The sequence below is a fragment of the Leptidea sinapis genome, chromosome 30, assembly GCF_905404315.1.
Source record: "Leptidea sinapis chromosome 30, ilLepSina1.1, whole genome shotgun sequence".
Lineage (NCBI taxonomy): Eukaryota > Metazoa > Arthropoda > Insecta > Lepidoptera > Pieridae > Leptidea > Leptidea sinapis.
This window is the reverse complement of record NC_066294.1, coordinates 4,227,988-4,300,076: the sequence shown is the minus strand read 5'-3', so window position 1 is coordinate 4,300,076 and position 72,089 is coordinate 4,227,988. Positions and strand designations below refer to the sequence as shown.

General features: G+C 35.8%; 1 protein-coding gene across 1 annotated transcript; it reads left to right on the top strand.

Moving 5' to 3' along the window:
- The first annotated feature begins 15,020 nt into the window (after positions 1–15,020).
- On the top strand, positions 15,021–52,259 carry LOC126973897 (neuropeptide CCHamide-1 receptor-like). The gene is made up of 7 exons (XM_050821263.1): positions 15,021–15,148; positions 26,890–27,087; positions 35,160–35,386; positions 49,901–50,031; positions 50,543–50,731; positions 51,356–51,459; positions 52,118–52,259. Exons 2-7 carry the CDS (start codon positions 26,900–26,902, stop codon positions 52,257–52,259), a joined length of 981 nt encoding a protein of 326 aa, XP_050677220.1. The 5' UTR covers positions 15,021–15,148; positions 26,890–26,899.
- The last annotated feature ends 19,830 nt before the right edge of the window (positions 52,260–72,089 follow it).

The following is a 72,089-nucleotide window of genomic DNA, read 5'->3' as shown; positions in this document are numbered from 1 at the left end:
TACCCGGGGTACGTTAAATAAGACGTATCGCTAGGTCGAGATATCTGCGTCTCCGTAAGGAAACACAAGGCCGGCTTCGCCGTCTCAAGGTGGTGGTGGACGGCGTTTAAGTTGGAGTGAATTCCCCTGATATTGCAAAAATCCACGTTGAGTGTGGAGCGGGGTGCCGTGGTGTTACTGCCTCGTATGTCCTTGGTCATGCGCGGTTCTGTGCCCTCCCCAGAATACGAAGGGCACCCCGAGCTAGAGTGCTCGGGGAGTTATTCTCCGACTCAGGTAGAGCCGGTACCCTCCTAGGGTACTATCTCTTTAGGGACCGCTTTCATAATCTTTGTTGGGAAAGGGGGTGGGGGGATGGCCACCGGTCCTCGACACTAACCCATGCGAAACATAGCGGCACTAGGCCGCAACTTCACGCCGGTATTCTGTGCGAGTGTGGTAATTAACCCGGACGAGTCTGGCCCGAATGTGCTGACGTCAAAAGACGGCAGCGCGACTCCCACTTCTAAAAAGCCCTTAGTCGCCTCTTACGACATACATCCCATGGGCCTGGCACTCCCCTATCTTTTTATGCCCCGGGGAAAGTACAGGGCATACATACTATACAAACCATTTTAAACATTCTCTTGAAATAAATAATGGATGTAATTCCTTTATAAATTATAGAATAGTAAATTAATTTTTTTGGTGTTTCAATCACATTAAACCAACATTAAGTAAAATAAAAAATGCGAAAGAAACGCTTTATTAAAGAGGTATTATTAAACGGGACTCGATTTGTTAAGAACGCATATTTTTCATCATAACACTCTTGCCTTCCTTATCGTAATACCTAATCGAGTATAATAAATAAAAAACTAAAAAGATTTTAAGTCGTGAAGCAGTAATATGCGGACATTATTGCGTTTTGATTTGAAGGGCGCTGAAAACTGGCACTAACTTCGAAATGTTTTAAGAGTGTTCGTATTTTCATGTTTAGTTCAATTGTTATAAAAACCCTAACCTTTTTTAAAATTATTTTATATTATGTTAGCTTCATATAATACAAGACTTGAAGAGACTTTGCTATACCAGTGGCAGGCTCCTTTGCACCGGAAGCCGGCTAGATTATGGGTACCACAACTGCGCCTATTTCTGCCGTGAAGCAGTAACGTGTACACATTTCTGTGTTTCGGTCTGAAGGGCGCCGTAGCTAGTGAAATTACAGGGCAAATGAGTTTTGTATATGTATTTATGTATGTTTAAGTAAGTATATTGTATTAAATATATCGTTGCCTTTTATCCATACCAGAGGCTTTGCCTAGTTTGGGGCAAGATAATTTGTGTAAAAAGTGTGTCCATATTATTATTATTTAACATCTTATGACAAGAGGTGAAGAGCACAATTATTGTAGTGCCGCTCAGAATATTTGGGCTTTCCACGAATCCTGAGCGGCACTGCATTGTAATGGGCAGAGCGTATCAATTATCATCAGCTGAACGTCCTGCTCGTCTCGTCCCTTATTTTCATTAAAAAAAAGATTGTGAAATTGAAGTGGCAGTGGGCAGGGCACATAGTTCGACGTTAAGGTGCGTGTTAGAACTAGCTACTAGAAATAGTTTATAGAAATTACAAGTAAAGCCAATATGAAAATCTAATAAACCTTTTATTCAAGTCAACCACCATAATTATTATTGATATATACATTTTATTACGTCATCACACTACATCGGTTCGTAAAGGAGCTTTGACATAGAGGCAGAAGAACCGATAAGAAACTCCCAGCTCATCTTTTAAATCATATTACAAAATATACGGTATAATCTATGTCAAAATATATCCAACAAGTTGAGGAATCTTTAATTAATTGTACTTTTGTTAAAATACTAAAATAACATATATAATATCAGAACAGAAAATAGAAGAAAATAATGAATAATAATTATAAGTACTTGACTCTGTCGCGTCCGTTCAGTGCAGCAGCCACGAGCCAAATGTGACTAATCACCACTGCGCTGCACCGACGAAACCTTAGTAGACTTAGGTTGGCAATCCTAGCTCGAACAGCCAATCAGGAACAAGCTCCTATTGGCTGTATTGGCTTTAAATATAAATAAGCTACTTTTTAGTTTAAATATGTCAAAACATAACTCTTTTACATTGAATTATTTACATTAGGTTTTATTCAGCGTTATTTACTTCGTTAAGATTATTAAATAATAACTTGAAAGCTTAATATCTAACACGTGCGTTTCATTCTACACAGTATAATGTCGATTATTATTAAACAAAATAATTATTCCGAATTAATCACTCAGTGTTGAAAATATACCAATCTATATCTCATCCAATTTCTGTCTACCACGCAAACTGCAAAGTATTAAAATGTGGGGATAAAAAATATGTTAATAATTTACCCCTTTGATTTTTGTATGAGTTCACTTATAAAAACACACACGAATAATTATGACCGCGTTGTAGTAAGTAAAGTGACATATAATTAAATTTGTTGATATTAATCACTTTGGCCCATAACGAAATGAAATGAAGGATAATGGGAAGTGAAATTGTGGAGATTCACAGAATGTTACAAACAAAACATGCAACCCGCATATTGTTCGAACAATGACATTAAACAATTTCACATCGAGTCTAAAAATCGAGATGATAATACAAGACTTATTTATACTGCTTGTATATAAGAAAGTATTTGAAAAACATTTTTATAATTTTTATAAAAACGTTTCAGATGCGTATGACTTGATATCATATAAATATTAATTTATGTTAGTTATATAATAAAAACGTATATTTATAATTATATTAAGAGCTAAAAAATCTATTAAATTAAAAAAAAACCTCTAAGCTTATACGAAATACTAATATTGATATGATTGCGACACTGGAATGGCAGTGGGCAGGGCACTTAGTTCGACGAACAGATGGCTGTTAGGGCAGTCCTTGAATGGCGAACACATAACGTATGCAAACCAGAAAACGCAGTGTTGGTAAGCCCCCCACAAGATGGATCGACAATCTGGTCAAGATCGCGGGAATACGTAGGATGAGGGCATCGTAGGACCGATCGTCGTGGAAATCTTTGGGGGAGGCCTTTGTCCAGCAGTGGACGTCTTCCGGCTGATGATGATGATGATTATGAAGTTATATTGCAATATAGTAACAATAGTTTATATTGTCAAATCATCTATTTCAAATATTAATCGTATCTTTCATTAAATGTGCGAATAATGAAATAACTGGAGACATGCCTGCAGCGTAAACTATTTCGAACACAATTGGATCTTAAATGGCACCTACTAGCAGATTGCGCTCTCTGGGCGTGAGAATATAGATTATATTATTCTATGTGAAGATATAGTACTTAAAGATTATAAGAAGAACTTATTAAATTACTTTCATTCGTGCTTAGGTAATAACGCAATGGTCCAATTTAAACCCATCATAGTTGGCCAATAAGTATAAAAATTAAGTAAATTTTTTATGAAACTCAGTGGGCTTCTTTTTTTCGTGGCGTCTTCCGGATCGTGGTCGCCATTCGAGGACTTTACTTCCCTAACGGCCATCTGCCCGTTGAACTATGTGCCCTGCCCAATGCTACTTCAGTTTCGCAATAATTTGGGCTATGTCGGTGACTTTGGATCTCCTACGGATCTCGTCATTTCTGATTCGATCTCGCAGGGAAACTCCGAGCATAGCCCTCTCCATTGCCTTCTAAGCAACCATGAGCTTTCTCATAAGGCCCAGTTAGCGACCACGTCTGCGTACTTCTTCTTAATTTCTTCTTTACTTGAACAATTAAGCATGCACACTTGATAACAGATGATGTTCGCGCCTTTTACTTACGATTAAATCTATATTATAATATTTACAATATATTTATTTTTAGAGATCTTTTAAAATACTGTACAGATATGGTCGTCCAGTTTCAAGTAATTTGAGCGTATAGACATTCTATTTCGTTTTTTTTTTCATTTACCTTTTTAGATTCACCAGTGGTACTAATATTACATTTATAATGATGCTAAGTTACAAAGGTCTTATTACTAAATTCACTACCTTTTAAGGTGAATACCACATGCTAAAATATGTTTGAAATCTTAATACATATATTTCTTTTATGCGTCTGTTGTAACTGAACTCCTCCTAAACGGCTGGACCGATTTTAATAAAACTTTCTGTGTGTCTTTAGGTGGATTCAGGATTGGTTCAGATTCACAATTGAACTACCTCCTAAATGTCTGGACCGATTTTGACGATTTTTTTGTGTGTTCCAGTGAATTTAAGATTGGTGTGCGTCTTCAGGTGGCTTGGAGAATGGTTTAGATTCACAATTGAACCACCTTCTAAACGGCTGGACTTATTTTGATGATTTTTTGTGTGTTCTAGTGAGTTTGAGATTGGTTTAGATTCTCAATTCCGTCCATATAATATAATTCTCCTCCTCATGTGTCTGTTAGTGAACTCCTCCTAACGACTGGACTGATTTTTCAAATTTAAAACGTGTTTACAGGACAACTTCTGTCGGGTCCACTAGTAGATATATAAAATAAGTATTTATTAATTACACAAGAATGCACATTAATTATTTATTTACAACATATATTTTACATTTTTGCTAAGCCTTGGCAACGAATCACTGAATAGATCAGGTGAATTGATCCCCAAAATAGTTCTGCGAGAAGGTTTTTCAAATAAGTTCACAGGTTTACGTGGGCATCTAGGCACTCTAAAAATAAACATAGACACAAGAAAGGAGTTGTCATAAATACTGTTAATACTTTTGAATAAGAAAAGTAAATTCAATATGTCACTACATTGTTCAAGAGTTTGTATATTAAAATATGTCTTTCAATGTATGTTGCGAGTAATCTAGATTGCCAAAGTGAGAAAGACAAGTGACAAAGAAAATGGTTCTGGATTCTTTCAATTCTAATACAATAGCAAAACTTGGAAAGTAATATTTATTTATTAGCATCGCCAACACAATAATCACTAACTAATTACATTAAACATTATTCTAAATTAGTATAAATCTAAGTGTTACAGACCTTACAGGCAACGACCACATGCAAGTATAACAAACCTATACATAATTTTTGAATTTTAATTGTACAACATAAGACTAATACTAAGAAATAATATAATAAAATACAAAACAATTATATAATTAGTTTCTATAAAGTGAAAATAAATTAAAATGAACAAAACTTATTTAACTTGGTTAAGTACTTCTACTGGTTAGTAGATGTTACTATTTACCAGCACTCCTTTGCACAAGATGCCGGCTAGATTAAGGGTACCATAACTATCACTATTTATGATCGATGGGGGACTCGCACCCGCGACTTTTCGGGTTCCGTCCGAGCGCTCTTCCACTGAGCTAACCGTTCGAGTGGCGTATAGTTTGTAAATCTTGGTATGTCTTGTTCAACTCTCAGGTTGTGGCTCCATCTACAGGATCTATTTTACAATTGATAACCTGCTCAACCTCAATAATTGCATATTAGGAATTTGATGTCGCTCTTTCAAGTGACGAATATCATTCATCATTCTTACAAAAAAAAAATGTTCAGATTGATTCCGCCCACATTTTATCTTGCAACACCAGAGGAATCACAAAAGCATTACCAGCGTTTTAGAAAAGTGTTCGCAGTTTTATTAAGGTACCCATCTAGTATCATTCTGTAAAGTCAGTAATTTCCTTGACCTGCCTGAATAAGGTGATTTTGATTTAATTCCCCTAAAGGATTGAGCTTTTGATTACTGTTAGTAAAAATAAAATATTAATTACAAGTTTAAGCAGAATTGTCAAATTGTAAGTAGAGGTATTTGGTGAGTATTGCATGACATGTAGATTAGGATTATTTTATTGTTGTTTGCTGAGTTCTCGTAGCAGGTTTCATCATGTTCGCTTAAATGTCACTGCTTGTGGCGGCGACGTGGGACGGGTCGTCCCCTTCCCTATTATCATAGGGTATTATTATTATTTCCCTATTATGGTTGAGGGAGGCGATGGCTGGCTCATGCGTCATGCTCGTGAACGGGCGCTGCTTGGGGTGGCAGGATGATCCTGTTGCCGGGGACTCGGTTTCAGATTCTTAAAAGTTATTGTGTGTATACATATGTATGGATATATACATTTATTTATTTATAATCGCTTATAAAATGCTCACAGAATACCTTTATTTATTTATGGTGTATGTGGATGATGCAGCTATTGTATTTGAGTGTGTTTGTTGCATCATTTTACATATTATATTGTAATTGAAATGATTTGTAAATCGATGTAAATGTAAATCTTGATATAAAAGAGTGACAATAAGTTTTATTGTTACTTCTTCTCATTAGCTCAACCCTTTACGAAGTAGCGGTAGATTCAATAAGAAAAATATATATATTTTTTTTGACATTCATAGGTGCAATTTCCGTGACATTTAAGCACCGCATAAGGAAGCTCATTCCATAGCTTGGTTGTTCGTGGAAGAAAGTACCTTGAAATCCGCACTGTGGAGGTGCTCTACACATTTTTTTTTGGATGGAAAAGGAGGACAAACGAGCGTACGGGTCACCTGGTGTTAGGTGATCACCGCGGCCCACATTCTATTGCAACACCAGAGGAATGACAGGAGCATTGCCGGTCTTTAAGAAAGGTATACGCGCTTTTTTTGAAGTACTACATATCGTATCGTTCCTGAAACATGGCACAAGTAAGCTCATTCCATAGCTTGTTGTAAATGCTACTTGATGTCGATAGCTACTTGATAGCTTGTTGTTGAACCAACTTGGAAGAAAGTTCCTTGAAAGGCGCACTGCGGAGTAGCGCGACACATCCATAATGTGGGTGGTAATTTGTGGCGTGTCGTGCGAAGGTGAAATTCGGCGGCAGGTATCGGATGAAACAGATCTTCGGAACACTCCCCGTGATAAATGTGGTAGAAGACACACAATGAAGCGACGTCTGTATACAACGCCAAGTGATCCAGCCGTTCACAGAGCAATGGACCCCGACAATTCGAGCAGCTCTGCGATGCACGTGGTCAAATGGTTCGAGCTGATACTGGGGTGCAATAGACATGAGATGAGAGCAATACTCCATGTGTGGCCGGACCTGCGCTATGTAGAGCGATAGAATGTGGACTAGCTTGTAGTATTGCCGTGCTCTGTTGACGCCCTGCTTCTTCAAGCAAATACTGGCTTATATATAATATTATATCCATCAGAGGGAGAGAATAAGAATATTAATATGAATAAATTATGCAAAATACTGAGCAGTTAACACTTAGATTTTAATTTACTATTCTAGACGACTTTGCACGGTCTGATGAATACAAAATTCAATTTATATATTTTAACCTCCACTATTTTGTTTTTTTCGTTCATTGCGCATAGAATATCATCATCTACCTATAGAAAGAACCATTTAAATCCCACGCACCAACTCTTTCATTTCATTCATCATTTATACGTCTAGATAGACTGTCTAGACAGCTGTGAAAACATCGAAAAAGAGAGGCTAACAGTAAGCCTCTATTTTGGGCAATGCACAATAACACGCAGAGACTTACAAATCGCGGGTGTTAGACGTAGCTTGTCACGCACACTAAAGAAAAATACAGCTGGACAACAGCAAGAGGCTCCATCTAGACGTATAAATTATCTAAGCTATCGATGTATATGCTTTAACAACATGATAACATGATCCCAAAAAAAATTTACAAGACAAAATATATACGAAATTCAAAATAATTCATTCAAAACTGATGACTTTCATAATGATACCACAGATTGGGAATGGAGCGACCGCCCTCAGGCTATTAAATGTTTTTTTTTTACCATATAACATAGTAACTATATTTTACTTAAAAAAATGAAGCCCACTGAGTATCATATTTCTTCTTTCAATAAAAAATATGAATTTGAATTTCAATTCGACATAGTACGTGTATTCTTTGAGGTAGTTTGTTTAGTGTTTTTTCATAGATTATGTACGAAGTAAAAATTTCATAGAAAGTAAAGTCAAATATAACATAAATATCAAACAAAACATACAACGCATTATAAACTAACATTTCTCATACATGACCTATATAAGATTAAAAACAATATTAAAAGTAAGTAAATACCTTATTTTTAGTAAATGTGTTATTAATTAGATAGGAAATACATTCTACTACTAAAAATTTTTAATAAAAAAACAATAAGCATAAAAGAAACTATACCAAAACATTATAATATGGGTATGCACTAAAATGTAAAAAAAATATTTCGTATTCTTCTACATATTAATAATAATAATTTTTTTTAGTATTTTCCTAAGTAAAATGAAATGGAAAACATTAGACTAGCTAACAACTATTGTTATTTTTAGAATCGTCGTCCTCCCGCCTCGACTCGTCGCGTCGCGCGTGCGGCACAAGCACATCTCACCTATAACTATGTATGTAGTAACAAACCTACCATGCCTTGTCAGCCAAACTAAACTTCGACCGACCGACTGAAAAAAAAATACATTTAAATTGAGAACATCTTCCTTTTTTGAAGGCGGTTAAAAATCTGAAGACAATCTGCTAAACAAATTGTACACGAAAGCACGAAAGGTTAATTGAATTCATAGGATCTGCTTCAACCTTATTACATTTGACGGAATACTGGAAATTTAACGAGTGCCTGTTATTTCTTTTCTGCCTTATATTCGGAAAACGTATTTTATTATATTGACACGTTCACTTATAAATATTAAACGATCATGAATAATAATATAAATTGGGCTTCATTTTTAACGGTACACAGTTTTATATGAAATCCATTTCATCTTTATTTGGATGTAAGACATATTTCCTTGAATATTACATTGTATTTTACATTTATCTTATAATCTTTAACGAACAATTCTTGTATATAAATATATATTCTGAATCTCGGAAACTCTCTCGGATTTTAATGCTAGGTTTTAATTTAAAAAAATGTAGTTTTATACGTGTTTTATTGAGAAACTGCTACATTAGAATACAAAGGTAAATTTCGCCACACTATACAAGACTATAATAGCTCAGATGGGACATTGGGTGATCCAGAAAGCAGAAGACCCCGGCTCGAACCTAGATGTCCTATTAGTTCTTTTTTCTTCAAGTTTTGTACCTTCTTAAAAAACCGAGCAAGGCTAGGTCGTCCAGATACTGTTACAAATGGAATATCAAAATTATCTTTTATATAAATTTTCTCTTTAATGTAGGATACCAATCGAAAATGATTTGACTTGTTCAGTTCATCAAGCGAAATTAAAAATTTTTTATTCAGTCACAATCTTATATCGGCGATCCGAAATATTAATTGGAATTTCAATAATCGATCTATGGTATGTTTTGGTGATCTTTTTTTCATTCCATCCATGGGATGACGTGTTGGTTCATACCAATTATTTTTTTATGAAAATAAAAGACGAGACAAGCAGGACGTTCAGCTGATGTAATTGATATATGTCTATTACGATGCAGTGCCGCTCAAGATTCTTAAAAAACCTCAAAATTTCTGAGCGGCACTACAATTGCGCTCGTCACCTTGAGAAATAAGATATTAAGTCTCATTTCCCCAGTAAGCTAGCTATTACGCCCTTCAGACCGAATCACAATAATGCTTATATACCTATTACTATTTCACGGCAAAAATTTGCCCCTTGTGGTACCCATAATCTTGACTTTCCAGAGTATCGTTTCGAGCGGAATTCAATAAAAGAGATTTTTCTACAAAAAGAATTGTGTTCAATGTCAAATGCTCATGCTAATGTTATTTAATGAAAATTGTATTAATTTTACGTAATTGTATAGCTTGTGTACTGTAGACATCATCGGCCGGAAGACGTCCACTGTTAGACACTTGCCTAACCTAAGATCTCCACGACGATCGGTCCTGCGCTGCCCTCATCCAACCTATTCCAGCGAACTTAACCATATCGTCGGTCCATCTTGTGGGGGGCCTACCAATACCGGTCTTCCGGTACGTGGTCGCCATTCGAGATTTTTTCAGCCCCACCGGTCATCTGTCCGTCGAACTATGTGCTCTGCCCATAGCCACTTCAGTTTCGCAATCATTGTTGTGACTTTGGTTCTCCTACGGATCTCCTTATTTCTAATTCGATCTCACAGGGACACTCGGAGCATAGCCCTGTCCGTTGCCCTCTGAGCGACCATGAGCTTTCTCATCAGGCACATAGTTAGCGACCACGTATGCGTACCGTACTGTAGTATTGCATAAATAAATATAAAAAGTGAATTGCAATTCCCACCAGAGCTAGTATAAAGTATATAATTGTAAGCCAAGTTAGACAGTTATATAGTGATACATAAGATTGTGCCTTTCATCACCACAGAAAGCACTTAAGATTTTTCCGCATCGTTTCACACTGGAGCATTGTGACATGACTGATGGCCTGAAAATAGACGAATACCGAATATGCTTTTATTATGAGTCAGAGTTGCAGCCTTAGATTAAGGACTGGTCTCTGCTACGCTCCAACTAGATACCGCACTAACTAAGAGCAATAGCTTTTTTATAAAGGCAACTATTAGATGCTTGTGTGCGTGGCATCTTGACACTCAATGGCATCTTTCAAATTTTGTAACATACACTTCGTGTTATTATACATTAAAATTAATAAAATACTTACTGATGATATGTGATCCCAGTGTTTTTCTTATTTTTGTAGTATTATTTTAACAAAGTTTTACTACGCAACCCGGCATTTTAGTTTCAATTATTAGCAAAGTTTAACAGAACATATGGCAAGTCAACGTCGCACGAATAAACAAACAAATAAAGCTGTTCCTGGACGGTCAAGCGCCTTGATAACAATCACATACATTTATGCTTGAGCAAAGCATGTTTTTCGTTTGTAATGTTTGCTTGATGCTTGAGTGCAGCATTAATGTGATTTCTCCGTGCTTCATAACCTTCCGTGATCGGCAATTGCCCCCGCTCCGCGGTATGCCATAGATCGACGCGATTTTGGCGCGCGCGCAGCGGCTGTCAATGCGTATTATTTTACGTGTATTAAGGCGAAGAGTAAGCAGAAAACACGCAAACATGGTGTTTTTAGACAAGTTTTGTGGTGAAAGTATAGTATTTCGAGCTACGAACACTACTTAATCCTGTTACACATATCCTTAAGTCTTATTTGTAGGTTACTAATGCTTGCTGTTGGTTATAGTTAACACTACCGAGCCTTTTTGAACTACCACTTTTCTTTGAAGTTAAACAAGTTTTTTGGCATGGCGTGACGCATTTTTTTGGTAGTTCTCTCAGAAAAGTTATTCTTATAGCTTGTACTTTTTTGTGTAGGTTCATTTATTCAGATTAGTAGTGAATAACGAGGATTGTAAGCATATAAACTGTTTTCCACCCAAGAATTTTGAAAATATTGGCTTTGTTACATAGATGGCGGGCCGGCAGCCGTGAACTCATATCGCTCAAGGTCGCTGGCATTTAGTGTCGCCTTAATATATTGCTTATAATTAGAATTATTTGAGTGAATTTAACAGAAAGCTATTGAAACAAGCTATATGCAAAATAAACCAACTTATAAACAAAATGAGGTTCAGAACTTGGTCAGGGCGTAGTGTGCACTTCTGATTTTGGTATGTGAAAAATCTAGTGACATAATATGTAACTTCCCGTTTTGGAGGATAGAATATCCTTTTGGTTTGGTTATTATTTTTTTTAACGACGCGACATTTTAATAGTGAACCCGGTTTAGAACTAAACCTGCGAACAAAGACGACGAATATTTGGATCAATTTTAATTTGATTTCACACTACTCAATATTATCAAATACTTGGATCTAGGGAACATTTGGGTACCAAATAAGAATAGAGCTTCTTGCTGGCTCAAGCTATTTGAGCAACAAAAAAAAATACGAGATTGCTGTCAAACCAATTGACCGTCTAGTAACCGCTTAACTTAGATCGATTTTTTTGATTAGCTGTAATATTTTTTTGCATTGGTCATTAAAATTTAGATCTCAATCAATAAATTTTAAAAACTCTGCACAAATGAACAGTTAATGTAATAATACCCAGTGTATTAAAATAATATTAATTATTGCGTTAATGATAAGACTTAGCATGCATCAAAATTACGAGCGAAAGTGCAATGCTACACACAATTGGGTTAAATTAAGTGTCCTGGGCGGCACTGCATAGTAATCGGCAGGGCGTATCACTCACTCTCGGGTTAAGGTATTGCATCACATCACTATTTTTTTATTAAAACAATGAAATGAAATTAAATATAAAACAATGTTGGTAGACAAAAAATACTAAAGTAATTTAAGCGACCCATTTCACTGTCAACAATGCAATATTATGACAAATTGAACAATATATTATAATATAGCGCTTTCTTATATTATTTTTGGACTTTTTTGAGCCCTTATTTGGGGATGGAGACCTTAAAACCTCACCTTATTTTAAGCTAGTGAATTACTTCTATGTTGCATGTTACCAAGGTCTTACGAAACCACCTTGAACTCTCGCAATGCAGATAATTTATCGTGAATCAGACAATAATTCTGTTTTATTCGCCTTATATTATATCTATGTACGTCATGGAATATTTAAAAGTTCACTAACATTAAGTTATCCGAACTCCTTATGTCCTACGACAATACAATATTTAAATTACTTTAACCTTGTATCCTGACTTGGAACACCAGGAAATAAAAAAAGATTAACGATATACTTAGGATATGAGAAGACATTGAGCCATTTCACTATAAGTCTCTTTGATGCTGTTTTCTTACTAAAAACTCAATAGAATTAATAATATTACAAAAAATAACACAAATTATTATTTCAAACGATTTAAAGTTGAAAATAAATGCTAAATATCGAATTCATTCTTGTAAAATTAAGTCCACTGGCTTATTATAATCATTATAAAGTTTATTTTTATCGATATGAAACAAATTCTCTAAACTTATGTTTCTTTTAGCTTTCCCAAATACACCAGTGAAAACCGCATTGAAATCGGCTGTTTCAGCAATTGGCGTGTACAAACAGACTGCAAAAATTCATCAGCCTAAAACAAGAAACAGTTAACAATTGCTTGGGTGTAGTGATAATACTTTCTATCATACACATAATATCTTAACCTATCCCCATCACAATACCGACTTAATTTGTTTTCCCTTTGGCATAGACCTCCAAGTTCCAAGTTCCCGCCTACAGCATCTATGTGACTTCGCCATCGAAATTCCTCCTCCCTCCTTAGTCATTCACTCTAGACAGAGTGGTCGTGGTTGCATGATGAGACTGTAAGTACACAAAAGACGTATCTGTGGTGGATTATGCAGCCTTCGCAATGCACCTCCACTTGCCACGATCTTCAGCGTTACGGGAACATTGAACCATTGAAATTGCCTATCTCTGTTTCTTTTCCCATCTCTTGACTGCCAGACTATGACCCTTTCGCTCCATTTTTTTAAATTCACAAACCATATATATCCACACCACTTCCACTACTATCGAATCATAATGAGGAGTTCCGAAGGAGAACCAAAGCCACCGTCATTACCCAAATGATTGCGAAATTGAAGTGGCAATGGGCACGGCACATAGTTTGACGGATAAATGGCCATTCGGGCAGTTAAGTCCTCAAATCGCGATTACGTACCATAAGACGTAGTGTTGGTAGGCCCCCCACCAGTTGGACCGACGATCTGGTTAACATTGCGGGATATACTTTGGATGAGTTCAATGCAGTACCAATTGTCGTGGAAATCTTTGGGGAAGGCCTTTGTCCTGCAGTGGACGTCTTCCGGCTGATGATGATGACTGCCACTACGATGTTCTCATTTTGTATTCAACTTGGTTGATTTTCTAATGTATGAATTTCTCATTTTGTCTCTACCGTGTAGCATGCATGCTCCTCTCCATGACTCGTTGGCATATTAACAAGTCTGAGAACTGTTACAATGTTTCTTCTGCATATCTTTACTTATCAGGAGACACACGTCCTCTGCTGGGGAGAAAAGCCTCTCCCAAAGATCTAAGCGTCTTATCAAGTGAATGACATCTCAACTCCTTTCTGTGTCTCATAAAAAATAACCTGTGCATGCAAATCGGTATCTTGTGCGTCTAATTACAAAATGCCGCTGAAAATCCGAGAGAAGCGTCAATAAAACGTGCCATATTCCATAATCAATGGCTCTTAGATCGACAAATTGCATTGAAACGTTTAAATTTTATGGGCTACATCGTCGCTGTTTTCTTTAAAATTATCTTTTTTTTTATGAAAATACGGGACGAGACGAGCTAGACGTGCAGCTGATGGTAATTGATACGCCTAGCTCATTACATGTAGTGCCGCTCAGGATTCTTGAAAAAAACCAAAAATTCTGAGCGCCACTTCAATTGCGCTCGTCACATTGAGACATAAGATATTAAGTCTCATTTGCCCAGTATTTTTTCTACCTACGGCACCCTTCAGACCGAAACACAATAATGTTCACACATTACTGCTTCACGCCAGAAACAGGCGCCGTTGTGGTACCCATAATCTAGCCGGCATCCTGTGCAAAGGAGCCTCCCTATCATTTTCACCAGACCTTAATGTTTTACCATAACTGATCACATCAAAACATTATTTTTACTTCCGATAAAATAAATGTATTATTATTTATATTCAATTTTAAAGAAAAATATCTTAATATAAAGAACACAAAAGACGACCCACATAAATCAAACTGATCATGACCTGTTAAATACTTTTGTAGTAACGTAAAATATGGCCAGCGAAAGAATAATGTTTGTTATAATAATGCGAAGAGTATGTAGGCTTGAGATTTCCCGCTACGGTGAAGCCTAAAAGAAAACTTGCGCGCGAATTCAGGCAGATAGCGTTCAGTTGAATGTAAGGTTCGGGTGAGCGCGGTAGTAGCAACACTGCTAGGGCTGGCAACTGTTTACGATACGTGAACTTTTCAAGATATTAGTAATTTCTATACTCCTTAAAAAACAGCAAAACAATGGTTAGTTAAGATGTGAAGTTTGGACATTTATTGAATATTTTAATGTGGAAAGTTTTTGTTTTTCAAGTGCACTGAAATAACTTTCATTGTATGTATTATTTATAGACTTGGATGAATTATACAGGTTAGTAAATTACTAGTTTTAAAATTTTATGATTAAGCTTTGAAGTGTGATTTGTCTTATTTCTTACACTGTTCTTGATAATACTAACTTCCCTAAATTATATTAAGCTTAATAACTTTAAACTTAAAATTTCTTTTTAGTTGTAACATTATAAACAATTAATTCTTATTGCTTATAACGTTGGGTCATTAATAACCCATTTTTTCTTGTAATATTTGATAGTATTACTCATATACTATAAAAGCAAATTGTTGTAAAACCAACATTGCTTATGATGTTTTCCTATTTTTACATCATTTAAAATTACATAGGGTTCTCAAACTTTTTTAAATCTCGATACCGCACTACCTAAGAAAATCTTTTCTACAATAGCTTTTTTATTACGGCAACGTGCGTGGCATCTTAACACTCAATGGCATATTTACAATTTTGTAATATACGCTTAGTGTTATTTTACATTGAAATTAATAAAATACAAAATACTTACTAATGATATATGTGATCCCAGTGTCTTTCTTATTTCTTGTAGTATTCTTTTTAAAAAGTTTTACCACGCATCCCGGCATTTGAGTTTCAATTATTAGCTAAGTTGATGACGTCACACATTGTTCGAGACTGGCTCGAGTACACCCACTTGGGCGTAGTATTTTTTGCCACACTTAAGGACTACGCCTGGGGTATAATTACATTAATTAACCTTAATCTAAGTTCTCTAAATATGATTCCTCAAAAGTGTTTTCAACGTATGATGTGTCTTCGTCAAAATTATTACCACAAACACCATTTTTAAAATCTTGTTTATCGTTATTGATGAAATATAGACAGATGCTTTGAAATTAAACGTTTACTTAACGAATAATTATGAATAACTAACATAGTCACATATTGTCGGTATTATCAACTTAATTTTGAACGATTTTTGGATTTTTTATTACATTCTTTTTGTTTGGCAATTTATTGAAAGCGAAATATTCACACGGGTCATCAAGTAAAATAATAATACTAAATAAGCTATACGTATTATACCATTTTACTGATGAAAGAAGTTAAGTTAATTTAGTGATTTGTTTAACAGAGAGGTTTCTAAAACCGGTGGAATCTGCTTTATTTGGCATAACGCTGGATTTCAAAAAACAATGGAGCCGCCGTATTAAGGATACGCGGTCAAAAAGATTAGACAATTAACTGACTTAGACGTGGTGCGACTAGTTTACTTTAGTTGTTACTGTTATAGGGCAATGCTGCCGATGTTAATACCATCTTTTTGTTGCAGAAGACGGCTAGTCCCGTTATTTATAACCTTTTAAAATGAAATATTGAGAGCAAAACTTAAAGAAATAAACATCTTAAGTATTGCCGGTCAATACCTTCATTATAATGTTATGTATATACATACACTCATAAGTGAAGTTGCTAGGAACTGTCTTATCCATAATGTTTATACCAGGAACAAACATAAACTTATAATGCACGCTACTCGGCCAAGTTGAGTCAATAAGTCTTTTGTTGGGCGTTGCATATGCTTTTACAAAAAAATCCCAGAAAATGTTCAAAACAGATGTATTACGAAATTCAAAGGAATTGTTAAAAAAACGTTTGTGTGGTAAAGGTTACAATAACATAAATGACTTTACCACAGAATGAATTTACCGCTCTCGGGCTATTAAATAATAAATTTTATCATACGACATTACATATTTTTAACAATATTTTTATCAAAAAAAGCCCGCTGAGTTTGTTGCGCCCGTTTTTCTCAGAATGGTAGTTTTTGACTTTCAATGAGTGATATTATATCCTATCTTAAATAATAACATTTGAATTTGAATATAATCGGTCAAGTAGTTTTTGAGTTTACTCATTAAAAATAAATAACATACCAGTTACTTCAAAAAGTAACTATTAATCCAAACTAAACGTTTAGTTTCAACTTTGAAATTCAGATACACAATAGTATGTTAATATTTTTCTTTTTACTAGATAATTTTTTAATGAATGTTATTATTATATTGTAAAGAAATGCATAATAGAATTGCAGCTTCTAATACAGAAATATTGGTCTAGGGGCTAGCAAATTGAGACGTTTGGTACATTGCGACATAAATCATTATCCTCAATTACTTGAGGCTGGTTGTACAATGAACACGGGAGATTAGATAACAAATGGCAAATTGTGGGTTTCTTCAGGGCCATCTCTTATGACAGGAATAAATTTACTGCAGTACCCCGCGAACGGACTGTTTTAATTTTATGGAATAGGAGGACAAACTAGCGTACGGGTCACCTGGTGTTAAGTGATCACCGCCGCCCACATTCTCTTGCAACACCAGAGAAATCACAAGAGCGTTGCCGGCCTTTAAGGAAGGTGTACGCGCTTTTTTTGAAGGTACCCATGTCGTATCGTCCCGGAAACACCGCACAAGGAAGCTCATTCCACAGCTTTGTAGTACGAGGAACGAAGCTCCTTGAAAACCGCACTGTGGAGGACCGCCACACATCCAGATGATATCCTAACTTGTGGCATGTTGTGCCAAGGTGGAATTCGGCGGCGATGATCGTTATTTGTATGATCATCTGTCATCGGCAAGTTAATCATTGATCATCGTGTAGTGCCTCCTCTCCACTATCGGCGATGATCATTTCTTGTATGATCGTCTGTCATCGGCAAGTTAATCGTTGATCATCGTGGAAGCATCCACACGATCGTCCGGGATTATTTATTAAGCGGCAGTCCTTCAAGATGTACGTGGCTTATAGGTGCTACCATTCACTAAATTTCAGTATACCTACAATAATTTTGTCAATTTAGTTGAACGTTTTTTTTGATGTAATAACTTTTTTAATAAAATTGGTGAGCGATTATAAACCTCAAAGTAACGATAAATATCTGACCGTCGTACGACGTCGTATAGCGATTATTTATCAACGTCGTACGACGTCGATAAATATTGTGCCTATATATTTACCTTTATTAATATCTTTGTGATAGTTATGTTTGGGATTCTATATTTCTGGTTAGTTCTATGAATTTAAATGTTACTTTATTTGACTGCCCAGTAGTCATTGTATCGTACACGCGCTATGTAAATAAAAGGAAAACAAAACAACGCCGCGACGACGAGGCCAAGTACGTTCGTACTACATACGTTCGTTCGCCGTTCGGCTTCCCTTACTGTCCAGTGTCCTCCAGTGAATGAATGACTGGAGATCGTTTGGACACGCGCACGCAATTACACGCGAATTCCCTTTGATGCGTGCCCGATATACTGACAAGTTAACTCGAGCGGTTGGCTTAGAATGAAAGAGCGCTCGGACGAGACCGAAAGGTCGCGGGTTCGTTTCCCGCGTCGTCCATAAATTTTGGTTGCAAATTTAATTTGTATAATTAATCCCAGAAGTGAGGGACAGAATTAGAAAAAATGTTTAGTTATACAATAAAAAAAAACTACGTTTAAAACAACCGACTTCAAAAACTCAAAATAGCTTAATAGATATTTTATTACCTCTTATGCAAATCTTATACCTTTAATATTAATAAAATACTATTATTTGTATGTGTTCCCTATTGATAGGGTTTAAGTCGGTGCCAAGCCAAATGTAATAGCAGATACCTACACTCGCCATGAACGTTTGAAGTTTTTCAAGTTTGTTAGCTATTAATGACGGGTAGCCTAAGACCCACTTCTCCGCAAACGGGTTAATAATAACAATGTATAACTTCTACAAAAATAGTAAACAAACTATACTTACATCTTCCACGTAAACAAAAATATTCATAAAAAATGTTCATAAAATGAACACTAGTGGACTAAATGGCAAACATTCCGCATGAAACTAAAGATGAATCACGAAAATCGGATCATAAATCTCAGTGCAATACACAAATATATACCACTCCAGTTGAGAACCTCCTACTTTTCGAAGTCGGTTACTTACTATAATCAAATTACCTCAAAGCGATATGTTATACTGTGTACAAGCTATCTATGGCTTTTTGTCCTCTTATCTTGAACACAAGTACAATGGGTTGGTTAATCGAGTAAGCAGAAGACATATTACAAAGACGCTGTGCTCTTCGATCCCACAGACATTTTAATCGAATTGTTCTCCCGTTGTAGAGAGACAAATAGACATTTAATGTACCTTTGACATTATTATTACGTTTAGAATTGGAACTCACTGAGGGCAGTCCGAGTAAGGGAAACACTTTAAATATAAGCTAAAGGTATTATGGTTTGTTTTAATGAAGTGCGCAAAATTTTTGTTTTTTTTTTCGATGTTATACCCAATATTTGGTAAGTTGCTATATTTGAAATACATCTAGACTTTAGATATTTAGTGGGAGGCTCCATTGCACAGGACGCCCGCTAGAGTTCCACAACGGTGGCTATTTCTGCCAAGAAGCAGTAATGTGTAAGCATTACTATGTTTCGGTCTGATGGGCGCCGTAGCTAGTGACATTACTGGGCATTTTAAATGAGTCTAACATCTTATGTCTCAAGGTGACGAGCGCAATTGTAGTGACTCTCAGAATTTTTGGGCTTTTCAAGAATCCTGAGCGGCACTGCGTATCAATTACCATCAGCTTGCATTGTCATATAAAATTGTGTGTGTAAAAAAAATAAAACAAAATATGAATAATTTATGCATGGTCTTATATATAGCTTATATTATAGCTTGTTATAATATCTTTCAGAAACATTCATTGAAATTATCCTAACTATAAGCATTATTTTGCTACACTACACTTTAGCGCGCCAAAATGCTCGGTACTCAACCTTTTTTTTTATTTTAGTTTAAATCTATTGCGTTGGTTCAGTTCATACTTACAAAATCGTGTTCAGTCTATTGTTATTAATGGGCATCTTTTCTCCCCCTGCCGTAACCTCGTCGGGCGTCCCTCAAGGATCTATCCTAGGACCATTACTATTTGTACTCTTCATAAATGATATCTCAGCTTGTTTCAAACATTGCAATTTCCTTTTATATGCGGATGACTTAAAGATATACTCCTGTGTTCGCGATCAATATGATTTAAAATTAATACAGTTTGATTTAATGAAATTTGAAGAATATTGTAACATAAATAAACTTTTTTTGGCCCTTAGCAAATGTATTCATGTGACATTCACAAGAAATTTAAATATATCAACTACGAGTTTTCAACTAGGTGGCTACATTCTTCATTCAATGTACTTAATAAAGCTTAACGAATGCTAGCTTTCAGTTCTAATCTAAAAATCTTATTTTTTCTGTTTTCTACATTCTAGTTTTACAATTATATAGCTTACTTTTACCAAGTTTTACTTACCTTTGCTGCGATTACCTTTTATTGTAAATTGTACGTGTACGCTTGCACCTAAGCAGATGTCGCTTTTATCTTTAACATTATATTCTCAGTGAGATGTCCCAAGGGAATAATTGTAATTATTTTAGTTAGTTATAATTTGTATATGTAGTTAATCTTTTGTTTCCGTTTTTGTCTCCAATAAAGTAAAAAAAAAAAAAAAATCGAAGCTTAGAAGGATCGGATCGCGAAAGATAAAAACAGCCACATCTTAAGCCACAACTATGCAGATGATCTTTTAAACTAGTATAGGCAGATTATACCATAGCACTTAATATGAAGTGATCTTACTCCTCTTTCTGTGACTTTTAATTTTATTACCTTAGTACGCTACTAATACTAATATTATGTTCGCAATACAAACAATTCCTGGGGTGGGGTACAGAACTCATCGGCTAGGTAAGAAATTGTAAATAATTACTATAGGTTTCTATTTATAATATAATATTAATATACAGTATGTTAAAAAAACCCTGTACAATAAGTGACACGGCAATGAAGTTGAATACGGACACCACTTGAAATAAAATCAAAATCCCTTAGATTAAATGTAACAATAAAAAGAACATTTCATATTAAATGTTTACAAAATTCTTGAGAAACCCTGACATTTATTTCATCAGTAAACTAAGGTAATCGCCCTGGCCTCGCTCCAATGTCATATACCTAGCATCAGATGTTTAATATAAAACTTTCGTTTTGACTAACGCCCGCCCGCTGCCCGCTCGCCCTACTCAGGGTACGGTACGGTTAAGTTTTCAGGTGTGGTGATAAGATAGTACCATTCAACTATTCTGATGGTGGCGCCAGACTTATAGGCACTCCATAATAGAACCATGTCGCTTCCAAAATCTGTCGCAGTTCTTGTTTGCCTCTTCGAACTCCTTCCACTTAGCTCAATCTTTTGTTACTGTCTTACAAACCAGCTGACGCATTCAAATATAGACTTGTTCTCCGCAATTCAAACTCAAATATTTTTATTCAAAATAGGATGTGACATCACTTAGGCATTCAAAGTCAAAAACTACCACCCATTCCAAAACGAATGCCTCAGATCTGAGAAGAATCGGTGCAACAAACTCAGGGGGCTTTTTTTTCTTCAAAAAAATATGTTAACAAAGTAATATTGTACAATTAAACTTATTATTTAATAGCCTGAGGGCGGTCGCTCCATTCCCAATCTGTGGTATCATTAAGAAAGTCATGTTATAGTAACCTTTACCACACAAACGTTTTTTAACAATTCTTTTGTAACATAATACTATTTATTTTGAACATTTTCTGGGATGCTTTCAGAATACTGTGTTGCTGTCGTGAACATTTTGTTCGAAAGTTGACTTTTAAAAATCTTCACAACTCTTTCGTCCATCAACTGTAGATCTTCTATAGAAATAAGACCTTGTAATTTAGTTACTTATTAAAAACATAATCTTTTTTTTATGAAAGTAACGGACGAGACGAGCAGGACGTTGAGCTGATGGGTAATGATACGCCCTGCCCATAACAATGTAGTGCCGCTCAGGATTCTTGAAAAACACATTAAATCTAAGCGGCAAAATAATATCGCTCGTCACCTTGAGACATAAAAGATGTTAAGTCTCAATTGGTCAGTAATTTCACTACTACTGCTTCACGACAGAAATAGGCGCCGTTGTGGTACCCATAATCTAGCCTGTACAAAAGGAGCCTCCCACTGGTAAAAGTAAAAAGGAGAGTTACTCATTAAAAACATAATCACTAAGTCAAGTAATTGAATCCTCGGAGATACTCGATAATCTATTTACCAATTTGAAACCGTAATAAGATTTGCTTGCACAATATACTATGTATTTAAATTTTAATTAAGATCTCTAACGTTCATTCAAAAATAGAAAATTCGCCAAGTTCGGAGGGATTTGTTTACACAATTTGCTCAAAATTCAGTTGACAAATCCCATGTTATAAAGAGACTCCTTTACACAGGATGCCAGCTAAATTATGGGTACTACAACGGCGCCTATTTCTGCCGTGTAATATAATACCCATAATCCAGCCGGCATCCTTTGTAAAGCAACTATTTTGGAGTCTCTATGGAACACACATTCGAACACATAAAAATATATTTATTTATCTATACCTACACTAATCAAAAATGTTAATCTAGAAATATTATTGCATTTCGACCACGTAACAAACAGAATAGGTACTCGATCGCAACTAGATATTTTTCGATCATTATTATTGTTAATCGAGTTTTAACAGGTTATTTGGTAAATTTAATAATAAGCTATTAAGCTTTTAGTCACTAAAATGCTGAAAAGGAGCTTCTTATTATATTTTTCCATATTCATCTACTAAGGTTAAAATATTGTGTGACTCGCATTTTTATCTGTACAAGTTTAATGGTGTTGGCTGAACATAATATTATAGTAGAAAAGTATCTCTAATAATGATAGAGCAAGATGAGTCACAGGCCGAATGCTTAGATCGATCGTGCCTCTCTTTATATCTCTCGATATGTATGTGAGCCGCGTCGAGCGATCAAGAGAGAGCGGAGCAGCGTAGAAGGAGATGTGGAAATAACGAAATCTGATAATATATAATAGTTATTAAAATACATCTCCTCTCCTCTCCGTTGTGGTGGATACAGGGCCTTACGCCGAAGTTGAGCACGCGGCCTTGCCATTGAATATGAATTACGGTGCTCAAAAGCAGCTTCATAACTCGACGCGAGCATATTAATTGCATAAGTTTTCCGTGAACAGATTTACCCGCAAACAAATTGAGAAAATTTAGCAATATTATCAATATTAGCGATCTACTCGTACTCTATTAAAGAGTATACACTCAAGGCTAAGGCGCACGAAAAAGTCCCTACTAAACTAAACTAAAACCACTCTGGCTCCTTCTTATGTCCATCTTACGTCAGTTGCTGGGCAGTGAGTTTTACAATATCTTTGTGCCGTTTGGTGTCGAGACACTTGGCCCGTGAGGCCATGTGGAAATAACGAAATCTAATTGGTTATTAAAATACATCTCTTCTCCTCTCCGCTTTTATCGTTGGAAATGGATCAAGCGAAGAGGAGAGGAGATGTCTCATTTTTCTATAGATTTTTGTGCCGCGTCGAGCGATCAAGCGGCGCGACAGAGCGGAGAAGCATGTAGGCCTGGTGGCGCCTTGCTTAGGTTGGGTGATGGCTTAATTTACTTGAGATGTCGCGAGAGATCGCGGGTTGGAGTCCCACGTGGTCATAAATTATGTTTTCAAATTTATTTTGTGTAATCAATCCCAGATATGAGGGTTATCACTTTAAAACACAACTAATTGTTTACTATGTAGGTTGCAGAGTATGCGAAACCTGGAAAAATTCCCTTAAAAATTATATGTATTTAAATATCAATTTAATTAAATATAATTTATTTAATGTGAGTATGGGTGCAATTTAAAACTGAATCAAACTTAACCACTGTTAGTTTACAGTAATAAACTCAAATTATTTATATGTAGTGTATCATGGAATCAATTAAAATACATTGTCTTTCACTAACGTGTAACCGTCCGGAAAATTATGAATGTAGACGCAAAATAATCGAGAAGAATCGTTTAGTAGGGGGTCTATCAATAAACGAGGTTTTAATTTTTTTCGTTATAGACTCTATCTCCGCACAAAATTTACTGTATCTTGGTTAAAAATAATCATATTTATGTGATTTTTGTTTCAATCGATAGTTAATAACAATATATTCTATTACAATATCCAGTTAATCTTCAAGATATTTTCTAAAAATACTAAGAACATTTACTTAACTCGAATACTTTAACAAATAGGAAGCCACCAAAGTTATTTTACATACAATATAGAGTGTGAACAATAAAGCCAAATTACTATATATTATCGCAAAGTGGCATCATTAACCGGTGGACATCAAGTTCCAAATAATGATATATTTGAAGTAAGTACCTCTCCTGTCTCCTTACAACTCATTTGTCACGCACTAAGAGTTTATTATACTTACTAAGTTTATTACATAGATGTAATCACAATTCCTACCCTGAGCTGTAGTTTACAAACTTCGGCCGTATATCAAAGTTTAACTCATAAAGTTGTAAACGTATTTTAACGACTTAACTGTAATCATGTCGTTTGCATATTTTTTTTTATATAAATCGACCTAACTCACGATTCATCAGTGTTGGTACCGACTAGCTTCGGACCATTCGGAGATCGTTAATGTAGTTAGTGTAGCCAGTTTGTGGTAACGTCCCGTCTCGCACTACGACTTGATAGGACGGGGGGCGCGGAGTGTACCTGTGGCGATTGCCTTGATTGATAATGATTGCGAAACTGAAGTGGCAGTAGGCAGGGCACATAGTTTGGCGGACAGATGGCCGTTGGGGTAGTAAATTCCTCGAATGGCGACCATGTACTTCAAGACGCAGTGTTGGTAGGCCCCCCACATCATGGACCGACAAATTGGTCAAGATCGCCGGAATACGTTGGATGAGGGTAGCGTAGGACCGATCGTCGTGGAAATTTTTGGGGGAGGCCTTTGTCCAGTAGTGGACGCTCCCGGCCGTAGTCCGGCCGTATATGATGAGATTCATATATTATTTTCGTCATCTGTGAATCGGTTTCTTACAGCCCAATAATATGTGATAAATTTCGAATGGTCGATATGTGCGTTAGTTAGTGGTTTCATATTCAAAATACTAAGAAGCGGACTGTTTACGACTTGTCAATCAAAACCGATCTAGCGTATTGTAAGTCTTTGCACTGTTCTTAGTAATTACCACTAAAACTACCACCGGATTATTAATCATTACTAACGTTTTTTATTTAATGGGGAATAAAGAATTGTATAAACTGATTTTTTTTTAATTTCCTATTGCCAGCCAAGTCGGAAGAACATAATATTTTGTGAATTTCTATATTTTATTATTTTAAAGGAATTTGCAATACATAGGAATTTCTTTAATGGAATCCCATTAACATTCAAACCAATATTGTCTGTCAGAACTGTCATTATATCAAGCTGTGCAGAGGCAAACCTAGAACGCACCCATTTTAATGGGATGGTTAAATCAGTCAAATTTTCCCCGCGTACTTTATACTAGCATCATGACTAAACAATTGTGCTAATTTATTCGTATTTCCTTTATGCAACTAAGCGCACTGTATATTGATAAAATAAAATAGATGGGCCAAGAGTTAATTAGAACGTAAAAGGCTGAAAATACAAATTGCAAATTACTTAATTTGCAAATCACCTAAAATGCGAAAATACGGTCAGTCTTGATAAAATATTCATACCTGTGCCATAGGCAAAAGCTCTGTAAAGAGCTATAATACAATATGCTAATAAGACTCACTATTTAACCAGTCCATTTCTGGAACCGTAACCTATTTGTGGATATAGCATGTCATATTGCATCGTTTGCGGTCTTCGGTAATATTATTAGAAATTTCGAATCCAATGAAGCTAAATTTGCGTGTAAAATATAATATTAACCTACATTTTTTCTAAGCTATTATAAATATTTTAAATTTCGTTTAAACAGTTAACAACTGGATATTTTTCGCGATTTAGGCCTTTTATGAACTTCTGCTATTTTGACGCTATTGGAAGTTACATGTATGCTGTATCTGGCGGTTTCGAGTTGATAATACCTGAAATTATAAGGAACTAGCATTTCGTTCTCACCTCTTTACTTGTCTTTTGCGATTCTCGCTATTAGAACTCTTATCTCTACTAACTTGTTACTGCAAGTAAGTATAACGAAATATTGTGTCAACAATAGTGCATAATTTTTTTATAAGAAAAAATTTCGAGATGATCAAAATACGCGCTTACAATTATAATACAATGCTGCTCAGAATTCTTGATTGAACTCAACCTTCTGAGCGGCATAGCGATTGCACTCCTCCCTTGGGGAAATAAGATGTTAAGCCTCAAATTTATTTTGTACCGAAATTTATGAACGGTGCGGGATTGTGTTCAACATTCAATGCTAGTCAGAAAGCCAAAGCTAAAGAAAGCACTGTAGCGTAAAATAAACTACACTCGATCTTCTGATTTCATATGTTAACAACGGTATTCAGAGGGTCGACGTAAGCGGCAGGAGATCTCCTGGGACTGCTCTCAGGATGAGGATACCACAAGGGACTATTCTTGGACCGTTCCTCTTCCTTATCTACATAAATGATCTACCTAACCTTGTAGAGAAAAAAAAAACATAACGTAGTATAGTTTGCCGATGACACATCACTGATATTTAAAGTAAAAAGAAACCACGTTATTTATGACGAAGTAAACGACATTCTATCTGATATATGATATCCATATTTAAAGATATTCTGAAATTATATATTTCAGTACAGTGTGCTATGAAAACCTATATTTTTTTATATTTATACAGATAATGCAGTATGGAGGATTACAACGACACATTGTTCCTCCTGAACGAGACAGAGGGTTACCTGCCGTACTCGCAGAGGGTGGAGACGTACGTCGTGCCCATACTGTTCGCGTTCATCTTTATCATTGGAGTGCTGGGAAATGGCGCGCTAGTTGCAGTCTTCATCAGACACAAGGCGATGAGAAATGTGCCTAACACGTAAGTTGAAATTCTGTTAGGTAATAAGCTTAGTGTTGGTGATAGGGCGAAGAGATTAAAACAATTATGAACTTGATGTAAATGTTTATTCTGAAGAACACACACACACAGCACTGACTATAATATAAAATACAAAAGTAATGCGGGCGCGCGTAGTATTGCGCGTGGGCGGTAATTGACAACTGACGCCTCACATATTCGTTGATGCGGGGCGGCTTCATATTAAAAATTCTTATTTTAAATACAATTTTTTTCTATCTATGGTTGTTATGCCAGGTGGAACCATCGCCAACATTCTCCCCCACCGTGTCGTTGTCACGGCACTCACCCTTAAGGAGTAGAGCTACGCGCGATGCCGGCCGTTTCATTAACCCATTTTGGGTCTAAATACCCACGAGTCTTATTCGCCCATCAGCCCCTGGATGGATTATGCCTTTCGGTCAAACATTTCGGGGAGAAGAAGGGTCCACTATAATAACTAAATCACCCGCTTGTAACTGTGTCCCCTCACGATTCCATTTACTACGAGGAGCTAAGGTGGGAAAGACTTCTTTCATCGATCTAGACAAAAATAAATCGGCTAAGCGTTGAGCAATTTGCCACTGCTTTCTAAGATATAAGTCATCGTCGTCAAATATACCGGCTTGTGGAAGATTTAACGAGGAACCTAAAAAAAATGGTTTGGTGTTAAGGCCTCTAGGTCACGCGGGTCCACAGAATCGTGAGTTAACGGTCGGCCGTTAATCATGTTTTCTACTTCAGACAGAAAGGTAAACAAGGTCTCATCTTTGGGACTATTCGCAATAAAAGCTTTATATGTTCTACTATGATTATTAATCCAGTATAGCACAGTTGTGGCATCTGTCCAATAATACGTATTTTTTGGTATTAAGCGATGCTCGGATTTAATACTATTTACGAGTTTGCATGCTAATACAGCGCCTTGCAGTTCTAAACGCGGCACGAACACCGGTTTTGTGGGTGCTACTTTGCATTTGCTCGCGATGAACGCAATTGTTACGTGACCATCGCTCATTTCCTTACGCCAGTAAGCGACGGCTGCGTACGCGCTGGGTAATGCATCGCAAAATACGTGAAGTTCTAATTGTGAATCAATTTCACAGTCACTATCAGTTTTCGAACCGACCCGAAAGTACCAACGCGGAATTCTAATATTATTTATTTCATTAGCTTGTGTTACCCAACTTTTAAATGAACTATACAAATAGTCACTTAACTGGTCGTCCCATTTTAAATTTAATCTCAATGCCTCACGCATTAAGATTTTGCCTATAATAGTAAATGGCCCTAAATAGCCGTATATGTCAAATATAGACATAACATCTTATGTCTGAAGGTGACGAGCGCAATTGTAGTGCGCTCAGAATTTTTGGGTCTTTCAAGAATCCTGAGCGACACCGCATTTTAATGGGTAGAGCGATCAATTACCATCAACTGAACGTCCTGCTCGTCTTGTCTCTTATTTTCATAAAAAAGTATACTTGTTTATTAAGATGATTGTTACTAGACAGTAATTGGTATGGTATACAATTTATAACCAATGTAACTCAAAGTATTATCTACGCCCCTCAATAGGGCTACTGGAAACCCAAGCGCTGACAGCTATTTCAGTCAACAAATCAGCCAAGTTATCCAACGCGGAAATGCTGCCAGTATTCTTTGTATACTTCCCCGTAATGATAGTTTTAATTTACTGTAATCGTAGGTAGTGATGTAAATATAATTATAAGATTTGTTTTGTTTATATCACAACATTAAGATTGTATAATTTATGACCTACATTAACAATTCATTTCATATATTCGTTTTGTAAAATCATTGTTCGTGGTAGCCTACTTGTATAAATGCCCATCTTGGCACCATCATAACTTTATGGACTACAGCAGAATTTAGAACAAAAGTAGGTTTAATCTTGAGAGTATACGCTATTTTACTGGTTTCAACCTCTTTTTCATTATTCTATTAGAACCCGTTGTTAGTGCTCGGTATAATTAATGATATGTTAACATAGGTAATAAATTACTTTTAATAGCGCAACAAGGGAAACAAAAGTGTTCGAGATTCAAATAAAATAAACATGACAGATAATTTGCTTTTTACTGCCATTTTTACGAGATAGAAACAGTTGTCGTAAATAATGTGAAACTAGATAGATGTTTTTCAAACTAGCTAATTTGTCACGTAAATTTCTCACGGTATCAGTTTTGTCATCAATTATGTTATATCAAAAGTTTACGTCTGTTTCGAAATTCTACATATTATTATTATTTTTTTAGAAATTTTATTGAAGTAAGGCGTTACTTTGCGGAAATCCATAATTATCCAAATGATTTGAGTTTTCTTTAGTGTTAATTCTGGCAATATTAGTCTTTAAACAATTCGACACTTAGACACAATCTGGCACGAGACCAATGTCTCGTTGTCAATTTTGGCGACTCAACTTGTCCTGAGGATGCCTCGTGTAGAGGCGAAACACGTGTCGAATTGTTTAAAGACAAATATTGGTGAAATTAACACTAAAGAAAACTCAAATAATTTGGATAATATTATCATGTAAGACTCAAACTCAACACAAAACTCTTACAGATTCATATTCTTACGATATATCAAAGTGAAACAATCAAAAATCTACAGTCTCGAATTACTTGAGTAAGAAAAAAACTAAAAATGTAATTTAATTATTTCAAAACACAATATTTATTGACAACAGTAGATGCATCAATCCATACAAACTGTTAATAAGATTACTTAGATCACTTATGCGTATAGAAAGACTGTGACAGCTGTGAAAACGTCGAAAGAAATTGAGATTTACAGTTAACCTCTATTTTGAGCAATGCACGCGAGACGGAGATTGTCACGCACACTTAAATATTAAACCTGGCCTGTTTTCATCGGTTGTCTAGCAGCAAGAGGCGCTATCTACACGGATAAATTATCTAAGAAAGAAAGAATTAAAGATAACGTAAACAGTATATCCATATTATAAAGATTGTATTAATAAATCTCTAAGATAACTTGAAATTCAACAACATGAAGATTTCTTGACGACCTTATGGTAGGCAAAAAAGATCTGCTCATCAATGCCATTACAAACAATAACATTAAAGCCTTTACGACGCTTTTTACAAGAACTAAAGCAAATAAAAAGAAAAAACGTGTTTTCATTGCAGAATAGCATCCTTACTGCAACAGTATTCCCCGTTGCATTCATACCAGATATTATGATGGCATGCACTACAGGTGATTGAACTATACAAGTCCTTTCTGTCATTCATCATTGTTGGGATTTTTTTACGTACGGGTCATCTGATGTTAAGTAATCACCGTCGCCCATAGTCTCTTGCAACACCCGAGGAATTTGTCCCTTTAGAAAAGCACACACAAAACACAGCACATTCTGAGCTTATTCCTCAGCTTGGTTGAGCATGGAGAAACTCAGTTTCCTCGGTTCCTTGAAAACCGCACATATGTTGGGGATGATATCCTAATTAGTGGCATATATATAATCTTTATTATAGTAATTAAAACATCTTCCTGAGGCAATGCGCAGACTGAAAAGACTGCATTTACTATCGCCAGCCATGATTAAGTATAGAGAAATCTTAATGAGGAAATTAATCTGATCGCCAATAATCTCAAAATACATCTGTTCATAGTCTTTCGACTGATTGCATGATGAAGTTATAATATAAAAAAAAGGTTATTAAAACTTCTAAAATATTGATAGATAATTATGTATGTGGATCATTTCTTATTAAATGTTCAGAGGTCAAACTATCATATTAAAAACAAGAAAAAACAAAGTAAGACTTGAGTGTTGAGGCGTACTCATCACTTGAGTATGTTTCATGTTAGTTAAACAATCAGAGACATAATAACGCTCTAGCGAAGACGCCTCAAGTGAACTATGAAGTCCCTTGAGTAATGTACCGGAATATAAGCTATATATGTCGCGTCCATTGCATGCTTGTCATTAACCCAGACATAATTCAAGTTAAAAAAAAATTAACAACAAAACAACCGACTTCAAATACACTATTTCAAAACAATAGATATGATATGCACTAAAAAATAATTGCGTATTTTATACAGTGCAATTAATTAATCTAGTTCTAGTTACGAGTTAGTTGAGAGATAGGATAGTTTTTATTTCGATTTGGGACCTATAATTATTTTTATTTCCAATATTTGTTTTGTATGGACATATTTTCTATGACAGAATTTATTGACAGTTCTGCTGTGAAATAGTTTCATTATAACAACAGGGAGCATATTTTACGTAATATTTCTTTATATTATGGAATATTATTGATAAATTCATAAAAACCAGTATTTTATTTATAATGTACAGAAGAACGTCTGTCGGGTAAACTAGTATATAATGTATATTTTGTCTTAAAACAAAAATAGCTATTTGAAATTTACAACTTAATCCGAAAGCAGACAGCTAATTTGTTTTGTTTACAATTTAGCTGTAATTATGTTGTTAGACGTGACGTCTTTCTTATAAACGAAGTATAAAAGATATTTTATTGCGCCACTTTCGTCCAATTAGCATTCGTTTTCCTTCGCAGCTACCAACCGCTGAGCTATACGGAGCAGATTACTTGTCTCACATTTTCTCGCAATCTTTATTAAACGTCCCAAGATTCTAATTTAAGACCTCCTTAAAATGACATTACATTTATTACTATTGTAGTTGCCTACAAATTTCTAGAGCTTTTCTTAAACGCCTAAGCCTTTTGAAGTTAGTCCCATTTTATTTTATAACTCTACACTGTGCTTAAAATCTTTTTTATTCGTTTACAAGTGCTGACCCGGCAAACGTTGTTTTGTCATATGAATTTAGCCCCGTGCCCGCTCATTCTATGAATTGTCATTGACAGAATTATTTGTGTTACGAATAGGTATATCTAAGTCATAAAAGTGTGTGTGTGTGTGCTTATGTATGCACGAAAGAAGTCATATTTCTTTGGCCTAACAAAGCAAAAATCCTTAATATTATTTCTTCCTCGTGCTATTCCACGTTTGTACAAAGAAGTAAAAATCTTGCAAAGATGGCTTTGACAGTTAATTATTAAATAAAGAATACGCCGATTATTGCTTGTCCTAATATATTAGACGAACAAACCAAAAAAAAAAAAACGAATGTTGTAACGAACGTCGGAAAATTTTAGGAACCAACTTCACCCTGTTACTTCTGACCTGTGACCTGAGACCAATATCCTTCGGGGTACCACAGGGCAGCATTTTAGGTCCTACTCTGTTTTTATTATATATTAATGACATAATGTTTATCCCATTACAAAATGCTGAGATCCTGTGTTACGCTGATGACACAGCTATTGTTTTTCACGGACTCTCTTGGGATATCGTTTACGAATATGTCGAGCAAGGTATGTCACTGGTATCATACTGGCTGAAACAAAATATTCTAACTTTAAATTCTTCTAAAACTAGATTTCAATGCTTTTATAAGACTTCTGCTTCATCACCAAGCCGACAGCAAAATCTTAAAATTCACAGTACAAACTGTACAAGACGTCCAGCTCAAAAGTGCACTTGTGACCACATTAAAAGAGTTAACGCAATGAGATATCTTGGAATAGTCGTAGACGAAACATTAAGTTTCAGAGATCACGTTGCTGCTGTCTCAACTCGTTTACGAAAATTGGTATACACCATTAAATTGCTTCGAGAGTCCGCTGAGCTTTCATTATTAAAAAGCATCTGTTTAGCCCTCGGACAATCAATCATAAATTACTGCATTCTAGCCTGGGGAGGTACAAATTCTACCAACCTCATAAAATTGGAAAGAGCGCAAAGAGCTGTGTTAAAAGTCGCTTTGAGGAAACCGATTAGATACCCAACGAATGATTTGTACAGCGACGCTCAGGTACTCAGTGTTCGAAAGCTGTACCTGATAAGAGTGGCGATGCATGTCCACAAAACAGCTCTGAACTCAAAAGAATACAACACATTGCTTAAAAACCGAGTTTACAAATTGCCTGTTACTAATGTCAAAACTGCATTTGCATGTCGCTTTCCAACCTTTTTGTACCCCCGGATTTATAATAAACTGGTCCAGCTATGTAAATTTAAAGAACACTCCATCTTCAAGGCTAAAGAGCTTCTATCAAAATATTTAATACAACTATCCTATATGGAAACTGAAAATCTTCTTAAGGTACAATCCTAAAAAATACATACATATACATATACACAATACACACACTTTCACCTACATATACACACAATTAATACTTGTATAGTTATTACTTTTAGTTTATTTCTTTATATGATTAGTTAAATTTTAGTAATCAGCTTGTTGTCACTAGCCGCTTGTATATCTTTATTTTCTGTTAATTCTACTATTTCCCCCACGAGACAGGCAATGCCTAGTGTGGGGGTCAGTATAAAATGTTAATTTGTATATGAAAAGTGCGAAATAAATGATTTTGTTTGTATTTTGTACTTTAGAACACTAAAGTAACAGGGTAACAACAGTGATGCGCGTGCATCTTAAAATTTTACTCTCATAATTTCAACCTTCAAAAATATAGGTGCCGAATAAATAATCACCCACATATCGTATACTAAGGAAACATGCTGCATCTATTAGTGTAAGTATTATTCTGATCGGTTCAGTAGATTTCGCAGTAAAACCAGCTGTCCATTTATTGCTACGAATATTATTTAAAATATCATTTCTTAAGATGTTTGTTATTGTTATAGTATCAGGTTCGTTGTATTATTCAGTGTCTTTGTCCGAGTGTCGACCTGGATAGAAATAACCATTTTGTAATTAAAGGCCTTTCTCCAAGAAATAATTCTTCTCTTTTTCTCACAAAATGGTCTAAGGTTAGATCTAATTTTGCTTTTGATTTGAATAACCAGTGTGAGATGGGCCGATAAGCTATGCCATACAATGTTTACAACAAAGCTGTTGCTATTATTATTAATCTAGTCATAGCGTATTAAAACACATTTTTTTTTATTATCGCCAGTCAAAATAACGCTTAAATCTTATTGCCAACAACACTTGTGGGCTATTACCACTCTGCAGGCTGCTGTTGAATCTAGTATGCTTACGCAAGGCCAAGTTGATAGTGACCATGCCATCGTCTGACATAAATCAGTGTCGCTGATTGTGTATCAGCGATACAGATTTATATCAAACACACGCATGTCGTACTACACTACGAGCCAGCTCAAACTTTATCCTGAAAACTATATCAAGGGGATACGAATCTTTGATTGTGAATTGTAGCATTCAAAGTGCATTACTGGGAATGAGCTTGTCTGTAAATATAAGGATTTGCAAACATAGTATAATATCATTGGATGATATTAATTATTAGGAACAAATTTTATTCTATCCTGTCCGCTATCGCCGATGATCGTTACTTATATGATCGTTTGTAATCATTAATTGTTGATCATCGTGTAAGCATCCACACAATCGTCCGTCATCATTTATTGAGCGGCAGTCCTTCAAAATGGACATAATAGATTTCATGATTTAATAATATTATTGATAATATTGGTGAGCGATTATAAACGTCATAGTAACGATAAATATCTGAGTACCTTACCTTATTTTTTGTTACCTTATTTTTATCTTTGTGATAGTTTTTTTTAGGATTCCATATGACTGGGTAACATATGAATTTTAATGTTTCTTCGTTTGACCAGTCAGTATCTTTGTATCTAAACTCATGCTATGCAAATAAAAGGAAAACAAAAAAAACGCCGCGACTACGAGGCCAAGTACGAACGGCTACGCTCTCTGTCCAGTGTCCTCCAGAGAATGAATGACCGGCGATCGAGTGGGCACTCGCACGCAACTACACACGACATCCCTTTGATGTCCAAAAACCGACAAGTCACTGATTGCCGCGATCACGATTTTAAACGATGATCGGCGACTAGAAGCGAATAAGTCCACACAATCGTGCTCGCGTGTAAGCCTATTGTGGAGAGGCGACATTATATATTCAATGTATGAAAACGAAACAGTTAATCAGTATCTGTATGTATTTTCTCAGGTACATTCTATCGTTGGCACTCGCAGATCTTCTTGTGATTGTGACCTGTGTGCCGTTCACTTCGATCGTGTATACGGTGGAGTCATGGCCCTGGGGTGCCACCGTCTGCCGTCTCTCAGAGGCGGCTAAAGATGTGAGCATCGGTGTCTCCGTGTTCACCCTCACAGCACTCTCAGCTGACAGATACTTTGCCATCGTCGACCCATTTAGGAAACTACATGCTTCAGGTAAACATATTTTTTTAAATTTACTAACGGCTTTACTCACGGTTTATCAGTGTGGCTACTGACTAGTTTCGGACCAGTCGGAGGTCTGTTCATCAGCCGTCTCATACTGCGGACTTGTGTTCGTAGTGCGCGGCTTGACAAGGCGGGGGGCGCGGACTGTGATGAAGGACCTCCAAATGGTCCTGAACTAGTCGGTACCCACACCGACAAACCGTGAGAAACGCTGTGTTAATAAATAACGTTTTAATAATGTAATGTATTTTTTTGTGTTTATAACAGTATTCGGCGGATAAAATACACCATTAGCCCATAACATTCAGGTGAGTTACGAATCACAAAATAAACTAAGGCGGTACTTTTTTCTGTCTTATCTGCATACATGATACCTAAGTATTTTTAAATGCTTTTTGATCCACTTTTTTAATATTTTAGATTCTTTAAGAATTTGATAACTTAGCCTTAGCCTCCGTTTTTTTAATAGGAACCCAAAATTGTCCTTTCTATGAGTGAAGTTTCGAATCATGTACTAAATTTAAACAAATACAATTTGTAAAGAGGAGTACAAACTCACCAATTTAATGTTCATTTCTAATGGTTGGGTCCAAGTAACTATTATATATTTCTACAATTTTAACTATTTTTGTTAAAATTATTGCTAAGCTTCCATTTTTTTGTAAACTTTTTTAGCTGATAATAGGTGATCACTGCAGCCTATACCATCTTGGAACACTAGACGAATCACAAGAGCATTGCTGGCTAAGATCAGTAAAACGAGGAATAAACGTACATATGCACTACAAGCTGAAAGCACATTGTTTCAAGGCGGGGAGGATGGAACCGATGAGTGTATATGGTTCCACCTATTCCGCCGGTGGGGGTTGTCTCGGTGAAAGAGGTGGAACCGATGAGTGTATATGGTTCCACCTATTCCGCCGGTGGGGGTTGTCTCGGTGAAAGAGGTGGAACCGATGAGTGAATATGGTTCCACCTATTCCGCCGGTGGCGGTTGTCTCGGTGAAAGAGGATCAATCATTAAAATATTAAAATTTTTACTTTCCTTACTACTTGAAACTTAGATCATGTAAACGTCTAGATAGATTTTAACAGTTGTAAAATGGTACAAACAAATTGAGGTCAACAGTTACGTCTATTTTGAGCAATGCACGCAATGCGTAATAAAACTGGCCTGTTTTCGTCAGTTGTCTAGAAGCAAGATGCTCTATCTATATATAAATTATCTAAGACTTGCAACTTTCTATTCTAGTCGCTCTATTTCACAATTTTTTTATGTCAGTAAGTATGAATAGATCTGATTTTATTAATTAAAACTTATTTAATTTTGATAAGAGACCGCAGCTATACGAAATTCTAAAAGTAGCTGTAGGTTCTTTCGCATAGATTTGCTGTCTAAAGTTTCTTGCGCCGCTTCTTCTCTCTCACAGCGCCATTTGTTTCCGAAGGGGAAGTAGTGTCTAGAATAATAAAAATGAGATCGAAAAGAATTCTAAGGGAATCAAGTTTGAGGAAATAAATGCCTTTATGTATGCAAGTGAAATTACTAGACTAAATGGGACTTAACATCTTATGTCTCAAAGTGACGAGCGCAAGTGCCGCAGTGTTTTGGCTTCAATCAATAATCCGGTGCCGGAATGCATTTTAATGGGCCGGGTAAATCACTTCTAATGACGTAAAAGTCTTGCTCGTCTCGAAAGTTTTTTTTTTCAGAAAAACACTATAATAAGCTTGCAGCAAGGTTCATTAAATATTTCACGAAAAGTTTTAATTTTTTTTTATGACGAAGGAGGACAAACGAGCCTACGGGTCACCTTGTGTTAAGTGATCACCGCCGCCCACATTCTAATGACACCAGAGGAATCACAGGAGCGTTGCCTGACTTTAAGGAAGGTGTACGCGCTTTTTTTGAAGTACCTATGTCGTACCTTCCCAGAAACACCGCACAAGGAAGCTCATTCCACAGCTTTGTAGTACGTGGAAGAAAGCTCCTTGAAAAGCGCGCTATGGAGGAACACTACACATCCAAATGGTGGGGATGATATCCTAACTTGTGGCTTGTCGTGCGAAGGTGGAATTCGGCAGCAGGTGAAACGGTTCGTCGGAACACTCAAAAATAATAATTAATGATTGTATTGGGGATTATGTTTGCATTCTGATTAATAATTAGACACGTGAAACACGAAAGACCCAAATATGACGGTATAAGTGGATTATGAGCCAGCCGAAGAGTACTTCCTAGTTATCTACTAGTGGGAGGCTCCTTTGCACGGGATGACGGCTAGATTATGGGGACGACAACGGATGGTTATTACTGGGTAAATGAGACTTAACAGCTTATGTCTCAAGGTGACGACCTCTCGCGTTCCGTGCGAGCGCTCTTTACAACTGAGCCAACCGTTCGAGTGATGTATCGTTTATAAAATCTTGTATGCTTTGTTCAACTCTCAGGTTGTAGCTTACTACCTACATAATCTGCTTTACAGTTGATAACCTGCTCAACCCCAATATTTGCATATTAGGAAATTGACTAGAGATATCGCTTTTGCAAATCTAAACAATTTGTTATGTTTTTAAAGTGGGTTCGAGTCCCGCATCGTTCATAATTTCTTTTATCAGTTTTATGTGTGTTATTAATCCTAGAAGTGAGGGTTATTACTTTAAAAACATAACAAATTGTTTAGATTTTCTTAGACCCCCGAAACTGGCTTTAACTAAGAAGGTTCTATCCTATTAGTGGAGGTGCGTACATTTAAGGTCTAAATAATTGTAATAAATAAATTCGTAATACCTACCCTTATACGTTTTGCAGAGTTTTCACAAAATTATCCATTAACAAGATTTTCCACAACATTCATAGCTGAATATTATTAAAAATATATAAACAAACGTCATTGTTAAAATCATACATATTATAGCCACGGACGAGTAAAAAAGAAGGACTCCGCGCCGTGATTTTAGCAAGTGAAGCATCGTTATGCTAGTGTGTGTGCGGTTACGGGGGATACTAGTTACACAATTTTTTCTCCATCACAAACACTTATATAGTATCATTTTTACACTTTTTCACAACGCACGACGGCATTTTTAAAATATTTTATTGAGATGCAAACTGATCTGTCACAGACGATGACAATAATAATTCTCATAATGGCCTATCGGCCTGTAGTAGTGTAAGTGTGTGCGTGGGGCTATGTATTTACACGTTAATCGGCTTGTTTCGGTGCTACACTGTTATGTAAGGTGACACGGAGTCCTTATTTTTTTACTAGTCCGTGCTTATAGCATAGCGATTGAGTAAAACATAATGCTAAAAATATTAAAACCAGATGTGTTGGATGTAAACATTCACTGGATAATCAAATTAACTTTTATTGATCGGATAATAAAAGTGTCAATAAACATTGTGGTGTTAACAGCGATAGTGTTTTGAAGTTCAAACAAAAATAAACATGTTTTTATTTTGGAAGTGAGCAGATTTCACATCTTGACGGAGTTTGTGTGGGATATATGGAACTATCCATATCCACAAGTTACCTCAGTATAGCTTTTTACCTACTATTATTGTCAGCTTGATGTGTTAACAAGCGCTACCAAAGTCATGAACTGCCATAAGATATCCCAATTTATAATAACATTTATTTAACTAACTCATTACTGTGTTAGTAATGTTATTTTATATAATTATTATCACTGATTAGCAATAACGAATGGCATATAATATTCAGATCTTAAATTAACTTAATTCGTGTAAGTTAGTTGGCACTACAGCAGTGCCAACTAACAGTTGGTAGCAACATCACGGTAAGCGGTCGTGCCCTACTTATGCCAGAGCGCTAAGTTCGAATGCGCATTACTTATTGTGAATTGTAAGGGGACACTATGCCCTAATTGTCTATTAATTTCAATAATAAAGTGTATATTGTAATTTTAAGTGGAAACTTTAAAATACAGATGCAACAGTTTTATTATGTGCGTTAAAATTACCCTTCTACATTATGAACCATTTTTGGGTGATTGTTATAATTTTTAATTGGTCTGATTCCTGCCGCCGAATTCCACCTTCGCACGACACGCCACAAGTTAGGATATCATCCCCACCATCTGGATGTGTAGCGGTCCTCCACAGTGCGGTTTTCAAGGAGTTTTCTTCCACGTACTACAAAGCTGTGGAATGAACTTTCTTGTGCGGTGTTTCCGGGATGATACGACATGGGTACCTTAAAAAAAGCGCGTTCACCTTCCTTAAAGGCCGGCAACGCTCCTGTGATTCCTCTGGTGTTGCAAGAGATTGTGGGCGGCGGTGATCACTTAACAACAGGTGACCCGTACGCTGGTTGTCCTCCTATTCCATAAAAAAATTATAATATGATGCCACTGAATCAGCTCATTCCCCAATATCTCAAAACAAGTTATAGTACAGAAGCGTAACTCAGCGGTCTCCAACGGTATTCTAAACACACACACTCATGTTAGTACTTTATTTTTAATTTTTTTTAACTTTCTTTTAAATTAAGTATTGAAAAATTTGTAGTTATTTAACTAAATTGTTATTTGATAGTTCCTTAAAAATTTGCCATAGAAATGCCAATGACGACTACCAAATTAAATGGTTTACTGTTAATCATAGCTTTATTTGATGCAACAATACAGTCTCCGACTAGTGTGGCGATTCATTGACAATCACAATGTAGTCATATATATAAGCTTGTAAATTATTTAAACCTATTGTAATTTAATAACAATGCATATGAAAAAAGATCGATTTAAATAAATTATTCCTTGAAATTTTTACCTACGTCTGGGTGGAGCGCTAGGGTTGTTACAAACAAAAAGATTGACTACTTGGAACGCTCGGCGCAGCTAATTGAACTCGGACAGCGACCAGCCTCGGTGGCGCACGGCGTGGCACTCAATAATTTTGTATCCCGAAGATTGCTTAGCGGTCGTGTTTATTGTGTCTATGTGTGCGTGCATCGAATCGGGCGCTCTAGCGCGACGTTAAAGTACTCTCCAATTACGGTATTGTGCCAACATGCTATACATTATTATACATCACACATGCTTGATAAAGTCACCAATGGCAACTCCACTGATTTTTAAGTCTTGTAAGATAAATAAATATATATATTAAATATATTATCTATATCTAATCTATGACAATTGTTAAGTAACTATATATAATAATTAATGGTTCTTATGATGAATACGCGGATCACTACTATTAATTGGTTATAATGGTTACTCGGACTGGCCCTGTAATGGTTATAGACGAATGGTTAATAGTAATTGGGACCGGCCTGATCAATGGTTAAACGCGTACCGCATTACCGAAGGCGAATCGAAGCATTATTTGTGATATAATGCTGTTCGATGGATTTTGCATGGATTCGTATACAGCGTATTTTTGAAGAATTAAATTGATTTGAAAGACCTTTGGAATTTTAAAAATTAATTTTCATTTTTGAAAGATTAACTTTGATGTATTAACTAGAAGTCGGGACAATATGTATGTACATTTTGTCGCGCTTGATGCAGGTTTGGTAATTTAATTAAATTTGTAACCGACATTTATGAACGATGCGGACTCAAACCTGTGACCTCTCGGGTTCCGTGGGAACGCTCTTTCTAACTGAGTAAACCGTTCGAGGATGCATGGGTCGTAAATTTTCTTATATCTTGTTCTACTCCCAGGTGGCTCCATCTACAGGATCTACTATACAGTTGATAACCTGCTCAACCCCAATAATTGCGTATTAGGAAATTGACTTGAGATGTTGCTCTTTCAAATCTTAACAATTTTTTATTTTAAAGTGATAACCCTTACGTCTGGGAATAATCATACAAATTTAATTTGTAGCCAAAATTATTGAACGATGTGGGACTCAAACCCTCAACCTCTCGGATGGAACCGTTCAAAAACGCATGCGTCGTAAATTTTGGTATACCTTGTTGAACTCCCAAGTATAGTACTTTTGCTGCGTCTAAGTGGACGACGTCGGGGGCAACAGCTTGTCTACAATACCAGAGATCAAGTGTGCTTAAGGTGGGATTATGTTCCAAGCCAGAAGTTCCCTAAGTCGTATCGATTCGGGAATACTGCAGCCTTCAAAGGGGCTATGCGGGACAAAAGGTTACTTGCGAATCGCGCGGTTTTGTAATACTCGATATCATGATGAGGGAAAGTTACTCTAAAGTAATTTTTTTTATGATAGTAAGGGATGAGATGAGCAAGACGTTCAGCTGATGGTAATTGATCACAATGCTATGCCGCTCAGGATTCTTGAAAAACCCAAAAATTCTAATCGGCACCACAATTGCACTCGTCACCTAGAGACATAAGATGTTAAGTCTTATTTGTCAGTAATTTCCCTAGCTACGACGCCCTTCAGACCGAAACACAATAATATTTTCACATTACCGCGTCACGGCAGAAAAAGGGAGCCGCTGTGCTGCCCATAATCTAGCTGGCAACCTGTGCAAAGGAGCTTCCCACTGGTCTAAATCTAAGAACTTAGACCGTTTTAGTTAAGTTGATGAACATTGAAAATAATTTAGAATAAAATATTTGTTGGGACAGGGTTCGCTATAACGTTCAAACGCTCAATCTTTTTATCAAATGACACTTTGTGAAATATATTCTACTCGTGATCGCCTCAGTATCCTTAATATAACATTATTATTAACTTTGAATAGTTTTATAGCATTATTGATCAATTTTAATAATAAATTATTGTAGAGGGAAAGCAGGAATAGATATTTAAATGGATAGGATAGGATATATGGTCATGAATGCTTGGGAATGAGTGCCGCTGATCATGGCCACATACTCTAGGAAATGCCTTCTACTAATGAGCATAGCCTGGGTGTCTCACTGTTTTTAATTAAATATGTTATTTTTACTACTTAGATATTTTTAAAATCATAGTTGGACGTAGTTCCTGAAAAACTATCCAAGCCACAAACATTTTAAGGTATTCGTGTTTAAAGTTTAATAAATATTAGTGTATTCCAGCTTGGCTAATAAGTGGTTATTTAAAGAAAGACAGTAGGGCTGCCATTTTGTGCCAGTCCGTTAATATGAGTCACAATCTTAACTCAATTTCGACATGATTGTGGTTTGGAACGTTTTTCTGGAATTACGTTCAATTATTAAATATAATGAATTCATTTCATTTCATTTAAATTTCATTAATTTCATTTAAATTTAATTTATTTCATTTCATGAATTTGATATATATTAAAATATTTTAAGTTTAGAATAAGTGAACTCGCTATTCCTCTCATAAACACTTAAGTTATAAATATCAAAATGTTATAATCCTTTTGATTAGATATCTGTACAGAAAATGAAATAAAGTGGTTACAATTACAAAATAATAAGTAGTTATCTGGAAAAAAATAGTTGAAAACCACAGCAGGCAAAAAAATGCTGGGAGAGTTTCTTGCGCCAATTCTTCTCTCAGAACGCCATTTGTTTCCGAAGCGGTAGTAGTAATTCTCTATTATATACTATAGTATACTAGTATATTAGAAATGACGTATAAAGAATTCTAAAGGAATCAATTGTAAGAAAATAAATGCCTTTTATACCTTTAACAGATATTTACGTAATTAAAATGCAATCTGTTTTACTCAGAGGTTATATGTGCTGTAGTTATACTTAATTTGTCAAATAAATTTTCTCGACTATCTTGTCTATTTTTTCGATCTTGTAGAGTTCTTATTGGTCCAACAATCACCATGTCCAAGATTTAATTTTTGAATTCGCTCTGCAGTATTTTCTTGACACTAGTATTGTAAACAACACTAAGAAGTATGTAAGGAGTATTTTATAACCGCCGTTTCAAAATCTGTAAGTTTCTTGATTCTGAATACGCTGCGTGTTTTGGCGACAGTGCTCAGTCAGCATTTTGATAAATATTCGTATATTCCTGTACAGTGATAGGGCTTCAGAGGCGCTTCTGCTATTAAATGATTTAATCAGCGCATTGGAATGTTTAAAGCTCGTTAATTCACTCCAACGATTAAGTGCTATTTATTGACTTCAGGGTCTCAAGTAGCGCTCTTAAGCAGCCCAGACTAAAGTTCCGGACTATATTAGACGGCTCTGTCTCCAGCTTTTGCGAACTTTTCGGCCATTTTATTGCCTACATTTCTAGTATGCCGGGTCCTCTCCTTCCCTCTTATATATACGAAGGGATCGATAGCTGGTCTATGCGTGAACTCGTATGGTGCCAGTTAGACCTGTTATAGTTAATAAATAATTGTATTTGTTGGATGCAATTACTAATTGTGACAGTAATCACGACCATCATGTTCTCGAAGCGTTCTTACCCAAACAATGAGTTCATGCTCTACAGGTTGAAGCATCCAATTTGTTATAATATTTTATATTTTAACAGTTAATTATTTATCACTTTTTATGAAATAATTTATATTAATTAAACATGACACATATATTGGATGCAGATGTATTACAAATAATTTGTTATGTATATTACAAACATTGTAAAATACTCTATCTGGTTGAAAAGAGTGGCCGTTGAGTTTCTTAAATGTTCTTCTCACGAGCTCAACTTTTTACAAACATATGGTAAATTCAGTAATTTAAAAGAAATATTTGTAGTGACTATTCAAAAGCACTTACTTTAAGCCCAATTGAATAAAGTTTATTTAACATTGCATACAATAATATTAAATAAATAATTTGATGAAAGTACAAACACCGTTCATAAACTTAAAGCCGTTAAAAATGGCAAAAGTTTCTCGAACGTTCTCGAATCGCATCTCAAAGTTAAAAGTAAATCTTATTGTTTGCGCATAATTTAAATGTAACTATCTTACTAAGATTACTTAATATAAGATAAATGTCAAAATTTCAGCTATTACTATTTCGACTGATATACAAACCACTGTAATGCAGACAGACAAACGCAATGAGGACCCTTTGGCAACGCAACCCTAAAAAAAGCCTTGGGACTTAACAGCACAGTATGGAAACGAATCTAACCATGCAGATAGTTCTATAAATATTTGCAAGTATAACGTTATTATTAATTCAGCAGTAAGACCGCACATACGTATAATCAAATGCTAGTGATAAATTCTATTTTAGTTGAAAGCCAATGATTTATTGTCTCCGACATGAACCGAGTAGTTTTATTACGATCTACGTCAACACAACACTAATTGTGAGTTGTCAGAATTGTGCAAAATGCATTATGATTTATCTTTGAACAAACACACTTTGAGAAGCAAATTGCTTAAATTAATTGTGTTTACATCTGCGAAGTTCAAATTTTAATAGCTGAGAGAATTATTGATAGAAAATTGAACTGCAAAGGGAAATGAATCTGTTTTTATTTAATGACTAGCTTACCCGGCAAACGTTGTTTTGCCATATAAATTACTTTCAGAGTTAGACCGTTTCTTGGGCATTGCAACATTACCTACTTTATTTTTCTAAAATAACGATTTTTTCTAAAAACAGCTAATAAGCTAATAATAGATTAGTCCTTATTATTAGATTAGTCTGTCTGTCTGTCCATTTGTTCCAAACAGACAGACAGGCAGACAAAAATTGTAAAAAATGTTATTTTGGTGTATGTTACCCTATATTATATTCATATACATGTAGTAAAAAACGGTTACTTCAATATTACAAACAGACAATCCAATTTTAGTTATGTGTATAGATAATCATTATAAAAAGCACAGTCTGGTTTCAGTTTTGGGAAAGTGATAAATAAAAGTTTAAATTAAATTCACCCGCCAAAATTTTAATATATAGAGTATCAATAAATCAAATAGGGTTCTAAGATAAAATACAGCTATAAATTATGCTCGCACAACATTTGTGTATAATCGTTTTAAGATATTTCAACACAAGTGCGGGTAGCGGATAAAATTTCAAAAGTTTTTTCAACTCGCCAGTTCTCCTTGAGCATACAGTGGTATGGCAAAACTTGTAATGAATTTAACTTAGTTTTTTTAATGAAAAAAAGGGACGAGACGAGCAGGCCGTTGATGTTAAGTAATACGCCCTGTCTATTACAATTCAGGATTCTTGAAAAACTTCAAAAATTCTGATGGCACTACAATTGCGCTCGTCGCCTTCAGGCATAAGTTAAGTCATTTGCCCAGTAATTTAACTAGCTACGGCGCCCTTCAGACCGAAACATCGTAATGTTTACACATTATTGTTTCACGGCAGAAATAGTCGATGGTATTTACTAAAGCGACGTGGTACACTTCATGGCAATAAAAACCGAATGATAAACTCAAAATGATTTAATCTATAAGTTTTTTTTTCAGTTTAACAAATAAAATCTATAGTATCGTCCCAACGATGTTTAGTCTATCTTTATTAATTAAAAATTATTAACAAAAAAACAACCGACTTTAAAAACACTATTCCGAAACAATAGATATAACATGCACTAAAAAGAATAAAAATAATTGCCTATTTGTATACAATCTAATTAATAAATCTAATTCTAGTTACAATTATTGTTATGGTTGGAGTCGGTGTTATCAAAAAAAACATACCAACAAATTGAGAACCTCACCCTTTTTTGAAGTCGGTCAAAGAGTGAAGGCTTGGATTAATATTTTTTCTTCTTTGTTTAGTATTTATGAAAAAATAGGCATTTCAATGAAAATTTCAGTTAAATGTAAACCAAGGATTCAGTATACTGCCAAGTCTGCTGATACAAAAACAGGACTGGCCACTGCTTTTAAAAATAACATAACTACAATGAACTATTAATTTTCACACAGAGTCTGCTCACGGCCGTTCCCAATATACTATCTACAGATAGAGATAATTACTACCTTCTACTGTCAGTAATTAGCTGTCAATAATCTGAAGCTGTCCCAATATACCCGATAAGTTATTCTTATCGCCTATATGGGACGCGTGAATTGAAATTTTCATACAAACTTCTATCGCTGGTAAGCTATACGTCGCCCATTGATAGACAGCGTGTACGGATAAGGTGAGTTACCGTCGATAAATTTATTGGGACAGAAAAGTTAACGATAGTTACGATTTTTATCTCAAGTAAGAGATAGACTGAATATTGGGAACGGCCGTCAGTGAGTCTTACATCTTTGTTCTGTTTGACACTTGGTTCGTGGGGCCCAGAGGCGCGGAGAATGAACAAATTACTATATTCTCACCTCAATAGGGCTACCATGCGCTGGCAGCTATGTCCGGTCAACGGATCAGCTAAGCTATCTTACGCAGATTTACAGCCAGTATTCTTGGTACACTTCCCCGTAATGTTAGTTTTAATAAAATGTAATCATAATATTATAGTCGTGGAAATCTTTGGGGGAGGCCTTTGTCCAGCAGTGGACGTCTTCCGGCTGATGATGATGATGACGATGTTGATTAGTATTGAAAATATAGTAATAAGGTTTGTTTTGTTTGAATAAATTTATAAACTATAACGCCATGATATGGAAACAAAAAAAAATACTGGGTCTCGAAATCTCGAGCGATTGCCAATTTCGTGGCCATCTGGAGGGCAAATCCAAATTGGCTTCGAAGAAGCTGGGCGTCATCAATAGAGCACGACAATACTTCAAGCCGGCCCATATTCTTGAGCTCTACAAAGCGCAGGTCCGGCCACACATGGAGTATTGCTGTCATCTCTGGTCTGGCGCACCCCAGTATCAGCTCGATCCATTTGACCGCGTGCAACTCACGGGGAGTGTTCCGAAGAGCTGTTTAACCTGATTCCTGCCGCCGAATTCCACCTTCGCACGACACGCCACATGTTAGGATATCATTCCCACCGTGGCGGTCCTCCACAGTGCGGTTTTCAAGGAGCTTTTTTCCGAGTACTACAACGCTGTGGAATGAGCTTCCTTGTGCGGTGTTTCCTGGACGATACGACATGGCAACCTTCAAAAAAAGCGCGTACACCTTAAAGGCCAGCAACGATCTTGTGATTCCTCTGGTGTTGCAAGAGAATGTGGGCGGCGGTGATCACTTAACACCAGGTGATCTGTACGCTCGTTTGTCCTCCTATTCCATAAAAAAAAAACAATAATATCTATTACATTTAAAATGTATCTTCTTATTATGATTTATGGTTATGAATAAAATATAACATACTTACACTGACAACACTACAACTGAGTCATTAATTAACTATTTAATATTTAAAATGAAAAAGTTATTCTTATAAAAGTTATAGGTCCGAAATAAATGTTATTAAATGCTTAAAAATATATTTTTACACAGAATGTTATTCACGATTTAAGGTAATTGATTTCCTTTGGGAAGTGACAAGAAACTATTTGGCACTGCTTCAAATAAATATTTATCTATTCATTATTCATATTACATATTAATATAATAAGAAAACGATTTATTGAGCACAGTTGATGCATCAACCGATACACGTAAATAAGTAATGGTGATATATCATCGAACAATTGAAGTAAGTTTTAAAGATAACATAACTTTAAATTTAATAAAAAAAGAAGGATTTTCAATGCGCAATTTAAGATCATCAGCCATAACAAGTAGTGCCAGTACACGAGTGGGACAGGACCAGCGATCGCTTCTACTAAATTCTAAGAATGACTAAGGCCGCTTTAACATAAGTGGTGGCCACTTAAGTGGACAAGTTTTTTCTTAATTGAATAGACGAAAAGTGGCTGAATGTGCGGGCAGGCTTTTAGAATGAAATAAATATCACAATATTAAAACTTTCATATATGTATGTTATTTGCTATTCAATTCGACCTTTCATATAAATAGACTTCAGAAATTACAGATAGAATATTTGAATTTTTCATGGAAACCTTTTCCATGAAAACCATGGTCATTCAAACGATACCGGTCTGTTGGTTAGTACTATTTATTTCCGGATACGCATTCATAAAAGCATTCACTACACTCTGACGTTGAAGCAATCACGAAAACTTTATTTTATGTCTTAATTAAGTTTCTTCAATCCCGACATGTTCCATTCAATAACTTCGCGTATCTAATTGGTAAAGTTCCCTCGCCTTTTTGGTGCATATCATATTATAGTATAAAGTAACCAAATCGAGGCTGATACTCTAAATTTTTCACTGAAATCCCAAATATTTTTTATGAAATGGTAGCACGTAATCATAAAAGGCATATATTTTCTCAAAATTGATTCCTTTAAAATTCTTTTTGATGTCATTTCTAATATACTACATACTACTACCGCTTCCGAAACAAATGGCGCTCTGAGAGAGAAGAAGCGGTGCAAGAAACTCTCCCAGCATTCTTTCTGTGCGCTCTTTTTAATTAAATATACAATATTGTACTGTCATTGCTATTCCTATAAAATAATCACATATATCTTTTAGATTAAGCTTAAAGTATTTACAATTTATTTATTATGAAAATGTGACGAGACTTTTACCTCAGATTAAGTATACACACATAATTATGAGTGAATAAGGAAGTGCTCACGTCACTTTGAGACAATCAAGACAATTACTTTTAATCAAAATAGAATATGAATTCACGTGTTGAAAGTCTAAAACTACCACCCATTCGGAAATATGTGCCTCAGATCTGGGAAGAACGCCAGGACATTCATGAAACTTCAATGCCTTTAGTGTAAAGCCTAAAGCAACAGGCTGTTTTTGAGCAAAATCGGTGTATGAAGAATAAAGGAATATTTTTGTTTCCATGACTTATATTAAAAATAAGCATTCGTACAAAATATGACCTTTAATTTACGTGAACGATGCTTTGGGAATAGATAGCATTAAAAATAAAATTATAATTACACTAACATGCTCAATGATGCCTTATTTATAGATGAAAACAAAATACAAGATGATACAATACGAAAAATATAAACAAAATAGATAGTAAAGTTAATAGAAATTATAGATAGTAGATAGATAAACTAGATAAAGATATAACAAATCAGAGATAGTTCAATAATGAACAATAAAGGTCTGAGGCTTACAATGTTAATATAGATAACTTAATTAAATATAGTTATACAAAATTAAAGACGGAGACAGTATTGTATAAGCGCGTTCATAGGAAAACATATTATGATATTAAAAATGAAAATTGGTTAAGGTAAAACAATAGAGAGACATTCCTGAGATTCCGAGGAAGAGATGGTCTGAAGCTGGGGCCCCCCGCTAATCCTCTACAAACTCCTGGTGCTAAAAAGTGTGGTCGCTCGGCGTTTGGTGAATGAATGAACGACTACTTTGATGCGATGCAAATATTCAGTTGACCACTGATGAATTATTAATGAATATGCGTGCGACTATGCGGGTGCTCGGTGACAATTGGTTATTAACCGGCGCGAGAGTCAATTGGCATTAGATTAGCCAATCAGATACCAATGCATCTGTTGTCTATATGTATCTCCCTATTTCTACAGGAACTATCTGCACTATAGTTTGCCATAGCAAAAATTACAAAAAAGAATAGACAATTGCGGTGTTACCAAGTATTTTAAATAGAATTTGCTCTAGGTGGAAGTAAGCGAGCAACTCGTTTAACCGTGGCCGCAGCTATCGGTATATGGGTTCTGGCGGCTGCTCTTGCGGTGCCAGCCTACATTGGTTCCTATGTCAGAGAATTTGTCGTCAGTCCCACCAAGAAGGTAAGAAATATTACCAAATAGTTACTAACCTGAACGAAGTTCTCTCGTGTTGAATTTATTTTATAACGCTTTGGGCTTTTTAACAGCTCAGTTAAGCTGATTCACATTGGCTACGTTTTGTATTAAAACATCAAGTTTTTCTGTCTTTGACAACCATAAAGGCCTATTCTTGAAAACTTTTGGTAAACTTTAGATCGTATGGATAGTTTCAGTGTTTTTTGCTTTAGAAGTTTCCAGAAATGCACTGCAGCGTCAAAATTGAATATATTCAAGAAGAAGAATATATTCAGTGTTAAGGAAAAAGTATTAGAAACATTTGTTTGGTCAACATGAATTTATTTTTAAATACTAAATAATTTTCGTTTATTAAATGCTTCGTGGCAACAATTGATTTGTCGCGTAATTGTTTTCTACAAAAAAATAATTAATCATAACCTTAGTTATTATGGAGTGAAATTATACCTCAAATGTTCATGAATTAATTTTTTTTTAACAATTTACTTTTTTTTAGTTTCTCGTATGCTATCCGTACCCAGTGGAATGGGGCGAAGAGTACGCACGTCTGGTCGTGTTACTGAAGTTCCTGATTTACTACTCGATGCCACTTGCGGTGATTGCGCTGTTCTACGTTCTTATGGCAAGACATCTAGTGCTCAGTACTCAGAACATGCCGGGAGAGATGCAAGGAACGCAGAGACAGGTAATTAAATAAAACAATGTTAAATAAAAATAATATTTTGTTAGGTGCTGCCAGTACCTTACTAATTTTAGTAAATAATTCTTTATGGCAAAACTGCCATCCATTTATGCCAAACAACCATCCATTCACCAATGGGAGGCTCCTTTGCACCGGATGCCGGCAGGATTATGGCTACCACAGCGGCGCCTTTTTCTGCCGTCAAGCAGTAATGTGTAAGCATTACTGTGTTTGGTCTGAAGGGCGACGTAGCTAGTAAATAACTGGGCATATGAGAGATCTTACGTCTCAAGGTGACGAGCTCAGTTGTAGTGCCGCTTAAAATTTTTGGGGTTTATCAAGAATGGAGGCAGGGCGTACCAAATACCATCAGCTGGACGGCCTGCTCCTTTCTTCTCTTATTTTCATACAAAAAAAGTAAGAGAGAGATTCAAATAATCAATCAAAGCATTGCAAACAAATAAAATATATAAATATAAAACACTGTTATTAGTTAAAGTGGAATTTATTTTGATATTTATTAACATTTCTTGACAAGTACCATTATCATGTTCAATGATGCCTCTTATCTTTCTTCGTTCTCTTATGTTTCTTCAGCCAATCACAAATTTGAAAGTTTTTTGACAGATGCGAGCCAGAAGAAAAGTGGCGTTAACAGTTCTTGCGTTCGTGTTGGTTTTCGCAGCGTGCTTCTTGCCTACCCATGTCTTTATGATGTGGTTCTATTATTGGTATGTTTTATCTTGTAGTTCTCAATAAAAAACGTAAGGATTTTTTTTTTCTCCTCTAGTTGTACTCTATTTTTTAGTTATTTGTCACGAAACGTCTGCTTGAAGAAAATAATAATGAAACTGTAAGTTTAACGCTTAAACCTAATGTAATAAAACAGTTACAATATAACTTGCGTTTTGATACTTAATTGCCATAAACATAATGTTAAAACCAGGAACAAACATAAACTTACAATGCCTATTACTTGGCTAAGTCAAGTTAGGCTTTTGTGGGGCGATGTTGCTTTTACAACTTTACAAGATCCCAGAAAATGTTCAAAAGAAATGTATTACGAAATTTAAAGGAATTGTAAAAAACGTTTGCGTGATATATATTAAATGACATTTCACATATTGGGAATGGAGCGATTGCCGTCAGGCTATTGCAATTAGATATAAATGTGATTGTATGTATCGAAGTTTTACTTTATTAAAAAAAAAAAAAAAAACAAACATGACGCCCGCAGAGTTTCTTGCGTCCGTTCTTCTCAGGTCTGAGGCATTTTCGAATGGGTACCTTATAACTCTCAATAAGTGGTACATCCTATTTTGAATAAAAACATTTGAATTTGTCACTCACGTTAGTCAAAGAAAGTTCTAGAATGAGATTCCTTTTCAGCCCAACAGCGGAAGAAGACTTTAACGCATGGTGGTCTGCTCTACGGATTGTCGGGTTCTGCCTATCTTTCCTCAACAGCTGTGTCAATCCTGTTGCGCTGTACTGCACAAGCGGAATATTTAGGAAGCATTTTAATAGGTAAGGTATTAACGTTATTAATTACATAAATGGCCTTTCAAATAAACTTCGTATAAAGTTATACCTTGGTATAATGTTTACAAATAAACATGTTGCTTATAATTGGTTTACTCGGACGTATAACTTTTAAATATTATTATTTTTAGTTTAAGGATTCTTTTAAGCTATAGAAGCAAATATCTATTAGCCATAATTTAACTTTTTCTACATTATTGTTTTAGGCATCTCTCTAATATATTTGAAAAGTGGTTACAGACCTTAATACTCATAGCATAAGGAGAGTTACTTTTTTAATTTAGTTAGGATTTTTGAGTTTTTAGATATTTGCTTACGAAGCTTTTGAATTAAAATTATAAACAAATTAACAGATACCTGCTCTCAAATAAAATTTTATGAACGATGCGGGACTCGAACAAGCGATCTCTCGCGTCCCAAGCGAGTACTCTTCCAACTGAGCTAACCGTTCGAGTGATGTATCGTTGATAAAATCTTGTATGCTTTATTCAACTCAGGTTGTGGCTGCATTCATAAAATTATGTTTTCAAAATTTATTTGTGTATTAATCCCAGAAGTGGGGGTTATCACTTTAAAAAACATAACAAATTGCTTAGATACCTGTTCTGCCGATCTACACCTCCCCATGGTACTCGAAGCTCCATGTCGTTATCAACATCCAGGCGATTGAATTCTAGCAGGAAGACCAATGTCAGCATGATGCTAAGAACGTAAGTCTATAAATAAATTGGTCTTACCAGTACAAACGATGACATACATAGAAAAAATATACGATTAGTTATTTATGCAACTGTTGTGTAATAAGGGGTATTAAAACATGACACATTCATGGTTTATCTATTTATTTATATATATACATTATGTTTCTTCATATATATTTAGTAATAATAGTATCACATGAGTATTTTAATACCTAATTGTCAACAGTTGCATACAAGACTTTATCTACACCCATAATATGAATCCTCTATATTCTTAAGATTCTGAAACAGTTAGCAGCAAGCTAATATTAAAAAAGGCAGTCCTAGTAACCATTACATCATCCAAACGAGTGTTGTAATGTTGTATTGAATTTCATTACAAGATTCGTTTGGATGATGTAATGGTTATTAGGAGATTGGGTATTTTAATGTTGGTAATAACTGATTTAGAATATTTAATAGAGGATTTAAAGCAGGGTTGTAGATAAAATATTATATCGTCTAAGTACAAGTTGTTACAACATCACGTTTGTTCAAAAGATAAAACTGAACGTTCTGAAACTATTATTCTCTATTGTTTTAAATTTGTATTTCTTACGGTGTATTTTTAAATTAAATTTTAATAACTTTTGTCATGTCAGGCAGAATTGAAGAATATATGACAAAAAAAAGTGTGTTTCAGACTACATGACAGAAGTCAAAACTTTATTGAGGCGAGGTTTTACAATATACAATTGTTTTTGTCCTTTATTCATTTAGCAATTATACGTGTACTCTCGAAAAAGTGTGTGAACTGATCGCGTTCAATTAGTAGATAGAAAGAACGTTACACGTTCGAGCGTGAATGATCAGTCTAATTCAATATCCACGAAATAAAGTAAACAGCGCACGTAAATGAGATTTCCCTTGTTGTTATTACAATAGAATTTGAAATGAATGAATATTTTCTCAGGACAAGTATTGGTCGGGAGAGCAGCGTTCGGTTACTGAACAACGGATCATTGAAGCCTTGAGACAGAACTTGTTCGCGAACATTTGCGAACATTTATGAGCTAGACAAGATGTAGTGTGAAACAAACTGAAGATAAATGATAATTTTGAGTGGAAATTTTGGACGAAATAATGACGGTTTCTGTTTTATCACAATACGAATATCATTCTGGGATATGTATTATACTACCTAGTATTGCCATAAATACTGAAACAAAGAAAACAAAATTTTCTATTGTAAATAACTTTTATTACTTTTGCAGTGTGTTAGTTTAATACATAAATATAAAACAATTAAAGATATAAAAAGCTTATTCGAAGTGGTGTCCATCGGCTGCAATACAGTCCTATAAACGTTGAGGCTAGTTATCAATAGAAGCACGCACTACTTCCATGGGAATATTATTCACTGCCAATCGTACGGATTGTTTTAGTGACTCAAAATTATCATGGCGCTTAGAGCAAACCGTACTCTCTAAAGCTGACCATAAATAATAATCCAGCGGATTAAGATCGGGACTAGACGACGGCCAGTCTTCAGCTCTGATGAAGTTCAAAACGTTCGTTTCCAACCAAGACCGAGCACCGAGTCTTGCTGGAAGGACAATTCTTGGTAATTGAATATGGTGTTGTTAAGGCTTCACTACCTTCCCAAGAATTGTATCTTGTTACACTTGTGCCGATGTTTTTATACCTTTTTCACAAAAGTATGGCTCAGTCACTCCTTCATAGCTAATACCCCACCAAACTACAGGACACCAGGTTTCCCCTTGTTTGTCGTCCTATGCCATAAAAAAAACTCCATTTTAATATCGCAAAATACTGTACAATGTATTGGCGCCAAAATGAGAAAACTCAATGAACAATAATATAAAAATGACAGATTCCAAATTCAAATGTAATATTTGGTTTATTTTTAATTCCTACAGTATTTATGGCCAGACTAAGTATTTACTTACATAAAAGTTGTTTTTTAGTTTGATAATAAAAATTCTATAAAAATTGAAACAAATAAGCTCCACATGATCCCAGTAATTTTACTAATAAACGAACTGGCTTTTATTATACAATTTAATAACCTATAGTCATTTTCATCCATCAATCGGGCTTATTCTAGTTTCGAATACTAAGGAGAGGAAAATAGAAGAATTAGTGATCATGTAAATAAATTATATTTAAATGTGTATTTTATACTTAACGATACTAATATTTGTAAAGGCGGTTCACAACCTCGTCTAAAACCATGAACAATACCCAAAATAGTTCTTGACTTTAAAAATACGCCATATATCCAAAGACCATTATGTTAGCTGTCAGTCTCGGTTGATGTATGAGAGTATCTAAATCTGTGGGAAGATCTACGCATATTTTAAAAGGCATATAAGGCATTTATTTTCTCAAAATGGAACCCTTTAGAATTCTTTTTGATGTCATTTCTAATATACTAGATACTAGAACCGCTTCGGAAACAAATGGCACTCTGAGAGAGAAGAAACGGAGCAAGAAACTCACCAAGCATTCTTTTTGTAATGAATGAAATATACAATTTTGTAACTAGCTTCCATTTCCGAATAAATTCGAGGGAGAGGCTGTCTTTGTGAACTTAAATTGTAGTTCTTTTAAAAATTGCAATTCTTTTAAATGAATATTATGTATAAAGTTGGATTTTATATATAACGTTATATCATCTATAGTTATTATTTTTATATCGACGTATAAGATAAAAATATTTGTAAATTTTTTGGGCATTATATGTGACATATTTAGCTTTGAATAATAGAACGAGATATACAGTAACTATAAGGGATTATACAATAAGATTAAATTAAAATTGTACTGTTTTATTATAAAATTAAGAGATCTAGTCATGAAAATGTTTTTCAAATTTGATATGAAATGATGTAGTAAAATAGTGACATGTTAGAAGGTTATATTTTAAAAGTTTAAACAGTTGTAAAAACCAAGGAAAATATTATATAATTCACGTTATTATCCTTTAAATTTATAATACTGCTAGTTTGTTCTAAAAATAGTATCATAGTTATATTCCTAATATATGAAAGCTTATAAAGCTTAAGTCATCCGATTTCATTTCGAGCAACCGTTAGAAATAGTTCTACGATTACACCGGACCGTATCTTCACGGGTACGGATCGGATTCGGATCGGACGTAGTGCGAAAGCACTCTAAGAAATTTTGTGATGGCTAGATTTTATTTATAATTCCTATTAATATCATAGAATATGGGACGTTCTATATATATAAGAGTATTTATTTGATAGTATTTAATACGGGGATTAATAATGTGTTGATTAAAGACATTCATTATAATTTTACAAAATAAAAAGCGATATAGTTGATAAAGCTATTGATAATGTAACACTTAGGTTGGTCTCCGCTGCGCTCCAACTAGATACCGCAGGCGTAGTCGCAAAGTGCCAGTCTCGAACAATGTGTGAAGTTGACGTGCCACATGTGCCTGTTAAACTTTGAAACTAAAATTCCGGGTTGCGAAGTAAAACTTGGTTAAAATTATACTACAAAAAAAAACACTGGGATTACATATCAACGGTAAGTATTTTGTCATTATTAATGGCAATGTACAATAGCACTAATAGAACACGAAGCGTATATAAGTTACAAAATTTGAAAGATGCCATTGAGTGTCAAGATGCGACGCACACAAGCATATAATAGTTGCCGTATGAAAAAGCTATTGTTCTGAGGTAGTGCGGTATCTAGTTGGAGCGCAGCGGAGACAAATGCTTAATCTAAGGAGTTACGATATAATTTGCATTTGTATGCAAGTACGTGTATGAAACTGACAGTCAAAAAGTCATTAATGCCGCAAAATATTTGCTGGCTAATTATGAATTAAGATAATATTTAGTTCATGAGCTTCCTTGTGCGGTGTTTCCGGGACGATACGACATGGGTACCTTCAAAAAAAGCGCGTACACCTTCCTTAAAGGCCGGCAACGCTCTTGTGATTCCTCTGGTATTGCAAGAGAATGTGGGCGGCGGTGATCACTTAACACCAGGTGACCCGTACGCTCGTTTGTCCTCCTATTCCATAAAAAAAAGTATAGTTGATGTGGTTTAGTTGTAGTTTAATTAAGTTAGTAGATGCCTGTGTAAAATATAATATATTTGTTGATAAAATATCTATAATAATATATCACTAGATATAATATATTTTATTCACCACACATTACCAATTTTTCAGCCAGTATATGCCTCTTAGATTTTTAACACAACATATTTGAATCAATTGCAGTTGCATTATTGTTGCATCATTAAAAGTTGCAGTAAAAGTTGAAAAATGATATATTTAAAACCAATATTAACGTAAGGCCAGTATCCACCAAAATGGAGAGGAGAGGAGATAAGCCGAGAAGCTGTCAGGTTATTTCCACAAAAGCGGAGAGTAGTTATGCAGGGCCAAATTCGCGAAAGAGGTCACTCGTCGAATCCAACTCGGATGGGCAGCGTTCGGGTAGCTCCGTAAAATCTTCTCGTCCCAAACACCACAGTGTCTGAAGACGAAGGTTTTCAACCAGTGATGACTTACGGTACGCAGACGTGGTCGCTAACTATGGGCCTTATGAGAAAGCTCATTGTCGCTCAGAGGGCAATGGAAAGGGCTATGCTCGGCGTTTCCCTGCGTGATCGAATCAGAAGTTAGGAGATCCGTAGGACAACCAAAGTAACCGACATAGTCCAAATGATTGCGAAACTGTAGTAACAGTGGGCAGGGCACATAGTTCGACGGACAGATGGCCAGTGGGACAGGAAAAACCTTTGATTGGTGACCACGTACCGGAAGACTCAGTGTTGGTGGGCCCCCCGCAAGATTGACCTACGATCTAGTCAAGATCGCCAATGAAGGCAGCGCAGGACCGATCGTCATGGAAATATTTGGGGGCGGCCTTTGTCCAGCAGTAGACATCGTCCGGCCGATGATGATGATGATGGAGGAGTTGTGAGCTGTGTGAACTCGAAATCAGTCAAATGTTGTGTATGAAGGGAAGAAGGAAAATGTCTAGGGGCATAAGAGCGCAGGCGCCGCCCGGCCGCCGGCCTACACACAATATATCCGCTCCGCCGTGCCGCGTGATCAGTTGACGCAGCACAAAATTCTATAGATAAATGAGACATCTCCTTTCTTCTCCTCTTTTTTTTATATATTTATTTTTGGGAAAGAAACAGTATTTAAAACATTTACAAAAATACATATAAAATGTACACACACCAATTAAGTTTCCACATTAGTGTATATTAACACATATCATGTAAGCAGTCAAAACAGAGGATAAACAAAATAAAAAACTTACAAAACTCTAGAAGAAAAATAACAAACGGATTATTGCTAACTTAAATGAAATTATATATATATAAGTACTCTCTTATATTTTAATAGTATAAATTTTTTATACTCATTACAAGCCTGACATATAAAAGTATTTTGAACATGTTTAGTACTTGTTGGTGGAACATAAAACAATGTCTAATTGCTAGTGCCAACCTTAGGACATCTGAAGTAAATATTACTTAACAAAAATTGTTTTGGAGTTTATAAAATTGTTAAGAATTTTATACAAAAATGTACTCTTGATCCATTTCCACCGAAGCTTAGCGGAGAAGATTAGCGGTGTAACGTGCTTTCTGTGGCTACAAAACAGGCGTTCGATAATGTCGGGCATTTGTCGCTATAATGTATGGTTGTGGTATAATGCATGGACTTCAGGCGAACTGTTAATGTGTGGTCACCTCTAGAGTTACTTATTTATTTTGTTTGTAAAAAACATGTAAATATAGAATTTTGAAAAATGAAATGGCTTTGTTTGTTTCTTATTTTCAGCTTCCGAATAAAAATAGTATAAGCACAAATTAATTCGACGTCAGTTGTCGATTTTCTACTAACAATAATACTATAGTAAAGTATAGTAATAAATGTATGACATTTATTTGACGTAACTTGTAAAAAAATGTTCGACTAATCATGATGATATTATGATACTACGAGGGCATTTCACATGAAAGAAATATCGGAAATTAAAATTATCATAACTTCATAAATACCTCGCACTCGCTTAGATTTTTTTAATAAAAACATATTCACTAATAGGCATGTAAGCCATACTCTCAAATTCAAGTGGTTTTATGCAAGTATAAATTTAAGATATTGGATAGAAATAAACCAGCCAAGATTCACGAAATTTTAGAAGGGTATACAAATCTTCACTGAGCTGCTTAGACATAACTAACTGACCCGGTAAACGTTGTATCGCCATAAAAATTAATAAAATGAAATGCAAAAAAAAATTGGGATATAAAACAGTTCAGCCGTTTCGGAAGAGTTTGAAAACGCCGTACGAGAATTTATATCTTAGATATGCAGTAGTCAAGAATGTTGAGCCAAGAAACAAGTACGAAGATTATTCGGTATTCTTAACTTGGATATAATCAGCGTGTGGTGCGAGTGTGGACGAGAGCGGCCGCCGGGCGACCACTGAGCGGACAGTCAGGAAAGAACTATCGAGCTAGGCAGTTGTGTCACACGCGCATGCCATCACACGTTAACTAAAAGCCGTCTGTTTATAAGACTGTGACGACTTCAAACCAATTAAAAAGTAGTATTTTATTAATATGAAAGGTAAGACAAATAATAGGATAGGATAAGGCGTGTATTAAATTAAATCTTTATTAAGTTATTTTAATTGTTGAAGTTGGTTTTTTAAAGTAGTTTTTTTATTATTTTTAGTTTTTGTAATAGACTTGTTCTGTAATTTACAATAGGATTTTTCTAGATTACATCAGGTAAACTGTATTGGTTGCTTTTTGATTGTCATATATTAAGTAAGTATGGGTAGGCCTACGAAAGGTGCCGCGCGCTTTAAACAATACAGTAGATGCATCATTCCACCCACACTATTAATAATTAAAGAATAAAGTTATTATGAAAGCACTTGTCCATATTATGAAGATCTAAGTATAAAACTCTTTAAGATAACATTCAATTCAAGAATAAGAAGCAGATATCTCAATCATAGTAAAAAAAAACATGTGTGCAATGCAATTCACACGTGGTAAAAGTGTAAGATTCAAAAATTTTGACTTCAAGATAGTCAGCACTTGTATAATAATTGTAAGATGTGCATTGTGCATGAACCTCTAAACTACATATGAAGTCCTAGTTGATATTGCTAGGATGACACATGATTTCAACCGCTATGAAAGACATTATTACTATCACCGCTACCATACTTATGTTCTCCTGGTGTCTATGTTGTAATACGACATGCGTATGACGTCAGAATATATTAAAGGTATATTCGCGGCATACATAAGACAATCTCTTCTTCAGCTATGATCTCCTGGTACCTAAGCACTTTATTATGCTTCCTATCTCATCTCTCGCCGGCTGAACATTTACCTGTTTGTTTCTATATCGTCTTGCTTTTTCGGTTCATCGAGTTTCAAATCATAACGATTCTAAAGCAGTTTCATTTCAAAAATAATGTTTATTAATTATGAACAAAACCACCAGAGTACATGTTCTGTTATTCCGTCAAACGTAGCTCTTGAATACGTAGGAATGCATTTGATTGCTTTAGCTCGGGAGATAAAAGATCCGGAACATAAAAGATTCTAGCTCCAGTACTGTCGTGGAATCTTGAGTCGCTCATTAAAATTGCCTGCACGTAATAATGGACTTATTTGATTTAAAAATAGATCCATAAGAATATTTCATTTATAAAATTCAATATTATATATGGCTTCCGGTAATTTATAAATAAGCTACATTTGTAACAGTGGGTATGCTTATGATAATCTGTTTTATTAAAATCTTCGCCGTTTATGGAACTTGTTAGGTTTTTTAATTTAATGGGTGTACAATTGTCATACTTGCCGCATGCAAGTTGGATAAAAATCCAGTGCTAATGAATCCACGAAAGAACTCCCCCATATTTAAAGGTATATGATATGAAATGTGTGTTGTTTTTCTTAACAATACATCAAGCGTAAGGTACTGAATGAATAATTGGAACTTACGATCAAGACAAAAAATGGTTTTCGATTCTTAGGAGCACCTATTACTACAACTTTTCTGTTTAACTTTTTTCCATAGGACTTGTAGTTTCGCCGAAAATGAAGAACTAACATTTTTTAGCCTTAAACACCCCCTTTTTCCACTTCCCGACCTCAGATCACCCGTAATTTATTTTTCCTTTTATTTTTGTTATATTTTCTTCCTTTTCCAATAGGTTTCATCCTAGTATTATTTTTTTCACTATTTATCATTTTCAAAGGCTTCAGCACTGGTCTATGTTTGGTAATACCTGGAAGAAACTCCACCATTACTCCACTCCAGAAGTACCTCACCAAGTATCGAAAGTCATAAGTTATTAGAGAGTGGATTGCAATTTTTTTTAACAAAAATTTTACTATAGAATGATCGAGATAAATATGACATGGGTATAACCCTCATACGTGAACATTTGGTGGATGGAACCTTGGCATATTAACGTCTGTCTGATCTCAGCATGCAGTCGTCAGCTTACGTACAATAGTTTTGCTACGTAATTCAATGACCGCCATCCTTGTGACGTCACGGCAGAATATCACATGTAATGATTGACCTCTAAAGAACGTAGTTATTACAGAAAATAACAGGTTGCACTCCGGGACTGCCTGCTGAAGTGAAAACTTGAACATTAATATTTTATAATGGTTTGGGAATAATATCGCACGAATTGTATATTTATCAGTATCAAAGTAATAACATTTATGTGGTTATATACACTATTCATTTATTTCGCTGTCGTACACAAAAATGACAATTTATATTACATAAAAATTTAGCACTTCAGAACAATTCAACATTTTATACCCATCCCAAGAAAAGTGCTCAACGCCGCTAAAGTAGTTTCCTTTCAAAAATTGTCAATTTAATGGGGCTCTAAGTCTAACATATCTTGACATAATATGGCTAACTAATTACCTTTATAGGATGGAAAATCTTAATGTTAGGCAAAAGCAAAGTTGCAAAACCAACCCACCAAAAGACTTACGACCAATTAAAGTCTGGATGAATGAAAGCAGATACAGAATTTTGCCTGGTACCTGCCGCCGAAGTCCGTGCGAAGGTGCACGTCAAGCCACACATAAGGATATCATCTCCACCGTCCTCCACAGTGCGGTCTTCGAGAAACTTTCGTCCACGTACTTACTACAGAGGTGTGGGATGAACTTCTTTGTGCGGTATCTCCGGGACGATACGACGTGGGTACTTTAAAAAAAAACGCGTACACCAATTCCTCTGGTGTGGAATGTGGGCGGTGGTGATCAAAAAGTAAATTGTGAAAGAAATTAGAGAAAGCTTTAGTGAATCTAACTAATTTATAATTAACATGCGAAAAGTACTACATAAGAGTTATCTAAGAATACATGAGTGAATTTATTGTTATCAAAATTTTTTAAATTATTTTTGTTACACACGAGCTGGCTGTTAACCTGTTTTCGTGTTTAACTTGGCACAAAACGCTAGTTGTTCAGAACTTAATGATGCGAGCTATTGTTTGAAGGAGAATATTTTCGTACTAAAATTTAGCTGTGTTTACAAGTTAAACATGTGTTGAACACTTGTTTTAAAAAAGTTCTATTACAAATGTGTATCTTTCTGATGTTCAATTTGTTGCTTCTATTTAAACACGAGTCGAAGCTTGTGTAAGTTGTGTCTAACGGATACATCATATTCTTCTGCCTCCATGCAGGCTCTGCACAGTGGACTGCCGGTGACAGCTATATTAGAATAGAATAAGAATTTATTGATAACAAAAACCACCACCACACAATTATTAAAATGATACAAACCAAAATAAGTAATAATTTCTTAGAACTAACAAATAAAACAAATTAAATAATACAATTTATAGCTTAAAACGAAAAAGGTACTGTGCGGCAGTGAATGTCACCAAATGGAGCTAACTCAGTAAAAAGCTGCAATAGCGTGGTGCCAATGTAGCACTGGTTTTCAGTAGCCCCAACATTATTGAGTCTGGGAGTAGCAGCGACTAGTAATTTTTAAATTATAATTATGAATATAAATAAATAAATGCAGTATAGATATAATTTTTTAATTTAACTCTTAAAAAAATATATAAAAATTTAAAAAAAAAAAAATTAATGTTAAAAGAAGATCATTTAGATCTTAACGACGGAAAAATCATAAAAAATGAGGTTATTAATAATAAATAAGTTTTAATATATATTATGGTTACTATAAATGTTAATATTATAATATTAAATTTAAAAGAGGTACAAGCAGTTAAACAGGTTTATGAATATCATTAAGTAGGTAATTTTTAGTTTTTATTTTGAAATTTTGAATGGTATTACTAAGTTGAAGTGGAGGTGGCAAATCATTCCAGCACTTGGTGGCTTGATATCTAAAACTTCCCCGAAACGCAGCAGTTCGGTGGCTAGGAATAGCTAATATACGAAAAGCTGACCTCGTATACATATTCAAAGCTTTATGCTGTCCAAGCCATCCTAACTTTTCTAAACATTAGATATTAAACAGATGTTTGTTAAAAGGGACGTTATTACAAGGGTACTACGTAATCTTTAGCGTGGGAGTTTTAGTAGCTTGCGAGAGAGCCTGATGTCTATTTAGAGTAGGTCCTCTTTTGCTTGTCTACACCCACTCACTTCCCTCCAGTATTTACTTTGTAATTCCTTGGTATGTTGTCGTATGACCGTTGCAGGCCAGTGGGAGGCTCCTTTGCACAGGATGCCGGCTAGATTATGGGTACCACAACGGCGCCTATTTCTGCCGTGAAGCAGTAATGTGTAAGCATTACTGTGTTTCGGTTTGAAGGGCACCGTAGCTAGTGAAATTACTGGGCAAATGAGACTTAACATCTTATGTCTCAAGGTGACGAGCGTAGTTGTAGTGCCGCTCAGAATTTTTTGGGATTTTTTAATAATCCTGAGCAGCACTGCATTGAAACGGGCAGGGCGTATCAATTATCATCAGATGAACGTCCTGCTTGTCTCATCCCTTATTTTCATTAAATAAATCTAGAGGGGAGACTGTGCCTAAATAATTACGATACTTATTATATTTTGTATTCACATTATATTTTGGTAATAAAAGTTCTGAATGACGTAATTTTTATGTTGAACTTGAAATGAACTTTTGAATCTTTTAGAGAAAGTTTTTCAGTTCTTATAAAGCAATATGTTTAGTATAGTTTCTTATAATTGTCATCCAATTAAAAATTGAAATCTTAGATTAAGAATTGGTCTCCGCTGCGCTCCGACTATATACCGCACTACCTAAGAACAATAGCTTTTTTATTACGGCAAGTATTAGATGCACAAGCATGTGTGTGCGTGGCAATAAAATACAAAATACTTACTGATGATATGTGATCCCAGTGTCATTCTTATTTCTTGTATTATTATTTTTAGCAGGTTTTACAACGCAACCCGGCATTTTTGTTTCAAAGAAATGACACCAAAAAGAATTCTAAAGGAATCAATTTTGAGAAAATAAATGCTTTTTAAGGTTCCATCCGTCATATCTGTATGTCTGTCGGTCCATGTGTCACAGCCACTTTTTTCCGAAACTATAAAAACTACACTGTTGAAACTTGGTAAGTAGATGTATTCTATAAACCGCATTAAGATTTTTACACAAAAATAATAAAAAAAAAAAAACAATAAATTTTGGCGGTTACCCATACTTAGACCTGAAACAAAAAAAAAATTAACCCATTCGTGTGGGGTTGTGTCTATGTATAGGTCTTCAAATAATTTTCTTCTAAACTAAATAGTTTGTGCGAGAGACACTTTCAAAGTGGTAAAATACACCCCTCCTAACTTCTAAAATAAAAGATTGATAAAACTAAAAAAAAATATATAATTAACATGCAAACTTCCACCGAAAATTGGTTTGGATGAGATGTAAGTAGTTTTTTTTAATACGTCATAAATCGTATTATCAATAACTTTATTGAAAAAAATACACTATTATTAAATTTCGATCTAAGTTACAACGATCTACAAGAACTCTTATATTCTGTTACTTGCTGCTACGGAACCCTTCATGGGCGAGACCGACTCACGCTTGGCCGCTTTTTATGCTTTTGATAAACTCTCGTTTACTTACTAGTTATCAATAGCGCACGTTTCTAAGTTCCCAATTCTGATGCCTTCATTCACTTATTTTATATTGAAGATAAGTATTATGGAATAAAGCTATCCAGTATATTTGTGCGACCGTTTGTCCTTTATGTGACACGAATGTGGAATGCTTTACTATACAAACAGAATAAAAAGGAGTCGAATTCGAATCATACATATACATTTTATGGGCTTCTTGCCATCGTACGAGATATTAAAACATCATTTAAGTATTGAAAAGAAATACTTTGAAAAAGGCAAATACAATACGGTGCCTATTTCTGCCGCGAAGCAGCAATGTGTAAGTATTATTGTGATTCGGTCTGATTGGCGCCGTAGCTAGTGAAATTACTGGGATGGACTACTTAAAATCTTTTGTCTCAAAGTGACGAGCGCAATTGTTGTGCCGCTCAGAATTTTTGGGTTTTTCAAGAATCCTGAGTGACACTTCACTGTCTATTCGCGATAAACTCCAAAACGGAGTTGTTGTCAGCCAAGGTAGGTCTGTTTTCGTTGGACGTCAGGAAGTCGAGCGGGCCAGATGGCATTTCTCCAATCGTGCTTAGAACGTGTGCCCCTGAGTTGACGCCGGTGCTAACGCGTTTATTCCGGCACTCTTATTCCAAAGGCGTAGTCCCTGACTCATGGAAGTCAGCCCTTGTCCATCCGATCCAAAAAAAAGGAGACAGTTCGGATCCGGCAAACTACAGGCCTATTGCTATTACCTCCCTGCTCTCCAAAATCATGGAGAGCATAATAAGCCGTCAGCTCTTGGTATACCTAGGGGGTCACCAGTTGATCAACGACCGACAATACGGGTTTCGCCATGGTCGGTCGGCAGGTGATCTTCTGGTATACCTAACACATAGATGGGCTGCGGCTATTGAAAGCAAGGGGAAAGGCCTGGCAGTTAGCCTGGATATAGCGAAGGCCATTGATCGTGTATGGCATAAGGTGCTCCTCTCTAAACTTCCATCATTTGGGCTTCCCGAGAGCTTGTGCAAGTGGACCTCCAGCTTCCTCACTGGGCGCAGCATACAGGTCGTTGTCGACGGACATTGCTCGAACCCGAAGCCCGTGAATGTTGGAGTGCCCCAAGGCTGTGTGCTATCTCCTACGCTGTTTCTTCTGCATATCAATGATATGTTGGACACCTCCAACATTCATTGCTATGCAGATGACAGCACTGGTGATGCGGTATACACGGGCCATGCACGTCTCTCTCGGGAAATCGTCGACCAGTGCCGGGAAAAACTTGTGTCTTCTATCGAGTCCTCTCTTGAGAAGGTCGCGGAATGGGGTAAATTGAACCTTGTCCAGTTTAACCCCCAGAAGACTCAAGTTTGCGCGTTTACCACTAAAAAAACCCCATTTGTCGCATCACCGCTCTTCGACAACACTTCCCTAAAAGCCTCGCCTAGTATCGGAATACTGGGTCTCGAAATCTCGAGCGATTGCCAATTCCGTGGCCATCTGGAGGGCAAAGCCAAATTGGCTTCAAAGAAACTGGGCGTCTTTAATAGAGCACGGCAATACTTCAAGCCGGCCCACATTCTAGCGCTGTACAAAGCGCAGGTCCGGCCACACATGGAGTATTGCTGTCATCTCTGGTCTGGCGCACCCCAGTATCAGCTCGATCCATTTGACCGCGTGCAACGCAGAGCAGCGCGAATTGTCGGGGACCCAGTACTCTGTGAACGGCTGGCTCACTAGTTGCGTTGCGTAGAGACGTCGCTTCATTGCGTGTCTTCTACCGCATTTATCACGGGGAGTGTTCCGAAGAGCTGTTTTACCTAATTCCTGCCGCCGAATTCCACCTTCGCACGACACGCCACAAGTTAGGATATCATCCTCACTATCTGGATGTGTGGCGGTCCTCCACAGTGCGGTTTACAAGGAGCTTTCTTCCACGTACTACAAAGCTGTGGAATAAACTTCCTTGTGCGGTGTTTCCGGGACGATACGACATGGGTACCTTCAAAAAAAGCGCGTACACCTTCTTTAAAGGCCCGCAACGCTCCTGTGATTCCTCTGGTGTTGCAAGAGAGTATGGGCGGCGGTCATCACTTAACAATAGGTGACCCGTACGCTCGTTTGTCCTCCTATTCCATAAAAAAAAATAGGTCTGTAACTACATAGATAGTTATAGGTGAGATTTGCTTGAGTCGTACGGGCGACGTGAGGAGGCGATAGCGGGGCCGCGGCGGGAGAACACCGATCTCAAAAATAACAATAATCGTAACTAGAGTTAGATTAATTAATTAGATTGTATAAAAATACGCAATTATTTTCATGTAATTTTTAATTATAATAGTCACTAAAAATTGATTATATTATATATTATGATTATATCTATTGCTTTGGAATAGTGTTCTTGAAGTCAGTTGTTTTTTGTTTTTTTTTTTGAGTTTTTATTGAGTTTGAAGTACACTTACTAAAAATTTGTCTAAATATATGTGTTTTTTTTTTTTCAAATAAATAATTTAATACACATCTGCAAACCTTTACCTTTCATATTAATAAAATTACTTATTGCTAGGTTTAAAGTCGGTACCAAGCCTCAAGCAAAAATAAAACTTATTTATTTATTTATTTATTATATACAGACACTTTATCACATAATATTACATTATATTTGGTCCCTACACTAGGCGTAGCCTGTCCTGTAGGCAACCAATTTACATCCTAAGGTTAACAATATAAACCGAAAGGTCAAAAAGTGCACTCTGTATATGTGTGTGTGTACACGTGTGTGTCTCTGGGTGTGTGTGTATGTGTGTGTGTGTGTGTGTGTGAGGGTGGGTGTGAGTGAGTGTGAGTATCTGATTAATAATGTTACAAAGTATTAACATTATATGAATGCTAAGCTATCACTTTAAGAATAGCTTCCATGTCTGCATAAGTGAGTGTGTGTAACCATCTCTGTATTTTAAATTTGATAGAACATTTTAAATTTACCTTGTTGTATATATATGTATGTAAGAATGGGCTAAATCTACTTGCAAATGTTGTATTTATTATTGGTGTTGGAATCTTGTACGAACGGCTATCTAGTAGGTTTTTATAATTAGGCAAATTCAAGACCTCCTTATGCATGCTTGTCATAACACGCAAGATAAATATACCTCGGACAGAAAGAAGTTCTAAGTCTTTATATAGTTTATGTGTTGGGTATCTAATAGGTTTTTTAAAAATCACTTTAAGGGCAGCTCTCTGTGCTCTTTCTAAGAGTATCATGTGTGAAGTAGCCGCCCCTCCCCATACGGTGATACAATAAGATAATACAGATTGACCGATTGCAAAATAAATGTTTTTTAGCAGATTTAAAGATGCCGAAGCGCGTAAGTTCTTAAAAATATAGATCAGCTTGCGGACTCTTTTCGCTGTTGTATTAAGATGTTGCTTAAAGCTTAAGTTTTCGTCCATGACGACTCCTAAGTATTTTATATGAGTAGTTCTACTTATACTATTGCAAGAGCAAGGGCCAGATAGAGCAACAGGACATGTGTGGACTTTAATATCAAAAATGTGGGAAGGGGATGAAGTTTTCGTTTTATGGAAACAGATGTACCGTGTTTTAGTGAGATTTAAGGTGAGAAGATTATTTTGTAGCCAAGTTGCAATATTCCTCATTCCTTGTTCTGCTGTGTGTAGTGCAGTATCCCAGTTTTTCCCGTAAAATAAAAGAGCTGTATCATCGGCATAACAGATGACGTCAGAGCTGGATACTTTAGTTTTGATGTCATTTATATACAAAAGGAATAACGTGGGGCCTAATGTACTTCCTTGGGGGACGCCAAAATCTATTGTACTTGGATTGCTTTTCTTATGATCCACTATAACACACTGAGTTCGGCACATTAAATAGCTTTTGAACCAGTTCAGGCAATTACCTCGAATACCTAGGAGCTCAAGTTTTCGTAAAAGTATAGGAATACAGACTGTATCAAAAGCCTTCGCGAGGTCTAAAATACACCGATACATGCTTGCTGCTTATCTAGTTTGGAAGAAATAATTTTTGTTACTAAGTCTACAACGTTTTCCGTTGATTTTTTAGTGCGAAACCCGAATTGTCTGTCAGATATTATTTTATGTGCGTCAAGAAAACTTGTCAATCGCTTGTGTACTAGTTTTTCCAAAATTTTTGAGAATGATCCTAATAAAGAAATCGGTCTATAGTTCGTAGGATTCAATATTATAAACAGCTTAATATTAGAAAAATCGTGCATAAAGTACAATTACGTCATCCACGTAAACAAAAATTATCATAAAAAAAGATGTGGTGTCGTGGGACACCAGGTAGGAACGAAGTTCCTTCGGCTAATGTAGAATCGACACATTTTGTAATAAAAAAAATCGTGTTCAATTTTATGTAGGTTTTCTTGATTTTTCTCTTAAATTCTGCAGATTACTTTTTATTTAAGTACAGGAAAGTATTTAGGAAATAATAAATTACGTAAAATAAAAAATAATCGTAATCCAAATTATCAATTTAAATAACAAAATATGTCTCTTTATTTTTGTTTGACAAGATAAAATTACATAGAAATAGAAATAATTACAAAAGTCGCGCCTGCGCACGTCTCATTTAACGGTCGGTTCGGTCCCGCAGCAAAATCCCTATCTCCTCCAAGCCTGCCGTAAGGAACTTCGTTCCAAAAATGTTCACAAAATGAAAACTACTACGCCAAACTATGTTAATTTTTTTAAAGAATTACGTAAATCGGATCATATCTCAGCGTAATCGGTGTACATTCATAAAAAAAAATACCGATCGAATTGAGAATCTCCTCTTTTTTGAAGTCGGTTAAAAAGTATACAGTAAAATTGAAAAAAATCTCCCGTTTTTGGAGTCGGCTAAAAAATTATGATTATTCATTGTTTAGCAATCGAATAATACAATTGAAAAGTTTTAATCGTAATAACTTAAGGTTTCATGTCTTGTATTACAGAGAAGAAATTAAGTCCAGCGTTTAATAAGCTTCCTTTTTTAAGTTCATGGATATTTTTAAGGTCAGCTGTTCTTGTTTTAAATAAGGCAGATAACATATCAGCGATTCATAATTATGCACATAACTTGCTTTATAAGATCTCTTTAAGAATCTTTCTGGTTTCATGGTAAAAATCGACTTAAAACTAATTTTTGGGGAAAATTAGTTTAAGGATATTATTGATTTGTTTAAACTTTAAACTAAGTTATAAAGGTGAAGTAAAATCATGAAATAAAGTAAATATTGCCTCTCCTTAAATTGTGTTCAAATTAAGCTGATAAAATGCTTGTTAACACAATAAATTTAATAATTATAACTCAATTTGTACAGACATCAGAGGTTTGGTAAATATTAGCACTTTCTATTTAACCCGACGTTTGTTTTCTTTGTGGATCAATGTTTTCAATGGGACTCAAGTTGACGGGAGTCGAGAAAGTAATTGTCAAAGTTAAATGTTAGGAGTGACAATAATCTTCAATTAATTTTTGTTTATAACAAGAGTGATATCATGAGTAACTCAGTGGCGGTGAGATTACTTAAACAAAAAAAATCCCGTAGAATGAAGTTGTAATGGGTGATGATAGGTATCTGTCAGTGCTCCTTTCGGCCTAATTACTGGGGCACTCGACTTTTTCGAGGTGACCTGGTACTTCCGCCGAATAGTGAAAGATTACCGTTGGTTGGTTGGTTGGGCGCCGGGTGGCCTTCGTGACGGGAGACGGAAGGAAGAGGCGGTGTCCCGAAGAGTGCGGTCCCGCAGGGGTTGGTGCTGGGTCCGCTCCTCTGGAATATGGGCTACGACTGGGTGTTGCGAGGTGCGCTTATGCACAAGATGCGCATTTTCTGCTATGCAGACGACACCCCGGGCTACCACCCAAGGGGAGGAGGCGTTCCCTTGGGGAGGCAGCCTTACTGGCCTCGGTTGGAACCTCCCTCGATGTGGAGCGGATCGGAATGTTGGGGCTCAATGTGGCGTTAAGTAAAACGGACGCCATCCTGTTCCACGGCTCAAGGAGGGGCCCATCTCCTGACAGTTCTATCGAGGTGAACGGAGTGCATGTCCCGGTGGCCCCCTGCATGAGGTAGCTGGGCCTGGTGCTGGATGGCCGCTGGTGCTTTGAGGCGCACTTCAGGACCTTGGAGAGAGATTGGTTGAAACGGCTGGACCTCTCGCGAGATTATTACCGAACGTGGGTGGGCCGTCTCAAAGCGTGTGGAGGCTCTATGCTATAAGACCCCGCATCTTGAAGAGCATGGCTCTATATGGGGCCCCCATCTGGCCAGATGCCTAAATAAGACCTAAGCGACTGGAAGAAAAGGCGCAAAGGAGACATCTCCTTCCGCCTGACACAGGTGTCAGGCCATGGCTGCTTTGGAAGGTATCTGTGCTGGGTTGTGAAGAAGGAGGGGTCGCCTCGGTGTCACCATTGTGATGACACCGAGGAGGATACGGCCGATCACACTCTCCGTGTTTGCGTCACGTGATCAACGAGGCGTCAAGACCTGACCTATCGCTGCCTGGTGTGGTCAAGAGTATGTTGGGCAGCGAAGAGGCTTCTTCCTTCTGCGAGCACGATATGCTGTATACGAGCCGAAAGCAACAGAGAGAGGGCGTCAGTTTAGTTCAGTCAGTCACATCCATGACTCGGAAACAACCATTCATATTCATCACATAAATGATTGCACCTACCGGGATTCGAACCCGGGACCTCTAACTCAGTAGGCAGGGTCACTAACCACTGGGCTATAGGGGCCGTCAATAATAATAATAATAATGGGTTGAGGTGATCACTTACCATCAGACATATGCTCGTTTGTACACTCCTTCTATAATAAAAATACAAAAGAACAATAGGACAAGTCCATTGTGAATTGCAAAAAGCCATCCGTTTAAAGCAAATACCATTTCCGAGGGAATAAAATGCCTCCTCAAAGTCCCACTAT

Excerpts from the sequence above, each read along its gene's own strand:
- LOC126973897 (XM_050821263.1), top strand. The coding sequence starts at position 26,900 with ATGGAGGATTACAACGACACATTGTTCCTCCTGAACGAGACAGAGGGT. Across the intron at positions 50,732-51,355 it reads TGCAAGGAACGCAGAGACAG|ATGCGAGCCAGAAGAAAAGT; the intron begins GTAATTAAATAA and ends GTTTTTTGACAG. Across the intron at positions 51,460-52,117 it reads ATGATGTGGTTCTATTATTG|CCCAACAGCGGAAGAAGACT; the intron begins GTATGTTTTATC and ends ATTCCTTTTCAG.